The sequence below is a fragment of the Chenopodium quinoa genome, unplaced genomic scaffold (assembly GCF_001683475.1).
Source record: "Chenopodium quinoa cultivar QQ74 unplaced genomic scaffold, ASM168347v1, whole genome shotgun sequence".
Lineage (NCBI taxonomy): Eukaryota > Viridiplantae > Streptophyta > Magnoliopsida > Caryophyllales > Amaranthaceae > Chenopodium > Chenopodium quinoa.
Genome location: NW_018743669.1, coordinates 2196329 through 2265803, shown reverse-complemented (window position 1 = coordinate 2265803; position 69475 = coordinate 2196329). Strand labels below are relative to the sequence as shown.

The 69475-nt window shown below is 34.1% G+C and overlaps 5 protein-coding genes and 1 pseudogene across 6 annotated transcripts; 5 read left to right on the top strand and 1 right to left on the bottom strand.

Moving 5' to 3' along the window:
* The first annotated feature begins 10135 nt into the window (after positions 1-10135).
* LOC110683569 (L10-interacting MYB domain-containing protein-like) lies at positions 10136-13196 on the top strand. The gene is made up of 4 exons (XM_021859973.1): positions 10136-10522; positions 10599-10676; positions 12116-12439; positions 12523-13196. Exons 1-4 carry the CDS (start codon positions 10448-10450, stop codon positions 13144-13146), a joined length of 1101 nt encoding a protein of 366 aa, XP_021715665.1. The 5' UTR covers positions 10136-10447; the 3' UTR covers positions 13147-13196.
* A 2237-nt stretch (positions 13197-15433) lies between these two features.
* Positions 15434-16498, top strand: LOC110683324 (putative nuclease HARBI1). Its single transcript, XM_021859669.1, has 2 exons — positions 15434-15932; positions 16020-16498. The coding sequence occupies exons 1-2, from the start codon at positions 15434-15436 to the stop codon at positions 16496-16498; spliced, it is 978 nt and encodes a 325-aa protein (XP_021715361.1).
* A 5212-nt stretch (positions 16499-21710) lies between these two features.
* On the top strand, positions 21711-26116 carry LOC110683568 (BEL1-like homeodomain protein 1). Of its 2 annotated transcripts, XM_021859972.1 has the most exons (5): positions 21711-21971; positions 22086-23034; positions 23607-24001; positions 24141-24201; positions 24883-26116. In XM_021859972.1, the coding sequence occupies exons 2-5, from the start codon at positions 22117-22119 to the stop codon at positions 25702-25704; spliced, it is 2196 nt and encodes a 731-aa protein (XP_021715664.1). In that variant the 5' UTR covers positions 21711-21971; positions 22086-22116; the 3' UTR covers positions 25705-26116. The 2 variants fall into 2 exon arrangements, with proteins under 2 accessions (XP_021715664.1, XP_021715663.1); XM_021859971.1 differs by having other exon boundaries at positions 21711-23034.
* Positions 26117-33792: 7676 nt separating this feature from the next.
* Positions 33793-41579, top strand: LOC110683567. Its single transcript, XM_021859970.1, has 8 exons — positions 33793-34114; positions 35025-35373; positions 35459-35535; positions 35638-35703; positions 39108-39356; positions 39830-39991; positions 40784-40873; positions 41144-41579. Exons 2-8 carry the CDS (start codon positions 35102-35104, stop codon positions 41338-41340), a joined length of 1113 nt encoding a protein of 370 aa, XP_021715662.1. The 5' UTR covers positions 33793-34114; positions 35025-35101; the 3' UTR covers positions 41341-41579.
* A 10483-nt stretch (positions 41580-52062) lies between these two features.
* LOC110683566 lies at positions 52063-53974 on the top strand (annotated as a pseudogene).
* A 3891-nt stretch (positions 53975-57865) lies between these two features.
* On the bottom strand, positions 57866-60325 carry LOC110683565 (E3 ubiquitin-protein ligase PUB23-like). Its single transcript, XM_021859969.1, has one exon. The coding sequence runs from the start codon at positions 59580-59582 to the stop codon at positions 58317-58319; it is 1266 nt and encodes a 421-aa protein (XP_021715661.1). The 5' UTR covers positions 59583-60325; the 3' UTR covers positions 57866-58316.
* Between the last annotated feature and the right edge of the window lie 9150 nt (positions 60326-69475).

Genomic DNA, 69475 nt, shown 5'->3' with positions numbered 1-69475 from the left:
GCACAAAGTAAACTAAAAATTTTAAAGAATAGAGACGTATGAAATAAAATGTTATTATCCTATCTTTTTCAAGATCTAAAATGATTATAATTCTTATTATTATTGTAATGAAAGAACTAGTTTGTTCTATACAAGACATGATTTGCCTATGCTTTCTGAAGCACACAATGTTTCCTACACTAAGTACCAAAACTACTTGGACATGCATTATTTATCTTTATTAATTTACTTATTAATTAAATTAAACAAATGCATTATAATAATATGCATGTGTGTGTGTGAGAGAGATCAAGAATATATAATTAATGAATAGTAATTAAATTGATGAGATGTATGATAAATTGGATAGCTAGATAATTATATTGTACAATATCATTTTTTTTTTTTATACTTTATATAAATGTGACAAATCTTTCTTTATTTTAGGAAGATATACTACGTAGAAAGTCACATCTATTTCTTTCAAATGTATATTTAGAATGATAGTGGCAATGGATAGCTTTTGCAATCTTCCCTTTTTCTATATAATAATAACTAACAACAATATTTTTCCTTCGTCTTATTTTATGATGTGATCCAACATGTAGTGCATTAGTGGCTTTAGTGCACAGCTAGATAATATAGTAGGACCCTAGTCAATGCAAAGTATAGCCATTTATAATATTTTGTTGTCGGCATATACATGTTCTCTTAAAATTACAACAATTAGACTTTATATTACTCATTTTTTTTTAATACTTCATAGCTTTTTTGATAGCTAGAAGAATTATACTAATGTAAATACATTTAAATATTATTAGGTGAAATATTGTTGGAATAATCCATGCATATCTATAAATTAATGAGTCTGATAAACGGGTCTGGGTCACACCCGTCACAACTGTCCACTTTATACGACTAAGGAGGTTCCACCTGGCAATGAGGGGAGCCTTATAAAGTGGACACGACTTTCTCTTTTTCTTCAATGTGGGATACACATCCCAATATTTCTCTTCACTTTTATATTCTTTTAATGGGACAACACTTTCACTCACATGTGGGTTTTCTCATGGGCTCAACAGCGGCTTTTTAAAAGTTATGATTATCACTTAGGTCAAAGCTGTGTGTGTTGAGTGTTGACAACATAATAGTCAAACTTTTGTTTTTGGTGTTTAGAGAGCCACAAGGGCAGGGGTGAGAATCGACCCAGGACCTCATAGAATCGGGAGGGAAGCTCTAATCACTTGAGGTATCCCTCACTCTCATAGTCAAACCTTTGTAATTGTAGGAAAATTGAATAAATACTATTTAGAATTTAATTGTCTAAATTAAATGAAGAAAAATAAACAACTTTTTTTTTTCCATTATTACCAAAGTTATATTACAAGTCAAGGAAAGCATACCTTTAGCTTCCAGAATTCCCCCCCTTCACTCTCAAAGAAGTTCGAGCATATCTACGAGTACCTTTTAGGAATTCTCCCTCTACGTAGATCATAAATACCAAATTTACAAGTCAAGAAAGGCATATTAAATTACAACTCATGTTATTTTTTAGGCTTTTGATCTTGATTAATTAGTTAGTGCTTAACCATAATAACTAATAATATGGAGAAATCCATATAATCTACAACTGATTTTTATCTAGCAAATAGTTTTGTACATTGTCAACCAAGCTTAGTGAAATTCTACTTTTCATTACAATTTCCCGTTAATTAATTAACCAAACAATTAACACCTTAGTCATGTTAAACACATATTTTATATAACTAATCTTCATTTTTATTGGTGGATGTATTTAGTTTATACTTCAATAATATAATAATTTTTCTCAACTTTTTTTTAGAATACGTAAACTAATATGGGACAAAAAGGAAATACTACGTAGAATATAAACCATCCCCAAGATTGTTTCAATATTAATTTCGGAGAATATTTCATTTTTTTTTTGAGTCAAGATATTTATTTACTCCGTAGTTAAATACACTACGCCTTTTTTTGTTGTTCTAATTAAATGCTTTACAAGATTAAAAGCCTATTTTGTAGCTATGTGGGCACCTGAGAAAAATATAGGCCGGCTGTTAACCTCATCGGCAATACTTTTATGTCGTTGGAAGGCAGTCTACTTTTGTGCTCAGATTTATGTTGTGCTTTTAATTATTGGTTTCTTGTTTAGTTGTTTTGATGATCACATACATAATTGAAATTGCAACATTTGTTTTTGGTAAAATGCTTAGACCTTAGATGCTACTCCATTATTGCTTCTATGTTAGTTTGATGGGAATACAAAATACGTCTTGTTAACACACATTTTTAACTGTTGTCACTCATAATATCTGTATCCTCTAATATTAAACCACGTCAACTAATTTCTATCCTTTTTACTATGTTTGTTCATAAAAATATTTTTATGACTAAAAATTTACGTAATATTCACAGGTGGGAATGACATAAACCCTACTAGCCATCCCTAGAAAAACAAAGTTTTTGAAAAGATATTGGATAATTGTGAATGTCCGAGGAGCTTTTCTCCATAGATGAACCCCTCTATCTAGCAACCTTGAATTTGGTACAAAACTACAAACAAGTCTAGACGTGCTTATTGCATTACAGCTACATTTCAACGATTACATTACAACCAATTAAACAGTAATTACAGTTAATTAGCATCATCATATATGATTTGATACGTAATCTGTCATTATTAGCAGCAAATGGAGAGCTAAATTAAAAATTAATGTGGACAAAATATGGTTAGTGGATCATATCAATCTTGGCCCCTATGTAGACATGAATTTTATGACTACAACTACAAAGATAACTAGCGCACCTAACAATGTAACAACCCTTGTCCCCCTCCTAATTTTTTAAGTTTACATATTTATGGTGCAATCGCTCATTTTTAATATTATAATTAATATGCAACCAATAAAGAAGGAAAGAAGTATTTTACAATAAGTTATACTTTTATTAGTGTGAGCATAATAGCCCTACCAAGACATAAATCAACATGCTACATATTACATGATCTTATGCATGTGAGAATACAAAATGACCTCAGAATTAGGGTTTAACACGTTTGCATGAATAAAAACACTATATTTTAGTAGAGAAACTTAAAAGATATTGCATGTTCATCATCCCAACAAGCTCAACAATTAGACTTGATCAGCTAATTACAAGTATGGTACGACGACCTTCTAATTAAGAGTGTCCTCTAAATAAAATCCATGGAGCTTAATGACAATGACATGAAACTATCACATGCGGCTATCGTAAACATGTTTTAATTTGTCTTTTGAAATATGTAAACTTCGTTTGTTTTATAAAACACTAGTTTCTTATTATCCTATACAAAATGTCCTACATTGATGAAGAGAAAATAATCGACTAAACAAACTTTATAAGGTTAATCAAGGAGGTACTCCTTTGTTATTTATTGATTTTCAGAAGAAATTTTGCATGGATATAACTATATTTATATATATATATATTCCGTACAACATGAGTTATAATATACGAATATATAGTAGCACAATACAAATACGAACACTAGTTTTTAAGGATTTGCATGTTTACTTCTTAATTAAATGAAAGCTAAGTATATATTTTCTTGGTTAACAAATCAAAGAAAAGAAATTTGGACTGCTGTATTTCAAATTTTCAACGGAATTGAATGTAATTAATAATTGCGCAGCAATATGAAGTATGGATATATATTGATCCCAAATATGCGGACATGGTCGGACAGTATACTCTGATCAGCCCACTCTCCTCTGATGGAATGAAAATAATGTATGAAATGACCATATTATAATATCATCTTGTACTGGTTTTAATACTTACTAGAATTCATCAAATTAAAGTTCTCCACCACCGTACAATCGGTGCACTACATATTATCATTTGATGATTATGGTTATGATTTTATGAATAAAGTTCCGTCATGCACTAACATTATAAAAACATATGGTAGTCGTTTTTCAAAAGATTATTATAAAATTTTCAAATTATATGATTGCATTATAGATCAAATATGGGATGATTAGATCTATAGAAGAGTATGGGATTGGAGATGCAAACAAATTGTTAGTTTTAGTGTAGATGCATCATCATAAATGCATGCCGCATATATATGGGTCATGGGAGGGTGTATGTAGGACTTTGGAGCTCCATTTATGTGTGCATGTTTAATTTCTAGCTAATTAATAAGCTAGTCAAGGAAGACTAAGCAATATTGGTAAACCTTTTCATGGAAGTTAAGGGTGTACGAATGAACTATAAGACAAACAAAGTAACAAGCATAATCAAACAAAGTTTTCTCTTATTAATGAATGTCTCAACCAAAACATGAATAATAAGAGTCCGATAATAGTACAAAACTCAACTTAACATCTTGATTATATAACATGTTAACATATGAAAGAAAAAATAAATGGTAAATGATTTTTTTTTTTTTTTTTTTTATTGAACTTTATAATCACGTTTTCATATGTATATGTATCAAGTTGTACAACATCAATATCTTATCAAAAAAATATTCATAGAAGAACAATAATAATGGGAGAATTTTTTTATTTTTTTTGAAAAAAAAGGTTGAGTGAAAGGGCTAAAAAAATCATATTCTGAAAATGATAAACAATCTAACTCAAAGGGATGATGGGTGAGTTTTCAAGCATACGAGGTAAGCTACAAGTCGAAGAGGTTACTTAAGGGCCTTTCAAAAGAGGTTCAAATCCATGCCACGTGTCCCAATCAGAGTACGACAAGCCCGAATAGAGAACATATCCAAATTTCTTGATTTTTGGTAAAAATTTCAAAGCTCCCTAATTTGTGATTGGTCAGGACATTGACATATGGGTGATGAACAAAAGTAGGGCCCGTCTGGACCATGGATTCACACGCACATAAAAGCCAAAAAGGCCCATTTGATTGGGCTCATGGGCCCACCTTAGCGGCACGACTATAACGAATCTCCTTTGTGGGCCCTTTTTTTTATTTATTGCGGGGAACGTAAAGCCTAGAAGTCGACGCGTGTACTGGTCTGCGTCTTCTTATGGGCCCACTTTGATGCTGACCCAAGTCCAACCATTCTCTCTCTTCCAGCCTAAAAGCTTTGGCACATGCGAACTAAGAGATGGTGCCTTTTCTTTTTTTTTTTTTAAAAAAAAATTGGGAGAATTAAATTAAAATAATTATTTAAGTGCTGATTGTGATTTTTGAACCTCATTTCCTTGCCTAACCGGGAATTTAGTGGCTTCATTTACGTGGCTCTATATTAACCTAGTAACCTCCTACCCTCATAATACAACCGTATCTTTAGTTGGAAAGTACATTTATACATCATCTCATACTCCTTAAAGACCTTATTTATACCTTACTACTACTAATAAATATGAACGCTATACGATACATCCTCTATTTAGTACTGAGTAATTCTTAAAAAAAAAAATCTTGCATTAGTTTAAATTGCCCAATAACTCTTAAAAATAAGCTTAAATAAGCGACTGGAATTTAGGTGAGGAGAACTTATTTGAGCTTATTTAAACTTATATTCGGAACAATTTGCATTGAGATCTATATGAACTCAGGGTATGTTCTGATTTATCGAAAACATCTTAACTGAATTGAATTGAGCAGAACCAAATAGAAGAGACCCTTACTCCTAAAGTATATAAAAGTGTATGTGATTGTGGCAACTTGAATAATTAATTAGAATATATACGTGTACTAAAGTGTAAAAAGGTGAAATTTATATAAGATGGAGTTGAACTTTTAATCTTGTCATCGATCGATACTCCTAAAATACACTCTCCTATGTACTCTAAATACCTTTGCTCCGCCTTTTAAACGTTGGCCAAAACCTTGCTTAGACACTCTCCACTATAGAGTAAAATGACTATCCGCTTTCCAAATTCCAATAGGGATGATGTATATTTGTCGAGCATTTCTGATCATCTTTATAGGACATTCCTCCCTCTAATTTCATAAAGTCGTACATGCACTACATTTTTAATACAGATATTTCGCCATTAGATATATACACACTATTTATACTATCTAAGCTAGGGTTGCAAATTGCAATGTATGATGCGCGCATGCACCTACTGTAAGTCTACTCTAGTCGGTAGCAAAAATTTTAATTTCATATTATTGAAATCTTGACTTGGATGCAATAGTATACTCCCTCCGTGTTATAATAATGTTACATTTTGACTGGCATATAGTTTTAGATAATTTATTTGACTTAAATAAAATAAGAGATAAGTGGGGTAATTGGAATACTAAATAAATTATAAAAGACGAAAGATAGCAGGGTTAATAGTTTATTAAAAGTAATAAAAGTCTTAAAAAAAAAGGAGAAATATTTACTTAGTAATATTAAAGTGTAGCTTATTGTTAAAAAAAAAAGTGTAACGTTTATTAAAATACGGCCGCATGATCATGAGTGTAACACTTATTAAAACAGGGAGTATATTTTTACATTCCTCTAATTTTTTCTTTTAAAAAATTAGGATCACATAATAGAAGTATACATAATTAAAAATTTACGCACATACACTCAACTTAGTTATTTAGTTTCTAGCAAAATAATTAGTAGGGGAAAAACCAGTAGTGATGACACAAAGAGATGAGACATGAATGATAGTGGATAAAAAGTTATTCTGACTTATCAAGAAGCCTAAGCTACTCTTGATCTCCGTACAGTATAGTAAACCTATGTATACACTTCATCTAGAAAATGACTTTAATCAAAATAAAGGAATAATTATATGATTAATTATTGCATGATAGATTGATTAGCATTAGCAATGATAGTATATATACTATATAGTATATATGCATGCATTGCTAATAAAGTACGTGGTATCTTTCTACAAATAGTTTGCTGTACGCTACCTGGCACCTGATACTGTTAGAGTACAACCACTATTCATAGCTCTTTATTTCTATAATAAAGCCTTTGCATTGTCCCTCAAGCAATTAACTCTTCTCGATCTCTCTTATGCAATACACTTGATTAATTATGTCTTTCAATACTATTACAGTACAGTTGTTGCCAACACATGTACGTCTAAAATAGTGTTATACTTTCTCTATTTATTTTTAGAAGTTTTTAAGAAGCAACACATTAACAATTGTATTATTTGCTAACTATACTTTGGCTATACCGTCTATACATACTAACGATACTACGCAGTACTTTTATTAATTTGTACTCTAAAGTAAAATCATAATTGTTTAATTTGTACTCTTAAGAAAAATCATAATTGTTATACGAAGTATTTTTCTTTTTACTTGTTTTCAAATATTAACTTTTATAATAATTGCTTGTTGATGCGAATCACAAATATAATCGATTAGATGATGGTTTATCCAGTTTTAAAAAAAAAGATGTGTTAGTTGCATCTACAGATAAACAAAGAAAGTATATTACAGAGTATTATTGTAAGTGTTTAAAAACAAAGAGAGTACTAGCTACTATAAGAAAACAAGGTATTAGTATGGCCAAAGGTCAAGTTAAACTAGCTGAAATTAATGGCTTTGAAATTTCTCATAAGGTGGGCCAGGGTAATTGTATGTAGCCTACATATATTGGCAATAATACTGCGTAGCCAAGGGGAAATAAAAATACTTGTACCAAATTAAAGCCTAATTGATTGCGTGCTCCAATAGATGTTTTGATGCTAGAAAAACGACAGCATCCATTCATTGTTGTGTATATCTAACTAAACCATTAGGGAAAAGAGATAAACTTGTCTTCTTTTTTATTTTTTTGTGTGGTCCATTTGTAGACTTTGTAGTCTACCTCTTTGCACCCCTCTGTAGGAACTTGTGGTATGGTATCAAAGTTAGCATCAATCTTTCTTTGGTTTTTACTTTTCATTTTATCCCCTTTTCTTTTTGCTAGTATTATAAATCATTACTCTAGTGGATCGTTATTTGTACTATCTGGCGTATATTGTCCCCGATTTTTAATGTGTTAATTTATATGTGACGCAATTTTACGTCAATTTTATAGCATTGAATTATTACCTTTGGTTTTTATTATTTGTAATTTTAAAATATTTTATATCTCATAAATAATATGCCAAAATTGCAAATAATAAAAATTAAAGAGAGTATTTATTTATTATTATTATTTGTGCTTTAAAACTTCATTCTTTTTTATCTCCAATACTAATATCTTAAAAATTAGAGAGGTTGATGATTTACGACTTATAAGTACACTTATGCAGCTACAAGTTTATTACAAGGCATGGCAAGCTATCAAATCAAAGGCCTTGTCACATTGTTGGAGAAATTCCTTAGGAGAAGTAAAATCAGATATTTCACATGAAATTAAAGCCTTGAAGGACACTGAATAAATATATATAAAACAAGTAGTTGTCATTCAAAAAGATACGAACATATAATAAACATTAAAATTGTCGAAGTTGTATTGACTATGAGTCTATATATATATCAAATATGAATCTGACTTGAAGTTACATGATACACGGTCCTAGATATAGCAGTTGTACACAATCTACACACATATATCTCCTTCCGTCTTTAAATACAGTTCTCATTTGACTTTTCACGGTCTTCAAGACATATATGCCTTAGAACATCTATATTTCTATTTTTATACGCGTTAAAATTATAAAAACTTGATATTAATAAAATATGCAATGTGATGAATTTAACATCTCTTATAAATCAATGTGAATTCATGGTTAAAATTTTCAAAATTTTATCTAAATAAGTCAAATAAGAACTATATTTAAGTAGGGAGGGAGCTAGTATGACAATATATATGGCGCCGTCAAGTCTTATGCCATTAATCAAATCAGCCTTTATAGTAGACATTAATCGTATTATTAATATTGAATCATGACTAAATGTCATGACAACCATTTATGAATGTGTGGTTTAATTTAAAAAACTTTAGGTCATGCATTACTCCCATTATTGACAGTAATCATTAGTGATGTATGGAGTATTTCGTACATCAAACATTTTGTTTGTTACAGTAGTTATTTTTAATAAAATGTATGATATTGAATTTAATCATGGGCATCAATCGCCTTCAGCTTAACTTTGATTGAATTCGTTGATCTTTTAACATAGTATTAAAAGCAAGCATGATCAACAAAAATATCACAAGTTAAAATTTCATCCACCGCTCTATGGCTTCAAGCATCAATTCTCCTTTTCTCCTCCAGGCAACCTGAATCATGAAAACGTTGGTTGTTGACCTTAACACAGAAATAAGACGTTAATTTCGAGATTTTTAACGTAGCGGCCTTGGAAGTCTTAGGGTTAATAATAGTGTTTTTTTTTTTCAAGTGAATAAGAAATAATTGTACTCCTTATATATGTCAAATTGTCAATGACAAAACTAGGTAGTAAGTGAGGTTTGGGATATAAGTGTGATGCGTCTCAATCACGAGTCAAGACCATTGCATCCAATTAGGATTAGAGTTAAAGTGTGCGATGGGATTGATACCGCAATTCAGCAAAACATATGGACCTTCAAAATGTCATGCATAATTGATCTTATAATAATAATACTTACTTTTGTGGACCATTTTTCACATCATTACTTTGACTGAATAAAAAAAATCCCCCTTCTATTTCATCACATTTCCATGTATAATATGTATCAGTATTCAGTATATGTATGTACTTCAGTCACTAACTCCTTATTAAAGAATACCTCTACAACTCCTTGCTCTCTCTAATCCTCCATCTTGAATATTATTAAATATAACTCATTTTTTTTTTTCAATTTTAAAACATACCGTATTAAGATTTTGGTTAACTTAAGTTGAAATTCCATATATTAGCGTTTATGTAATGACATAAGTCATAATATAATGTCGTATTGGTAGCATACACGTTGTACAATTCAATATAATTTTTTAAACAAAGAGAAAATCCGATAAATGGTGTACCTAAATGACTTATTGGCAATAATATAAAATATAATTAGGTTAAATAAGTGAATCAGGACATACATACCAGTATAGGGCTTTGTAGAAACTAGAAATATGCTTCTACATGAACCTAATAATAATTAGAGTTGTCATGCATAGTGCATACAACATTAAGTAACTGTTTGGCCTAGTTTCTACAAGTGTTTCTTTATCTAAGAAATAGAAACTGGGCCAAACAAGGGTTTTTTAAGAAACAAAAACACTTTTTCAAGAAGCCCAAAATAACTTCTAGAGTGGGAAAAATAAGAAGCACCAATTTTGAGCTTCTCTATATCAGTTTCTCGGGGAGCTGATTTCCCATTTAATGAAACTTTTTTTTGGACAAAAATATCCTTAACATTTTACAAAAAGACCTCTAATATCCCATTAAAAAAAGAAACCCCCCTTCTCTCTCTCTTCACCTCTCATAAACACTGAGCAACTCTTTCTCTCTCCAAAAACACGAAACGCTCAACCCTCAAGGCCAAACGAAGACGGCGTCCGACGACATGCAATCCGGTCCTCCTAGACCACCGGCGCCACCATTTCGTCCACCCAAGAGGACACAACCAAGCAATAATAAGGTAATGTTTTTTTACTTATTAAAATTTTCTCTTTTGTGGGTAGAACCCTAATTTCTTTGCATTAATTTTGAAATAGGAGAAAGCTATAGATCTCAGTGGTTCTCCTCATCCAAATCATCCCAATACTTCACGAACAAGAAGTTCTGCCAATGAGGTTAGTGAATTGGTCCAGAATATAGATCTTGAAAATTTCATTTTTGATTCAATTTAGCAAAATACTAACCGTTTACACAAATTCAATTTCTGGGTATTCTTAGAATTTAAAGATTGGGTAAATGATACCTGTGTTAGGACAATGCCATGAAATTAATGTTAAATATAGTATGGTTATAAGTTTAATGTGGTTTAGGCGGAATAGCAGTCGAAACTAAAAACAATGTCATCTGTAAGGGCTGAGCTTGTTAATCTCATACACAGTAATGAAAAATTAGAACTCGGAAGCTTTTCTTTCATATATGTTACATTGAAGTTATTTGTAATCGTAGTGGGTTCGATATAGTTGTTGTCTAGTACAGCATTAGAGCCCAGAAATATGCAAAGTCATTAAGCTAGAGATAGGAAGTTGTTTGCTAGACTGCTTGTTCTGGGGCATAAGGGGGTGTCAGATTGACAGTTGGGGACAATATTAGAACTATGGTCTTTATTAATTGGTAAAGTTAGGAAATGTATCTACTTTTTTAGAACATCCTAAATTCCTAATATTGTATTATAATTGACTATTGTTTTTTGACAAAGGGATTGCTGAGTACCTCGATATTGTGTGCCTTGTTGCTATATCAGAGTAAATAAATAAATAAGGCCTCCTTGAGAGTCTTGACTTTGATATTATAAGTTGTTAAGATGAATTATCGATTTCTTTCTCTTTTAACCATTACAAGCTATGCAGTACCTGTTATACCTCTACATATATGGATGTGGTTTATTATATGCCACTGATAGCTGTGCAGTGAAAATTTTGGGCAGTTGGCCACTTGGCCATATAATTGGACGTTTATCTCGTTCTAATTGAAAGTTATATTTAAGGGTTATAGTCATGGGTATTTCTGATCTATGTTGACAATGGTGTAGTATATGTACGTAGTTGGATGTTTATTTAGTATATTCATTTCTTGTGTTGGTATCAAATTTACTTGCTTATATCCGGACAAGGTGATAGTGGAATGGTTGAAATATATTTTTGAGGTATTGAGGTTATGATGTCATAGTATCATATTCTTTGTAAGAACTTATAGACAGGGAACCATTACCTAACCTCTCTTAAAGGTGAGTAATAAAGTTTGGCTATACATTATGCATCAACAAATTAATGAACATGTTATGAATGGGCTTTATATATATATATATATATATATATATATATATATATATATATATATATATATATATATATATATATATATATATATATTAGGGAATGAAATGCATGTTGGATTTAAAGAGTACTCGGCTTGTATGTTGTAAGGTTTGTCAATATAATGCTGGTAGAATTTATAAAGCGTGACCTTGGGAGGCAGATTACATTATTATGTTGTGTGTATGGTTGGTGAAGCTTATGCGTAATGCACAACGTTTCATGGCTTTGTTTGTCTTTAGATTAACGAACAAGTAAAGAGGTCAAAAGCAACTTGGTCTGATGAAACAACTAAGATTTTTTGTGAGGTTTGTGCTGAAGAGGTCCATGCAGGGAATAGACCACACACTCATTTTAGCAAAATTGGTTGGAATAATGTGGTTATAAAGTTCCAACAAAGGTCTGGTAAAAAGTATGACCAGAAGCAATTAAAAAACAAGTGGGAGAAGTTAAAAATGGAGTACGCTACATGGAAGAATCTCGTAGAAAAGGAGACAGGGTTAGGATGGGATCATGAGAAAAATACAATTGTTGCATCCGATCAGTGGTGGGCACTCCAAGAACAGGTGAGCATAACAATAATCTGATTTGTACATTGCCTTTTTTCAAGTAGTTAGTTTTAACTAATTACATTTATTTATTTGTATAGGCCAATCCGAGTGTTGCTAAATTTCGTGAAGCTGGAATCCAAAATTTAACAGAGTTAGAGATCATGTTTGCTATAATAATTGTTTCTGCTACAACTTCATGGAACCCTTATTCACAAGATGATATTGAAATAGAAGACTTGACTACCATAGGAAACGAAGAGATAGAAGATGAGGAACAAGTTGACATTACTATGGATGGTAGTATCAATGAAACAATATCTCAACAGCTTGAAAGTGAAAGCATTGACAAGATCAAAGTCAATACAACATCGGAAGAAAAAGGAAAAAAAACACAAAAAGGAAATAAATCTAAAGTTAGCACAGCTAAGCTCATGCAAAATGAGCTAAAACGTATTGTTGGTGCGATGGAGAATTTCTCTCAATCTAGTGCTACTGTAACTTCAAAAAGAACTGATCTTCCTGGTTGTAGCATTGGAGAGTGTCTAACATTGCTAGCTACAACACCAGGGGTTGAAATAGGAAGTGAACTTTATATGTTAGGAACTCGTTTATTTGTCAAACGAGAATATAGAGAGATGTTTGTTGGTATTCCTGATGAAAATATACGGAGTTGTTGGCTTGAGCAAGAATTGGAAAGGGAGAAAAAAGCTTCTCAACGTTAATTATTTTTTTATTTGTTATGAAACATTGTATTTATGCTTTGATTGCTACTTTTTTTTAATTACCTTGTTGTAACAGACCAACTTTCTTATTTATGTCAGTTATTTTGATTTTCTTAGTATTTGTTATATATTATTATCATTATACTTTCTCATATAATATTAGCTTTTTATAGTTGCTTCGTTATATAAGGTTTACTTTAAAGTATACAATTTTAATTGGTTCCTTATTTTTTTTAATCAGGTTAGTTCAAATGGAAGTGCTTATGATGATGTAATTGATGAATCCTCCTCCGAAGAAGAAGACGATGAAGATTTATTACTTCAAGAACAACTAACAAATGATGCTATATGCCGCCACAGGGGTAACGATACTTACCAAATACTATCTTAAATATTTAATTAAACAGCCTACTAGGATTTCGTTATGTTCTGGATGGCAATGGTTGCAAGAGGTTTTATCTACATCGGGTGAAAGTTATAGGATATTAAGAATGGAACCCCATGTTTTTTTGATAACTTGCTATTTGATACGATTTTAGGGTGTTTTGAACCTTGTTTACTTGATAAAAATTGCGTTTTGGTTCATTTTTACTCTATTATTATGCAATTTTTGTGTATCCTATGCTTCACGGGTTGTTGGTGTTTTTGTTGAGATTTTAGGTTCAAAAGAACAACCAAATGGAGCCCATGGATACAAAGCCCGAGGTTAGAAGCAAGAAGATGGATGAAAGAAGCCAAGGAAAGGAGCATTATAGAAGAAAAGATGAAAAAAGGGGCTTAGAAGACCCTGCACGGCCGTGCCAGACCTTGCACGTCTGTGCAGGAGGTTCCAGAAAGCTTCAGCATGCTGCCAAGGCCTGCACGGCCGTGCTTAATCTGGCACGTCCGTGCAGAAGAGGGTGCACGGCCGTGCCAGACTTTGCACGTCCGTGCAGGGTGCTCAAGAAACTCAGAACATTCTGCCAAGGCCTGCACGGACGTGCCAAATTAAGCACGTCCGTGCAGATGTAGCTGCACGTCCGTGCCAATATCTGCACGTCCGTGCGGAACTGCTCAATTCTTAGCAGTACGTTCTGCCTCAATTCTGCCCCCTCTGCACGTCCGTGCCAAACTTGGCATGACCGTGCTTAGCCTTGCACGTCCGTGCCAAATCTGGCACGTCCGTGCAGACCTGCAGTCGAACTTCCTCCTTGTTTTCTCCGTCCTTTTTATTTTGGGGTCATATAAATACCCCTTGAGAGCTCATTTGAAGTAGGGGAGGCAGTTTTTCAGAGCTTTTCTCTTAGTTTGTAGTTTTAGAACATTAAATTCTCAAATCATTAGTTAGTTCTCAATTATTAGCTTGGAATTATTCAAATTCAACCATTGTAGAAGACAAATTCCACCATTGTTGCTCACCTTGAAGCTTCATAGTAACCATTTCTTACTCATCTTTTCTACTTCTCTTTACTTTGTTGTTGATTATTTGCTAGTTCTTGCATGTTTTGGATTGTTAATTAGCTTAATCCTTAGTTTGAATTTGTTCATGAATTGCTTGAAAACTTTAATTGCTTTAACCCCCATGGATTGTGAGTAGTCTAAATTCTAGGGTTTGGGAAAAACCCTCAATGTAGTCACTAATTACTTGTTGCATGTGCTAATTTGGTTGTTGTGGGATGTTAATTAGTTGAGCTTAAGTGGTTTAATTGCTTAGTTCTTGTATATGGCCATTGCTAGAACTATTTATCCAAGCTTTCTCAACGAAGGATCGAGAGATGAACTTGAGTTAGCTCCCTTATGCTTGATTGACCCGAAATGCCATGAGAATAGGGATTACCGGTCAAGGGAATGTTTATGTCATCGTGATTATGCTTTAACACTTGTTTTATGCTATGTAACCACGAGAGTAGGTTGTATTCATGATTCAAGTAATCCCTCTAGCTTGAGAGAGTAGTTGGGTGCTTTAGATGACTTCCCCTAATTTATCCCATTAATTTACCTTGATTGTTGCATGCTAATTGTGATTTGTGATGAAGTTGAGTGGTATAACCCAAGCCCTAGATTCCTCTAAATATTGTTAACCTCCTCTTAGCTTAGTTGAATTGTGTTAGAAGAAGTTACTCAAAACCAACCCAATTTAGAATTCGTTTAGCTTATTTAAACGGTAGTACTCGGTGGTTGATTCAACGCCTCTCTTGGGTTCGACCCTTTCTTACCCTTACTATTGTTAGTGAGACTAAGATAGGAATTATTATCTTTGGTAGGCTCGACGACGGCCTATCAGTTTTATAGTCTTGCTAAATTATTAATGGATAAATATGGATTAAAGTCAACTAGGACCATGCCTGCTGAAGAAGCACTCGGAATATTCGTATATTTATGTGCACAATTTCAATCTAATCGTAATATGCAAAATCGCTTTAAACATTCTGGTGAAACAATAAGTAGAAAATTCAATGAAGTTCTTGAAGCAATGACAAGATTTTCTAAAGATATTGTAAGACCTTCTGATCCAAACTTCAAGGAGGTTCCAACTAAGATACGAAATAATTATAAATATTGGCCACATTTCAAGGATTGTATTGGTGCCATTGACGGAACTCATATTCCATGTGTTGTTTCGGAGGAGGATAAAATCCCTTACATTGGGCGCAAAGGTAACCCTACTCAAAATGTTTTAGCAATTTGTGACTTCGACATGTTATTTACATATTTTGTTGCTGGGTGGCCGGGATCTGTTCATGATAATCGAATCTTAAAAGACGCAATGGAAGACCGCAAGAAATATTTCCCTCATCCACCCGAAGGTATATATTTATGAAACTATATATTATACTATCTTCTTTACCATTATTATACTATGTTGTCATTATCTAATATTGTACAATGTACAGGAAAATATTATGTTGTTGACGCGGGTTATCCGAATATGAAAGGATTTATGGCTCCTTTTAAAGGCGAACGATACCATGTTCCTGATTTTCGTCGTTCAACACAACCTCTAAATGGTTTCTACGAGGTCTTTAATTATTCACATTCGTCATTGAGAAACGTTATAGAGAGAACATTTGGTGTCTGGAAAAAAAGATGGAGGATATTATCAATTATGCCCAGCTTTTCGTTGGAAACTCAAAAGAAACTTGTTGCAGCTACTATGGCTAAGCATAACTATATAAGAAGACACGCGCTTGAAGATTTGGAATTTGATAAATGTGATGCAGATCCTTATTACATACCTAAAGTTGAAGGGGATGAGGATATTGGAGGCAACCCGGTAACTACTCTTGAAGAACATGATGGATCAATGGATGATTTTAGTATGGAGTCTATTCGCTACAATATTGCAACTTCTCTAATGAGTCGTGGATTGTAACATTATTGGATCTTTTATTAGGAATAATAATAGCAGACATTTTGGATATGAATTTTTTATATTTTGACAAAAAAATCTAAGTATTTTGACTTATGAATTGTTCAATATTTTAAATTAAATTTAATCTTACAAGCTATTATAAACAATTTGCTATTAAAAAACAAAAAAAAAAACTATTATTAACAAAAAAAAAACTATTATTAACAACAATGTACAAGAAATTAATACTAATTTATTCTCCCAAATAATTTTTTTTTAAAAAAAACTAATATGGGCCAAACAGGGTAAAATAGTTTCTCAATCTAAGAATCACTTCTGATTTTTGATGGGCCAAACAAATCTATTTCTTACAACTGTTTCTCTAGAAATAGTTTCTGGAAAACTACTTCTGGGAAACAGAAGTTGTTTTTCAAAAGCTTGGCCAAACAAACCCTAACTTAACTAGCCCATGGTTTTATTTATTTATTTATTTATTAATGCGACTCTATGCCTAATGCTTTTAAGAATTTGGTAAGGTTGGATTTGGGTCAAATATATATCACAGCAATATTTCCGTGCAGTAGTTATTCAAAGCCTATATTTGAGACATTCTTCTCAATCATATACTTAATTAAGCTCTGCTTATTGTCCTTAGACTTCGGACTGATACCTATTTTTGCCCTCTAATTTGAAATTCGATACTAGAGGTCCAAATGTACTTGTATATCTATATGGCTACAGGTTATTAGTAACCTATTTACCTATTATATGGTGTTTTGACTATTAAATAATCCCTTTGTTTCTATAAATTTGACTTAATTAAAAGTACAAGGTATCCCCTTAAAAAAAATCTCTAATATGCATATTTAGGGTCTGTTCTCATTGACTGAATGAACTCAGCTGAACTAAACTGAACTGAATTGAGCTGAGCTGAACTGAACTGAACTGAAATGAATATTTTATAAGAGAAGGAAATTAGGAGCTGAACTGAACCGAACTGAACTGAATTGAGTTGAACTGAACTGAGCTGAACTGAACTGAACTGAAATGAATATTTTATAAGAGAAGGAAATTAGGAGCTGAACTGAACTGAACTGAACTGAACTGAGCTGAACTGAACTGAATTTCAACGTCAGAGAACAGGCCCTTAATCGGGATTATTTTATCTTCAATTCAAACCATCAAAATTATTTTGGGGTAAAATATATGCATGTGCATGGTAAACCAATTTTTTTTTTTTTTTTTTTTTTTTTTTAATAATTTGGACTAAGGAGCTCCAAATAAATAAATAAACAAACATTGGGGAAAAAAATGAACTAGGTTAATTAATTCCCATTTCATAAACTTAAGATGGATAATAAATTTCCATTTCCATTCATTTTTTTTTCAATTCTGATTCAACACTATCTAAAAGGTCAATATTTTACACGCACACACACACACAAAAAAAAAAAAATAAAAAAAAATCAATAGACTAGAATGTCTAGATATCACATACTTTACAAAGTACAGTGTTTCTTAGGCATGAATACTGAGTATGATATAATTAATCTAAGCAGACAACTCATATATAGACACATAGTTAATTAGACAATGTTAATCTATGTCATCATGCTCATGTATGCAGTCAGATAACACTCAAAAGTTATTACTTGTATTAGTTGTATATATAAACCCAAGAAATTTAGGCATAAAAGCAACAAACATATTAGGGATTGGACCTGTTGGTCCAATCTTGAAGCGACTTTGATATATTGGGTTTATGTTTTTCTGGTGCAAAAAAATTAGGTATACTACTGTAGTGGTATTTTGAGTAACCAATTTTTTTTAAGGTAATAAAAAAAGTGATAGTATTGAACTTTTAAGTTTACTCTAATCCATCCTTCATACAAGTATAACTATAGTTTCAAAAAAATCCTGTCAAAAAAAAACCTATAGTTATAAAAAACAAATTGAGTTTTTTGCTCTAAAACAAACACGAATTATAAAATTAAAAAAAAAAAAAAAAAAACGATAAAAATTACTCCGTACATCATATTTTGTAATGTAAGTTTACTCCACACAGGGCGAGTTTAGGAGAAAAAAAAAACCGGATAAGAAAAGGATCTTCGGGAAAAAAAATTAAGCAGCAGGGAATTGCTTTAGAGTCAATTCAATCTACCAGAAAGGAAAAGGAAGTAAATAGGGTAGGGGGATGGTTATCAAAATCAAACAGTTGAGAAAGAAAAAAGAAAAGAGTTAAAATAGGGAAAATGTCATATGTTTAGTGAAATCAATAGTGAATTTTTAAAGCATCTTCAATTATAAACTCTCCCTTTATGGAAAGAGAGGTAGGACATCAGTTACTCAATTCCTATTGTTGTTGCACAACTTTCCTTTTTGTCACAGATTAGACTTACACTTACTGTTAAAATGTATTTTTGAATATTTATAAAGTTTTACTTCTTTCATTTTTACCAAGCCTCTGATAATTGACTTTAGTAAGTAATAAGTGGAAGTTGAATGATAGCATTTCTTGTTAAAGGCAATAGAACTCATAAATCAGTCGCCCCCACGAATGATGGATCCATTTTAAAGATAGCTATAACAAAATATATCAATCTCAAATAATGTAATTTTTTTTATACTCGTGTGGCTCATAGGAAAATTTTAGGGTTGGCCGAAAATGTATGTACTTGAACTAAAACACTTTTAAATTGGACGATTTTTCTTATATTTGGTTGATATAATAAATTGTGTTTATCACTGTAGGTACTCACTCCTCCAAAAAGACGAATTAGTTTAATAATTAATGATTTTTAGACAAGTGCAATATATTATATGATGTAACTCATTACAAAAAAGGTGTCCATGCCATTCTTTATATTAGTAAACATATATAGAATAAAATATGAGTTGAAGATTTATGTTTTTCAAATGATTGGTGTATGGGAGAACCAGATGACCTGTGTGTCATCCATCTATGAACATATGCGATACTAATTGGACCTTGCTGTATACTAATAGATCAACATATATATATATATATATATAAAGGGACAAGCATATATATAGTTATGATATTAGTTCGTTATCAATTAGATAACTAACTAGATTTATATTTAACAAGCTACTATATTTTATGTTAGTAAAAAATTATACTCCGTCCACAATAGATAAAAATGACTCGCCTACTTAATTATATACAATTAGAGAAATGTGTATGTATGATAACTGATAAGGCAATCACAATATTCTTAGAAAAACATTGTAATAAGAGAAAAAATAAACTCAATTGGAATAACATACATTACGCGAGTACTAATTTAATTGTTTAGGTAGTTGTAGAGTAGCACCATGTATGACATAATAGTGTGATCAAACGATAATTAGATTAGGAGGAGTAATTTAAATTTGTCTGAAGGTGGTTGGTGGTTTCTCCATTGTACTATTACAACCCCCATCCTCTTCCCCACCTCCACCCCTCCCTCTCTTCCTTTCTCTCTCAGCCTTTCAATCATTCACTTTATCTCATTACTACCCTCCTATCAACACCACATAAAAATAGGTACAATCTATTAGGGATAATTATTTTAAGAAAAAAGACAACAAGATATTTAGAATTCAATACACTTGGGACCCTCCTTTGCCCAACTTTTCTTAGCTTTCTATCTTCCTCCTTTTTAAAATAATAATAATAATTATTATTAATTAAATCATTATGAGTCAGCAATACGTCTATTATACATTCAAATATAACTACGAATAATTGCAATCATATTCAAGTTTTAAATGTCTCGTGTATCTAACTATCTAACATATAGAATATAATTATGAACTCCCCTTATTAGCTTCGATCTATAAATATACTCATGTAAATGTACGTAAAATTTATGTGAAGTTCTTATTGAATATATTTGGCTCGATGAATATATAGCAATAAATATACTCATGTAAATGTACGTAAAATTTATGTAAGAAAATAAGTATTATGTATGTAAAAAGTTAATATTAATAATACAATTTATATCTATCCTTCTTTAAAATACTTGTGGAAATACTATTGTTATATATAGAGAACTTAATATTAATCAGATGAATGCATTTCAAAAACAACAGTTAATTGAACTTATTGTAGTAAAGACAATTTAATTTTGTTGATTCAATAAGTACTACCAGACCAAGAATCTTACCAACATTATACATAGTAAATGTTATCATGTAACATGTTATAAATCAACTTGTTTATTATAAATATTAAGATTTAATTGAAATTATTAATGGTAAACATATGACAATCAAATTACCGACTTTAACGAATCTAACACGAATGTGTAATTTACCAAAGGTACTGAGCTTAAATAATGAAGTTCTTTGTTACCCTTGCAACTTTATGACCAAAGAGGGGTTTTGTTGGAAGTAGACGCTTCCTCGTTCTTCAGCTGTTGGCTTCTTCCCTGCCCCACTTTCCAGTGTTTTCCAATCTTTCTCTTTCTCTTTATAGAATTATAATTTATAAATAATTAAAATGAATAAATAAAATTAAAAAATAGTGGGACTTTTGTTTTTGAATGCTTGTGCAAACGTGCCTCCATCAAATGATTTGAAAAGAAGAGGTAATTATTTTTTATAAAAAAAAAAATATATCCTTCTCAGGTATCTTAGACATAACTTTCATTATCTATCTCATGTAATAGAAGTATAGAAGCAAAATAATAAATAATTTAATATTAAAAAAAAAAAAAAAAAAGAAAGAAAGAAAGAAAGAAAGAATAAAAAGGGTGCTTTCTCAATCAATTGCTTATTTTTGTCAGTGATCTCAACAAAATAAGATCTCCTCATAGAAATAATAAGGGGAAGCCATCTCTCTATCTTTGTCAGAAACTCCATTTTATAGTCTCTTTCTCTTTCTCTCTCTAATCTACATAGGAATAGGACGAGAGTTGTTTAGTATATTTCCCCAAATCACTTGGAGAGAAGTTGCTGCACATCAATTTCTTTCTGACAGAATCATCTGATCCCCTTCAATTCCTTCTTCTTACCTTTTTAAGGCATGTCATCACTCTTCTATTCTCCTTCTTTCTTCCTCTACTCTCTTTCTCTTTACATATATATGTACATACTATTTTTATTTTCTTTATTCAATATAATTACAATTCTTTTTTACACTAGATAGATCCATATATCTTCATGTATATTTTCATATTCACATACTAATATTCTTATATCTTTTGATCTAGCCTTTCATTGCATATGTATACAAATATAATCATGTATTATTGTACTTGTATGTTTTTTAGATTATTGAATTATTATAAATATTATGAGCTAATATGTTATATGGAATGGAATTTGGAATCATAATGCATACAATTTGCTCTTTTTTGTTCTGATTTTTTCATCCAAACTTTTTATTTTTACAGGATATATAGCTCACAATTCACAAAGAAAAGGGGGGCCAGTAATTTGTTTCAGCATCAAATTATTCCAAATCAAATAAACGACATGGGAATAAGTTATCCAGCTTTTTCATGTTACTATACACTTTGATATTATAACTTATAAATAAACAGATAGATATAGCTAGAATTGATATTTTCTAACAAGATTTGATTTTTTTTTTTTAAAGAATAAAATTATATTGTATACTCAAGAGTTCAATGATGGCAACATACTTTCATGGAGGTCCAGAAATCCAAGCAGCAGCAGCAGGAGATCATAACCTTCAAACACTTTACCTAATGAACCCTAACTTTATAACCACTGCTTATTCTGAAGGCCAAACTCCTCCTAACATGCTCTTTCTCAACCCTGCCAACTCGCTCTCTCAGGGTAACCTCCCTCACGCGCCCCCACCGCAGCAGCAGCAGTTTATCGGGATCCCGCTTAGTTGTTCCAGTGGCCCTCACCCTTCTCAGGATCATGGCCGTCCATCACCAACCTCCTCAGGCTCCCAACATCAGATCCCTGCTGCTTTGCATGGGTTATCAGTATCTAGAGTCCATCCCAACCTCTGGAGCCCGGCAGCTAACCCGGGTTCTAATCAGCCTGGCCCAGACATGGCGGACCAGATGGGGTTCCGCAGGCCCATGGCTGCTCAACATCAGGGTCTATCCTTGAGCCTCTCTCCAGGTCAGCAGCAGCAGAATCAAGGTCAGCAGGTGACAGTAGCTGGAGTAGGAGGGTCATCGGCGGCCTCGAATGGTGTGATAATTGGATCCAAGTACTTGAAACCGGCCCAGGAGTTGCTTGAGGAAGTGGTGAATGTTGGAAGTAATAATAGTACGAACTTCAATGATAAGGCCAATAGTGGGGGTGATAATACTACTACTAATAATAATAATAATAATAATAATGGTGACAACCGCATTGGGGACTCAAGTGGGGCCCACAAGGATAAGGCGAAAGCGGCTGCCAGAGATCATTCAAGTGTCGGCGAGGGTACGAGTCGTGGTGGTAGTGGTGGTGGGGAGAGTAGTAGTGGGGGTACTAAGAAGGCGGCAGCAGCAGAGATATCTACTGCTCAGAGACAAGAACTACAGATGAAGAAGGCCAAGTTGCTCAACATGTTGGATGAGGTACATACAAATTAACTATTGCTATTATTATTATTATTACTCCATTTACTACTCCCACTTTAATTACTTCTACTCCTTAAATTTAGAGAATTTTGGTTTCGATTTAATTAATTACATCATATCAAATTCATTATTATTCATACAAAGTACATACTTGTCAATAATTTAGTAACTGTAATATTAATTAATTTAAGCTAACCTAACGTAGCCACTATAGGATTACAAGGGGATGTTTTCTTTCTTTTTACCTTACTCGTTTGACTTGTTTTCCACCATGCAAAGGATAACTATTACACATACACTCTGCTTTTTTGAATTAATTGGAACTACTGTTTAACTAGTAACGGTTCCTTGTGACTAGTGTTCCACCAATTATTATATTCACATAATACAATTCCTATTTCATCCATTTTGAATATTAAATCCACACAATTATTAAAATTTCATACTATTTATATATTGAAGAAAAATTAACAAATTATTTTCATCTAATTATAGTACTTAATTTTTTTGGCTTGTCAATATATATATATTTTTTAAAAAATAAATGTTTTCTAAATTTGTGGATATAGGTGGAGCAAAGATACAGGCAATATAACAGCCAGATACAAGTAGTGGTATCATCCTTTGAGCAGGCAGCAGGAATTGGATCAGCAAAACTGTACACATCTCTAGCCTTGAAGACCATTTCAAAACAATTCAGATGTCTTAAAGACGCGATTATGTCTCAAATCAAGGCCACAAGTAAGAGCTTAGGTGAAGAGGAAAGAAATAGTAATGCTCTAGGGGTGAAGCTCGAGGGAGGAGCCGGTTCGAGGCTGAGATTTGTTGATCACCAGCTAAGGCAGCAGCGTGCCTTACAGCAGCTAGGTATGATGCAACACAACGCTTGGCGTCCTCAGCGAGGCTTGCCTGAGCGTGCTGTCTCCGTTCTTCGTGCTTGGCTCTTCGAACACTTCCTTCACCCGTATGTTCATTTCTTGTACTAAATAAAGATACTTACTTATGTTGTCTCCTCTTGCCTAAATACGTTTAAATGTATTTTAGTACATACTTAATTAAAGTGTGTTTGTTTAATTTATACAATTTCGTATTTGCATGGATAGGTACCCGAAGGATTCAGATAAACACATGTTGGCTAAACAGACAGGGCTTACAAGAAGTCAGGTACTTATAACAATTCATCATCATTCTTCATTAACAACTTTACACATTATATTCTCATCATTGATTATCATGCATGCATATATGTAGTACACTGTCTAGAAATGCTTAATTAGATGTGTTTATTAATCAAGCATGCATGCTACATTGATTAAACAATTGGGAATCTCTTAGCTAGCTTGAATCTCATCTTAAATTTAAGTATGTAACAAAATAGTGTTAGCTTATGTGTTGCTAATGTACAAATTTTAGGTTATTACCTTAAGTCATTGTTTATAGTCCATTTAAAAAAAAAAATAATAATTAAAAATCCCTAATATGCATGTCTTAGGTGTTTATTACTTTAATTATGCTAGATTATTGATACATTGTTATATGCAAAAATCAAGAGCAAGCTATTGATCTATTAAATTAATATAATTGGTTCATTACAACAACTAATGATGGCAAAGACATTTGAGTTTATCTTAGCTTGTTACATTAGGAGGCTAATTAATGGGTAGGTTTACATATATTACTCCATAAAGTGCTTATCATTCTTATATTATCACTCTTGAATTACAAAACTAGCTACTAATACTTATACTTTTCGTCATATGTTAGACTATAGTGATGGATAAATTTATTTAGTGTGCGTATATTTATTATTTTTGATAAGGGGTTTTGTATGACAAACTATTATAGGTGTCAAATTGGTTTATTAATGCTCGTGTCCGCCTATGGAAGCCAATGGTGGAGGAAATGTACTTGGAGGAGGTGAAGACACAAGAGCAAAACAGTGGTAATTCGGAGGACAACACTACAAACGCGAACAAAAATGGCAAGTCATCAAAGAATGATGATCACACCACAAGTAAAGAAACAGGAGCGGGACAACAACATGAACAACAAGATCACGGAGGTGCAGTGATCCAACCCCACCAACAACAGGCTGACCACACCACCAACGACATGATATCCAACTTATCAGCAATGTCGGCGACCTCATCCCAAGGCTTTACTCTAATTGGGTCATCCTCAGACATGGAGTCTCTTATGGCGCGAAGCCCAAAGAAACAAAGAAGCAACTCTGACATACAAAACTCCCCAAGTAGCATCCTTTCCATGGACATGGAAATGAAACCGGTTGATCATCATCAGAGACACTCATTCCTGATGGCTAATCATGGGGATGCCGCCGCACCCACTGGATTCAACCCTTACCTAGTGAATGACATGACTGGGAGGTTTAACCCGGACCAAATGACCGCGCACCCATACCATGGGAACGCGGTCTCCCTTACCCTAGGCCTTCCTCATTGTGAGAGCCTATCACTTGGGAATCATCAGCAGAATTTCCTTCCAAACCAATTGGGAAGGCGGCTCGATATCGGAACTGGAGAGGCTGATTTTTGTGGGATTAGCATGGCTCAACCTTCTCACCCTAACAATGGGTATGAAAGCATTGACATTCAAAATCGTAAGAGGTTTGCTGCTCATCAACTCTTACATGATTTCGTTGCTTGACGATATATATACTTTGGATTTCCTATGTAACACCCAAAAAAAAAAAAAAAAAAAAAAAAAAAAAAAAAAAAAAAAAATCCAAGCATAATTAAAGCCGGCCCTCATGATACATGCATCTATCTTTACTTTTTTTTTTTATTCTTGATGAAGAAAAAGTAATTCAAAAAAAAGGATAAGCAGATTTAAACAAAGGAGATTTGGTATAGGTTTATACTTAGGATTTAAGTATATTATTATTCTTGGTACGTAAGTATGTAGCTTATAGGAGAAGTAGGGATTGTTAATGCATATGCAATTGGAATAGGTGGATATCGAATTATCGATGATGATTATATATGTTGTAAGGGTTCGTAGACACAATAAACTTGAATTTGTATATATGATGGGTTGTATAATATATAATTTTGGTGAATTTAAATCTTTGGAATTTATGTATGTTTTTGTATACTTTCTCTTTTTGTTATTTACTGATATGTTTTTAGTTAGACACAATTCATATAAACTACTTTGGCTTCCTTTGAAGAGTGTAATTAATAATAGGAAATTTGTCATGATTATATTAATCCCAATTTTGCTCCATCCGCCAATTTTAATCCCTACTTTCGTTTATTTTTTATTAATCCCAACTTTGTACTCAATCCGCTCCTATTGCACCCAAATGACTTGCAACCGGTTAAACAATTCAACATTTGTGTTTTTTTTTTATTTTTTATTTATTTTTTATTTTTTATTTTTTTGCACACGTGTCAATATTTTTAACTGGTTGAAAAAAAAGAGAAAAAAATGTAAAAAAATATATTAAAATCCCTAAAACTAACCCAGCCACCACACCACCAGGCCACCACCGGCAGCGCAGCACAGCTCAGCCCCTGCCCCACCTCCGACACACTAGCCCACGACTATCGAAAAACCTACCCCAACCCAAAGCGGTTGTTTCCCGACCAAAAAACAACCCTTTATCCCCAAAAGTGACCACCAAAATTGGCCACAAATGGCAAAATTTGGCCGGTTTTGGGGTTGAATGGTTGATTTCAATCCTTCAACGGCCGATTTCGTGGCCGTTGAAGGGAAAGGGGTTTCATTTTGATCGGTTTAGGAGGTATTGGAGGTGGGTGGGTTTTGATGTTCGGGGCTAGGGAGAGAGGATGAGTTGCGTTGTTCGAGGTCAAGGTCAAGGAGAGCCGTAGAGGGGATGTGTAACTAACCATTAGAGTGGTGGCCGCAGCCGTGACATGAAAAGTAGCCAGCAGTGGCCGCATAAATCACCCACCAGAGGAAGGAGAAGGAGCGAAGAATGGTGGTCGAAAATGGACAAAGGAGGGGGAAGAGAAGGGGGCCGGAGGAGGCATGGGCAGGGGCTTCCGCCTGCTAGAGGTGGCAAGGGCTGCCACCTGCTGGGGAGGGGTTAGGGTTTTAATATTTTTTAATTTAATTATTTTATTTTTGTAAGAAAAATATTTCGGACCTATCACGCAATGACACGTGTCTGGTAACCCCTTACATCAGGTTGGATGACCGGTTAGGGGTGATAAAAATTACGGCTATTTCACCAAATGCCACTGAGCACTTTAAAAATTCACCAAATGCCATCGGAATTTTCATAATTCACCAAATGCCACTGAGTTTTTAAAAAATTCACCGAGTGCCATTAATGACTAACGACAGTTAACTCCGTTAGTCATTAAGGCTAATTATGCCACGTGGTGGCTTATGATTGATTGCTTATTAAATTAGTAAATTAATTACTTAATCAAAAAACTTTTTTTAAAAAAAAACACCCACCATGACCCAGCCCCACCACCGTCTGTCAATGCCACCACCATATCTCCGCCTCCAGCCAGTCCCCACCGCGGTGCAACCCAGCCCTGAACAACCGCACCGGCGATGACGCAACCCAGCCCTGAACAACCGCACCGGCGATGACGCAACCCAGCCTAGCTAACCTGCGCCAACGACGCAATCCAGCCTAGCCAACCCACGCTGACGACGCAACCCAGCCGCGATTCACAAACTCTCTTTCTCCCTCGACAATCCCTCCCCTCCCCACCGCCGATGAGCAAACTCCCCCCCCCCACGTCGGAGAACCCAAATCAGTTCATCCCCTCCGAGCTCCACCCTTTCAACCATCACGCCGGATCCCTTAATTAAAAACCCCAAAAATCGAAATCTAGGGTTTCGACACCTTAAACCCCCAATATCGATTTCCCTTAATTCGAAGCCCTTTTCCCGCTCCGGCGAACACAAACCAGCCCTTCCCCTCCCATCTCCACCCCCTGAACCACCTCACTTAAACCCCAAAATCGAAAACCTTAAAATCGAAATTTAGGGTTTCGATTTTGGAGATTTCAATTTTGGGGTTTTAGGGTGTCGAGGATGGTGGTTTAAGGGGGGAAGTGGATGGAGATGGTAGGGGTAGGGGGAAGGGTGGCCGCCGACACCAAAGAGGATGTTGGTCGTCGGTGGGGGTGGGGGCAAGGGGTTGGGCTGGCGTAGGGGCGGTGGTGCCGTGGTGCGGTGGGAAGAGTGGCTGGGGTTTAGTTTTTTTTTTTTGTTTCTGATTTTAATTTTTTTTTTTTTTTTAAAACTTCTGATTTTTATTTTTTTTTATAAATAAAATAATAATAATAAAGTGAACCAATTAGAATACACCACGTGGCATAATTAGCCTTAATGACTAACGGAGTTAACTGCCGTTAGTCATTAATGGCACTCGGTGAATTTTTTAAAAAAACTCATTGGCATTTGGTGAATTCTGAAAAGTCCGATGGCATTTGGTGAATTTTTAAGTACTTAGTGGCATTTGGTGAAATAGCCGTAAAAATTAATAGGGTGCAAATTTGGGAGTGATGGGGAATAAAATGAATAAATTGAGATTTTTTGGATGGAGCAAAGTTGGGATTAATTGTGACAATTTTTCCTTTATAATTTTTTGAAAAACATATTTATCACGGTCACATTGAATTCTTTTCAATGTATATTTTTCAAATACCAATTTTATATAACCTTTGCATATTTATATATAAACGAATAAATTAGTGTTTGAAATCATGTGTTGACAAATGTGTCTAAAGAAATGTACGTACCAATAAATTGAAAGAGAAAATACATATATGAACAAACTACTAATGGAATTGAGATGTGAAATCGAGTACAAAAATTCTCCAAAAAAGAAGGTATACATTAATTTATTATAAGACGAATCAAAGTTATCTTAAAAGTTATAAAGTTACCCCTTATACTACAAAATTTATTATTTTTCTAATAATAAATTGTATCTTACAAAAAACTTATTGTGTATTATAGATTAATTAGATTAGCTTTTATAGTATGTATTCACAAATTTATAATAATATACACCTTAAAACATAAAATAATTATTTTAAAATTGTAAATAAATTAAACGAGAACCAAAATCATAGGATTAGACAATTAAATTTATGGGAATACAGTAAAAAAAAAAATTATTCAGGGGTATATGATGAAAAATATATATTAAAACTTATGTAATTTATTTTTGTTATTGTTGAAATAAAATAATAAATAAGATATGAAAAGTTAAATAAAATACATAATATTTAAATTATTTATACATCAATAAATTAAGTGAAATGATCTATAAATTAACAGATTATATGAAGTCACTTAAAGACTTATTTAGCATCAATTTTGGTTTTCAATTTCCTATTTTTTTTTAAACCAAAAAGCAAAAACAGGAAACAAAAAAAAAAAAAAAAAGAAGACATTTTCACTTTTCTATTGTCATTTTTCAAAACTATTTCGAAAGTTTTTTTTTACAAGTGTTATCATCATCATCACCATCTTTTTTTTCATCATTCCCAATCACCTTCTTTTAGCTCGTAGAAAGTCCAAGGTGAGGATTGTATAAATAATTTAATATTAAATTTGATAATAATAAATAAATTAATGAGATAATTAAAAACTATCTTCATATTTGATGCTGCAGTAAATTTTTTATCTTCGTCTTTAAAAGATAATCGAGCAGATAATACTCCGTCAAATAATACTCTAATTATGTTTCTAACGTATCTTCACCACTAATAATAACCTATTTTTATCTTCAAAAACTAGAGGCGTGCCGGAAACGCTAAATTGGATGTCGAGATAAACTAAGGGCAATTACTAGGTTTGCAATCAGCGATCTTAAGAAACATTATGGTTCGACAAACATTATGCCTTTTGTTGAACAATAATGTTTTCTAAGATCGCCGATTGCTAACCTTGTAAAATTTATTGCCCTTAGTTTATCTCGGCATCAAATTTGGTGCTTTTGGTATGCCTCAAGTTTTTGAAGGTAATAATATGAAGACTGGTTATATCGATTATACTTGTATGTACTAACAGGTCTATCTGATTTTTCATAGGGGAGGAGAATGGGGGTACAATTGTATCTCTATATATCCTTGATCCACCACTTATAATATAAAATTAGTGTGTGGCCCGAGCGATGCCCCGGGTTGCTAGTTTGTACTTGTTTAATTTGCTAATCAAATTTGACTGTTTAGATAGTAAGACTTGTTGGTCACTACTAGAAAACATGCAAATAACGACGGAATTTTTTCGTCGGAAACACCCTAAATTCCGTCGGAAATGGGGTTTTCGACGGAATTTCCGTCGTAACGGGTCTTCGGAATACATATTGTAGGAAAACCATCTTTTCCGACAGAATTTCTGTCGGAAACACTATTCCGACGGAAATTCCGACGGAATTTCATCTGTCGGCAGGGATTTTCAGGCCAGAGAAAATCCGTTGGAAAATTCCGACGGAATATAATCCGCCGGAATTTTTCGACGGAAATTCCGTCGTAAAAATGTTTCAAAAAAACAAAAAAAATAGCCACCCACCACCCCAGACCACCACCGCACACCACCAGTCCCCCCCATCCAGACCCAACCACAACCACACACCACCACCCCACACCACCAGTCTTCCCCCCATCCGGACCCACACACCACCACACACCACCGCCGACCCTATCCCACCACCATACACCACCACCGACACCACCACAACAAAAAATTAGCCCCAAAAACCATAAAATACTCCCCAAAACCGTAAATTAACCTAAAAAAAAAATTACACGACTAAAGCAAGAAATAACACACAAAACCAGTAGATCTACATATTTAATCAAAATTTCATAAAATAAAACGATGTTTAATCAACAAAAATTTAATCAAATATATAAATATACAATTATCTATTTAAATTTACAATTTATCATTACAATAACATATAAAATTAACTAGATCTACGAATCTATCCTAAATTAAAACAAGATCTACCAAAAAAGACGGTGGTTGTTGGGTTTGTTATTGATGCAGCCCGGTTGTTGGTGTTGTATCGTTGTTGTTGTCGTTGTTTGATGTAGGTGAAGAGAAAAGAAACGAAGGAGAGAGAAAGGGCGGTGAAGAAAAGAGAAAGGAAAGAGAAAGAGAAGAGAAGAGGGGAGAACGAAGGAGAAGAGGGAAGGAGAAGAAGGAGAACAGAGGACTGAGAAAGGGGGAACGAAGGAGGGGAGAGAGAGAAGGAGAGAGCATAAACTTTAGAGAGAGAAAGAGAGGCGGAAATAACAAAGGGGGAAAGGGCTGCTTTAGGGTTTGGGAATTTAAGTATAATTTTTTTTAATTATTTTCTGACGGAAAATTCCGTCGGAAATTGTAAATTCCGACGGAAAATTCCGTCGTAATTTTCCGACGGACTATAATTCCGTCGGAAATTTTAAATTCCGACGAGTTCCGACGGACTATAATTCCGTTGAAAATTGTAAATTCCGACGAAAAATTCCATCGGAATTTACAATTTCCGACGGATTTACGACGAAAATATTGAATTCGTCGGAAATTTTCGACGGAATTTATATTCGTCTGAAATCCGTCGGAAATTTCACTTTTTGCGACGGAAATTCGGGTCCGTCGGAACAAGTCCGTCGTAATTTGCTTGTTTTCTAGTAGTGGGTTTTGAGTTTAAATCTTGCTATAAACATTTTTTAGTTGTCAAACTCAATCATTACATAATGGAAACAAATAACATAATAAGACTCTAAGTTACCTGTAATTTTGTTAGATAAAAATACACAATTAATAAATGACTAGGATGGTAAGACTCTTAACTTAAGACTTGTTGGTCTTGATATAGATATTAGTATTTTATTAAAAATAGAATTCTAAACCAAAAGTTTTATCTTAAAAATCTATTCAATTTTATTGAAAATAAAATTGTAAAATGAATTTTTTTATCTAGATATTACAAGTAGCATTTTATTGAAAATAGAATTCTAATTAAATCAAAAGTTTTATCTTAAAAATCTATTCAATTTTATTTCATCCAACTTGTAAAATGTTTTTTTCCCTTTTTATATATCCTATTCTACAAAAAAAAAATACATTTATATTAATCCTACACGTCATACTAATCATTAAATTAATTGCGCCTACAAGGCGCGACACTTGGAAAAAAGTTAAAACGCCAAGTGTCATTGTCTCATGGTTTGGTTCAAAATTTAGTTTTATATATTAGTTATTAGTTTTGTACCCGGGCGATGCCCAGATTGCTAATAAAAGTTTAGGATAAACTTTTTAGATTGAATATTAAATATTGTCATATAATCCCACTTAAGTTATACTTCCTCCGTTTTTTTAGTTGACACCGTTTGACTTTTACACTATTCATACAACACGCTTTGTAGTTTTAGATACAATGAAACATATTCATGTTGGATCTTGTTTGAATCATTTCAATGTATATTTTATTAATATTCTTTTTTTATAATTTTAATTACAATGTTGATAATTAGAGATATTAATCATTATAAACATGCATTGGAAAGTGTGATAATAGAATTGTGTCAATTAAAAAAAACAGAGAAAGTATTTTATTAAACTGAAATTATATTTATTGAATTGAAAGTATTTTTACCAAAACTAAAATTATTTTTCCAAATTAAAACTTATTTTCACTTATTCTCTATTATTTTTGTAAATAAATTAAATATATATAAATGAATCTTATTTTAAAAAAACTTTTTGAAATAAATGTTATGATGGAAATAGATTTGAGTTATAGGATATTTATTAAAATTTATGATTAATTTAGTATATACTTCCTCCGTTATTTTTTACTTGACCCGCTTTGACTTTTACACTATTCACCACTCCTCCTTTGACCGTGTTGTGTGAATAATGTTTAAAGAAAAACATATTCATGTAAGATATTTTTAAATTCGTCTCAATAAGTACTATTATAATATATAAATTTTATAATTTTTACTTATCGAGATGGTTATTGATCGTTAAAGTTTTGTATTGGCAAACGTGATAAAAGATACAGGTCAAGTAAAAAAAGAATAGAGGAAGTATGATGTATTAGAATTCTATCCAAAAATCGCTTACTTAGCAACATGTGTCATAATAATAAATGTGAATGACCAACGTGGCGTGACATTTGGGCAAAAATTAGAACGATAAGTGTCGTTGTTCCGTGCCTTGGCTAAAAGTTTAACTATAATCCATAGTTGAGATTATTTTAAACGAATGGACAAAAAATGATATTATTTTTGTCAATTTTTTCTAAGTAAAATATTCCACCTAACTTACTAGTTATCCTTCTAACATGTAGATATTAGCTTAATATTGAAGCATTCCTATAAGTATATATATTAAAAACTGACCCGACTTAATTCAAAACTAACTTCAAAATGACTCATTACATATTTCAACATGCATGGACACCGTGATAATTTACCTTACAGAAACTTGAACTAGACCCTGCCCAATTAGATCTAAGGGGGAGTTTGGTTCACATAACTAAGGTATAAGGTATGAGTTTAGAATGGTTTAAACCCATACCTTATGTTTGTTTTATGATTTTAAGAGTTTCAAACCCATACCTCAAACCCCCAAGGTATGGGGTTTAGAAACCTTGGGGAGGAGGTGTGTTTGGCTCATTCCCAAACTTTTAGCCTTTAGGTATCAAATAAAGAAAAAAAATGCATTCCATAAGCATACCAAACATATGGTATTAAAAATCAAGTTCCAAACCATACCACTATGGTTTCATTCTTGATTCCAACCTCGAATCAGTTTGCCCCCTAAGTCATCTAACCAAATTGACCCAGTCACCTCAATTGCCTTTTTTCTTTTACCTTTTTTTTTTTTTGAGCGGAGTCACCTCAATAGCCTTAGGCCTAAATATTTGGCACATTGGTCCAGTTTAAGAAAATCAAATAAAAGCCCACCCAGATATAATGTCTGAAGCCCCCAATCCTTTTTAACCGACTTTCTAATTTCTCTCTCCGACGACAAATTCTCCGACCTCCGGCAACTAGTCATCGGGAATAGTTAAACGTCGCCGTTTACACACGAATTACGTTTCATTCTGATTTTCTTAGTGGTTAGTTTATTTCTTCCCTTTTTTAGACTGCGAATTACTGTATAAAGTTTCTTTTCTAATGTTGTATGTTCTTTGATTCTGCTTTAACTTTGATCGTCGTTTTGCACCTAATTGTATGATAGTATTATCTGAATTATGTTTGTTTTTCTTGAATTTATTGTTGATTTTCATGTAATTGCCTTCAATTAGTTCCAGTGTTGAAAATTGTTAATTTCACAAGGCTCATTGCTAAATTTCAAGAAAAATTACTGAAATTGATTTAGAATTTCCACTTAACAATTGATATATACAGTGATTTTAGCTCTTTTATACCTAAATATTTGAGTAATAATACTTCGCTTCAATCTTGGATTGGTTTTATTAGTTGCTTAGTATGGCAAATTCTTGTTTTAACCTAGATTAGATTACTATTGTTCGTTACTTTTCAATTCAATTTGCAATTTATTGTGGTGAAAATCAATAATTCTCACATTGATGTACTAGATTCTGTAAGCTTCAATTGATTTTTGCTCATCTAAATTATTTATTGATTCACTGGTGTTTTTGGTTTATTATGCTGTTTTTGGAAAAATGAAAGTGGATTTCTTATCAGAACTAACTTTTACTTGTCAAAATTAACTACTGCTGAAACTAATTTTTATTAGCTGAATTGAATAAGGCCTATTTAATTACAAATGTCAAATTTTAGTGAATGAGTGATGAAAGGGACTTCTACAACAGTTGCATTTAAAAAAAAGTGGTCATTAGAGAATAGATTTAATCATAATATTGGAAGAATATTTTGATACAATAATATAGGAAGAATATTATGATAAAATCATGTTGAATAAATTAATTTAGTAACACTTGATTGTTACGATAAAGTATCAGGGCCTCTTATGTCAATTGTGATTATTGTCTAATGTTTCAGATAGGAATAGATTACATTTATTTTACTGTCAAGAAGGGTTTCCGTCACTTGCCAAAATTTTAAGAACAGAAGAGGACATGGAGAGTGAAGCAGAGAAGAATTGGAGTGAGCAAGTGGAAGATTTAGTAGATTCCGGAGACATAGAGGCTGCAATATCCCTCCTTGAATCCCTAATTTCAAAGCTCGAGACCCTAAATTCATCAGATTCACAGCCCCAATTAGCCTCTGCACTCCTTGAAGTGGCCAAGCTTTACTCCTGCAAAGGCCTCTCTCTCAAATCTGATGACGCTAGATCTCGTGCTTCAGCCATCAACCTCCGCTCCCTCTCACCTTCTTCTACTTCCTTTATGTCAGTATATCCTTCCATTTTACTTTTAAATTGAAATTTTACAGATTATAATTGGATTGGTATTGAGTTTTAATCTTTATTTCAGTGAAACTTCCACAACAGAAGAAAAATCTAGGGTTTCCAATAGTAATAATTTGCCTGGGAGTAATTTAACCAGAGAAGGTAAAGTATTTACTTTGTTATTTGAAATGTTAAATTTCCATGCGGCTTGTGCCTCCTTTTAAGTTACATATTTGATTGATTATATGTTTGCTTTGATGGCAGGGGATTATGACCCATGTCCAAAATCTTCAACTGACAATGTAGCTCCTCAGGAGTCTTCAGATGACGGTATAATTTGCTCCCTGCTATCAACCTAATTCTGTCGTTTTAGGTGCTATCTTAGTCTGCAGAAATGTGCTCTGTTATAAATGCAATTTGTTGTGGTGACCATAGTAAAATGACTTAAACTCTTAGCCCAGACTCCAGAGGGAGTATGAAGACTTTGAACGTAGTTAGCAAGGACACTGAAAGTTATTTAACTTCTTTATAATGCTAAACTCAAACAACTTAATTATACAAAATTGAAGTGATTCCACGCAAACAGAATTATTCTCTTTGTTACCTCCATGCTGGATTTTATCCACACTAAGTTGCTTATGCTTATTGATAAAGTAAAATCAGATTAAAAGGGGATTTTATCACAGATTTCTTGAGGGAGAACTAAAAATGTCTAAAGAATGCTGTGGTACACTTCAATTTCTGATTTTGAATTCTAGAACCCAAATGAAGCTTAATTAGGCTAAGCTTTCTTGAAAATAAACATTCACTGCTGATAACATTAATCTTGAGTTTTGATCCTAGATTTGGCTTATCCAGGATTTTTCATTGAACTGTGTTATGAAAGAGACTCTCCTGTATTGTGCTGCTTAGCTTAGCAATTGAAGAAAATATACTCAGTGTGCTTAATAGAGATCTAAGAAGTGTTAATGTTGGTATTTGGTTATCCTTTTCTTCTATGACACTGCAAAATATTAAATTGCATTATTCCTCTATGTAAAAGGTATTCAGTTTTTTGCTGAAGAGGAACTTTATAAATACTGCATTTTTTTTTCATATTTTTTGTGAGTGCTCCTTAAACTGCTGGAGTGTACTAGACTACTAGTATGGTAACTAAATCCATTGTCTTAATACTTGCATTTTCTTTTGTTTAATCATGTATCTTAGTTTCAACTTTTCAAGAAATCTTATTTCAATTATTGTGGATTTATACCATTTTTTTGGTTGCTTTTGGTGACTCAAATAATTTGCTTCGCTTTAGTAACATCTTAATCCGGCCTTGCTGCCAATATATTATACTTCATATACATTGATGTTATGACAAGTAATGAATTTGGGTATGATCCACAATACCTAGGAAGGTGAAAGATTCCCAATGCCTTTAAGGACCCCGGGATGCCAAGTTGGTGATATAAACAGCTATTTATTGCGGCTCTTCACCACCAATGCCACATAATTCCAAAATAGCCACAAAGCTTAATCAAAGTACCAAACTCATTCTCTAGATTTTATATGACTATTGATATGCCTCTTATGGCTCCATATAAACTTATATGACCCTAGGTGATAGAGATGTTAAAAAATATCTGATACGAAAATCCAATGATCCAATCCGAAATTTCGGATATCTGAAAATTATTTCGGGTTATTGGATCAGATACGGATCGAATTTTGTCCGAAAATTTTAACTAATCGATCCGAAAATCTTATGGTCCAGTCCGAAATTTCGATTATCCAATCCAAAAATTTGGCAAAATTTAAATATCCGAAAATTTCGAATCGGATTCGGATCGCAATTTCTCTGATCCGAACATGTCAGATATCCGAATTTTTGGACCGGATACCCAAAAGTGAACATCCCTACTAAGTGACACCTCACTCATTCACTTCAATTTTGGAAAAATAATTCCAAAATTGGCTCAAAAGCAGGCATTATATAGTCTTTAGGGACCAATTTTTAATTCTCGGCTAGAAAAGACAAGAGGCCAGGGTGCTTCTCTTGGACCCCTCGATCTTAGAGTCCATTTGGGTGGTTGGAACTATCGGGTTTGCATTTAATCTATCAATTTAGCTGTTTTCAACTTAGGTTTCTATGAGACTTTATATGACGCCGTATATGCTTCTAAACAATATTATTTTACCTTGGTATGCATTCCCTATATTACGAGATTTTTTGACACCGAGTCTCCAAACCTCCTAAATTGGTCCAATTTCGTGAAATATAGCCTTTAGTTTTGAACATTTTTTTGACTTTTTTTTTTTCTTTGGTAAGAAAAGAAGAGGTTGGAGTAATTCCTATGTTTCCAAAACTATCCATTATTTTGCCTTCAACCCGTCAATTAAGCAGTAGTGTACAACTCTACTGCATACACCTGACTCTTAACTACGTCAAGGTTACTATGGGCTTATATATGACTATTTAGTGGGCATATATTGTTTCAAATAACATATTTGACCCTGGGATGTATCCTCTACTTTCCCCGTAAGTGTTAAACATTGGTCCTGAAATTGGTCTGAAAGTGTGCATTATAACCTTTAGTTTTGGACAATTTTCAACTTTTTTCGGATCCGGAAAGTAAAGAGGTCGAGGTGATTCCCATGGAACCCGGGACAACCTAGGAGGCTATCCTGGTGGTTAGAACCGTCTACTTTGCCTTTAAACTATCGACTTACTAGCTTACAACTTATCCCTCCTTTGTTTGACTTTAGGCCATCATGTGGTTTTATGTGATTGACTACTAGTCGTTTCTATTCGTTTATGGTTCCAAACAACATTGTATGACCCAAGCTGCGTCCTTTATGATCTTGTGACTTTTGAACACTACGTTTTGAAATCTTCAAAATTAATTTGTTTTCATGTATTATAGCCTTCAAATTTGGCTTCTGGAGAACAATCTTTGACCCAACAGGATTATACATTGAGGTTATTCTCGGATTTTTTAAAGGACCCCGGAATGCCTACTTGGTGTCGAGAATCATCTCATTCATGTCTTGACCCACCTTACGTTATTATGTTTTGTGATGCCTTGGCTTGGCCTTGCATTGTCTTTTTAAGGTTGAGGTTTTTTTATGCCTTGTCTTTTTGCATGTCTCTTGTCCATGCCCCATGCCCTATGCCTACAACATGGTCATGCCTTGGAGCACCAACATCACCGCCCTTGGCCCTATCCCGTACTTTGTATTTTTTAGCACCAAAGGAACATCACACCCTCATTTAGCAAAATTTTAGGGAATAAGGAGGGGGGGATACTTTAATAATATATCACTAAAATTACTCTTAAAGTTGATATTTTGATAATATACATTAAGACTATTCCAATGACATTTTACATAAAAACATTGTTGTACATGTTGGTAAAATAAAGAGGCAACAATTTGTGTATTAATAGTGCAAAAGTCAAATTGTTGCTATCAATTTGGGACCAAGGGAATTGTTGATAAATTTTTCATCTTTTGTTAATTGGACTTTAGTTTCCTATTGTAGAAGGAACAGTTTGCACTTAGCAAAGAAGATACTTCTATTTTTTTATCAACTTGGGTTTAATTGGTGATATATTATGGTAAACTTTGCCTTGCGAAAGACTTGAATTTTGTAAGGGACTGATGATCTTGTATTCTATTGTTGTTGATACAATTTTCTGTTTGATATTATATAGTGAATAGTTATTGATAATGTTGTTGTCCTTGATGATAAGACTGGGAAGCTATAGCAGATCGTGCACCAGATGAGTTGCTCCCTCCACAATGCTTGCCAGAGGTGTCAAAGCTTACATTGTATGACACGCAGGTGGAGAAGAAGGTCCCAAACAGACGTGGGAGGGGAACCTTCACATATAAGAAACAAGGAATGTATAGTGATGAGCAAATCAACGACTCTATTTCCTGTGACACATCAGATGAGAATGTTCATGAAAAGTCTGAGAAGATTTTGGAAGGAAAAAAATGTGAGTGAGACTTCTTTGTTGATTGTAGATAAATATTCATTTATGGTCAGCTATTTTACTCTGATCTAGCAACTTGGAAGAGAAAGGAAGGGGAAGGAAAAAGGAGGAAAGGGAGGGAGGAGATTGAGCTCCATTTTTAGAGATATATTTTTAGTTGAGGGAAAATGGATCCCTCCTCTTCCCCTTCCTTCCTTCATACAATTCTTTATCCAAACCAAGGGATTTGCTCCCTCCTTTTCCCTCCCCACCCTTTCTCTTCATTTCCTTCTATCCAAACAATATGTTAATCTATGTTATAAAGTCTTATGGAAAAAGACAGAAGTTTCAATTATGCATGCCTACAAGCTTTTTTTTTTTTAGTAGATGCTATTCTGTTTGCTTGATATATCACTGCAATTTATAATTTATTGGTATATTTGTGCTGCATGTTAATATTGAAAGTAGCTGCTTATGTTTTTGTTACTTTGTGTTAGCTGTATATGGAACACATCATGTCCTTGTCTTGGATGGATTCCACCCGAGTACGACAACAATAGATTTGGAGAGACTTTTCGAAGGCTTTAGAGATCGTGGATTTGCAATTCGTTGGATTAAAGATACACTTGCTCTTGGTGTATTTCGAACTCCATCAACTGGTATGCGTGGCATGTCTGGCATGATATTGTTTATTGACATTTTAAAAGCTATTGACGCCCTGGCAAACATACTCTGTTTCCTGTTATTGAACCTTACTGGAACAGTATAAATCATCAATGGTCATTATTTTGATAATGAATACTGTAATTTTTCTATTTTATGATGAGGCGATACATGTTAATTATGTGAATTTTTTGCATATATTCCTTTGCATCGGATTCTTTAAGAATTAGAATAAGAATTATGGTGCTATTTCGAGTGCCCAGTGATTCATTGATGTAAGAAGATGCCTGTAATACTAAGATAGATTTGCCCCTTTCTGCTCAACTTCATTTGCCTAGGTCTACTAGCTGTTGTATCCCTCGAATAAATATACTAGGAAAGCTCTACTAGCTTATCTGTTGCAGTAATTTGTAAATGTACTTTGGTCTATTTTCCTATTCTCTGTTTTATGGCAGAGATAAACTGTTGGAAAACCGACTGTGTCCTATATGAGGAGTTACATGTCAGCTTGCTATCAGAATACATTTTGCTGGGTTCCCACTACCCCACCCCCTCTTTGGGCCCTTGCATGTGTTCTTCGTGGAGATAATCTGATTCAAGGTTTATGATTCAATCACACATTCACACATGTACAAAAAAAATTTGTTTGGAAATCAATAATTTCCCAGCTGTGCATCTTTGTACATTTATGTATTATTATAGTATGATAAAGTATTAATATTATGCATCTTTAGTTTATATCTTTAGATCCACGGTTAATATACTTTTCTTATGATCTGAAAATGCAGCTCTTGAGGCCTTAAATAGTGTTCGTTGTTCTTTCAAAGTTCGGGTACTTGAGGAAGATGACCCCATGATTGGCTCCATTTCAATTAAAGGTATAATTTTTTAATCTGCAATTTTTCTCTAGATGAGTAACTCGATACTTCAATGCACTCTCACAATTTTGCATGTACCATGCTCATCATCAAGCAGTTTTCACTCAATGTTCAGTGTAGTTTCATGCGTCTGGTTTGGTTCTCTTCTATCTTGCTGTTTTTTCTGTATATGCTGTTATACTCAATTGTATGCTGTTAGTACTCTGTTTGATCAGGGTGAGTGAAGGGCAAAAGTGTTCTGCTAACTAAACATGTTCATTATAATGTTAGACCTTGACCCACCTCGGCAAAGACCAAAGACATCTGCTAGAACTGCTCAGAGGTTGATTGCTCAAGAATTGGGGGTAAAGTTGCCATCAACCTTTGGGTCTACAGAGCTGAGGAAGCAAGAAGATGCTAGAAGGAACCGTATTGTTACAAGGCAAAATTTGAGGGATGAAGCTTGGGGTCCTGATGATACGAATTAAGGTAAGTGCATGTAAATTAGTTCTCATGTGTTTCTGTAGGTGACTTAATGTTGTATGATTTATGAGTTTGGCTTGTGTGATGTTACATTGTTACTTGTTCTACATAGCGTTTGATGAATTAGGGCAGTTTTGTTGTTAAGAAAGTGGAGAATGTATATGTTTCATACACAAATATTCTTTGTACGATGGTAAATTAAAGAGTGTCAACAAGAATTACAACTACAAAATTTGCTTTCATACGTTGCATACTTGCAGCTGAGAAAGGATTTCCCTCTTTGAGAACAGAAATTTTTGTCTGCTTTTAGATGCTATACTTTCCAATGTGCTTCTTATTTAGTCAGGCAATATAACACCATATTATACGGCTATGCTAAAAATACACCAGAGTCCAGAGGTTAGACAAACTGTCCATAGTTTCATACTAGCTTATCTATCACGCCTTGACCCTCCTTGTAAGTCGTAGCAAATTACGGGTTTCCAACTATAGTGCCCTTATGAGCAGACCCAATAGCAAGTTCTTCCAGGTATCAAAAAGTTTGCTTAACATTACAGGGATAAGTTGACTTTGGAATTTCTCTGTTTGGTGGGCACCATTTTCCATTATCGTCAAACAATACAAGTACTACATAGTTACATGACAGCAACTGTGTCAAACACTCAACTCTTGTCCAAAAAAAGAAGAATAGAAAAAGAGCAAAACTAAATGATGTTTCCATTTTCACGCAAGTAATATGCAAAATTGAATTTGGCTGCAATTGAGTCCATGTAACATGCAATGGTTGACTAAGGAATTTTAAGTGGGTGGGGGAAGTGTAAGCCGTGAAGTATATTGCCTTCTAGACTTTGTCAAAGATCGAGCATAAACCAAATTTAGCGTTTACCTTTGGTTAACTTATATATTTGGAGCCATTTGCAAATGCATTTAATTATAGTACTTGTTTTTCGACTATTTGACACTTGGACTTTGGAATATAATACTCGTAGTGTCAAAAGCTGATCGAGGTATATTCTAGGTCGTATTATTTTTTTATCTAGGTTTAGATTAAAGAGTACAGTATATATTATTCATAAGTACATAGGTATCCACTTATGTAATTTTATTTCATTATTGTGAATAAAATATCAAAAAAAAAATTATACAAAAAATACAAAGTATTATAAGATAAAATGATAATGATGAGGATTACAAATGAAATACAATAAGTAGAAATTTTTTTACCTTGAAGAATCGATACCTTAGCATTCTACATGAACACATAACATGGAGTATTGACTAGAGCCGACAAAAGTTGACCCGACCCAAAATACGGACTCAAACCCGATTATTAACCGACCCATCTGAACCCGAAAAAATGGTGACCCAAACCCGACCTGATCGGACTTGAAATCAACCCTAGACCCGAGTATGTGAAACTCGAACCCGAACATGAACTGACCTGGAGATGACCCGACCAGAATGTAACCCGTAAATTATTGACCTGAACCGAACCCGACTTGAATCGAAATTGACCCAAACCTGTTTTAACCCGTCAAAACCCGAATTTAACCCGACTTGTTACTAACCAGACCTGAATTCAACCCGACCCGTTCCTAACTCGAACCGAATTTAACCCAACTTGTTACAAACCCGACCCGAAATCAACCCGACTTGTTATTGACCTGACCCATATTCAACCCGACTTGTTATTGACCCGACCCGAATTTACCGGTTTACAACTTGCAATTTCATTAATTCAAGCAAACCACGAACATTTATGACAACAAATAATGATCATATATGGTTCCAAATGACATTATATGACCACGATATGTATTCCCTAAAATTTCAAGAATTTTCGACACCGTGCCCTGAAAACTCAAAAAGTTCTCAAAAAGCATGGATAACCTTCAATTTTTGAATTTTTTAACTTTTTCGCCCAAAAATAAAAACTATCGAAATAATTACCATGCTCTCTAATACCCTCTGGGAGTCCAATTGGGTGGATGGAACCATCCAACTTGCCATTAAACGGTCGATTTATCAGTTTACAACTTGCGCCGATTTCATTAACTCAAGCCTACCACAAACATTTATGACCACATATAATGATCATATGCGGCTCCAAGCGACATTATAGACCCCGAGATGTACCCCCTAAAATCTCAAGACTTTTCGACACCGGTCCCCGAAACCTCTAAAATTTCTCAAAAAGCGAGGATATTAACCTTCAATTTGGAATTTTTTTTTACTTTTTTCGCATGGAAATAAAAATTGCTGAAAAGTTTACCATTGTCCCTAATACCCACCGGTAATCCAACTGGGTGGGTGGAACCATCCAATTTGCCTCTAAACTGCTAATTTACGGGTTTAAAACTTGTATCGATTTCATTAATTCAAGCCTACCACGAACATTCATAACAACATATAATGATCATATATGGTTCTAAAAGAAATTATATGACCCCGAGATGTATCCCCAAAAATCTCTAGCCTTTTCGACACGGAGCACCGAAACCTCCAAAATTTCTCAAAAAGCGTGGATATTAGCCTTCAATTTTGGAATTTTTTTACTTTTTTTCGCCCGAAATAAAAATAACCGAAATAATTACCATGGTCTCTAATAACCTCTGGTAGTCCAATTGGGTGGGTAGAACCATCCTATTTGTCTTTAAACGGCCAAATTACCGGTTTACAACTTGTATCGATTTCATTAATTCAAGCCTACCACGAACATATATGACAATGTAAATGATCATTTATGGTTCCAAACGACATTATATGACCCCAAGAAATATCCCCTAAAATCTCATTTCTTTTCGACACCGGGCCCTGAAACCTTCGAAATTTGTCAAAAAGTATGGTTATTAGCCTTCAATTTGTGAATTGTATTTACTTTTTCTATTGGAAATAAAAATTGTTGAAATGTTAACCATGGTCCCTAATACCCTCCAGGAGTCCAATTGGGTGGGTGGAACCATCCAACTTGCCTTTAAACGCCCAATTTACCGGTTTACAACTTGCATCTATTTCATTAATTCAAGCCTACTACGAACATTTATGACAACAAATAATGATTATTTATGATTCCAAACGGCATTATATGACCCCGAGAAATATCCCCTAAATTAAAATCTCATTTCTTTTCGACATCGTGCCCCGAAACCTTGAAATTTATCAAAACGTATGGATATTAGCCTTCAATTTTGGAATTGTTTTTACTTTTTTTCTACATGAAATAAAAATTGTTGAAATATTAACCATGGTCCCTAATACCCTCCAGGAGTCCAATTGGGTGGGTAGAACCATCAAATTTGCCTTTAAGCGGCCAATTTACCGGTTTACAACTTGCATCGATTTCATTAATTCAAGCCTACCACAAACATTTATGACAACATATAATTATCATATATGGTTACAAACAACATCGTAAGAAGCAGAGAAGGTTCCCCTAAAATCTCAAGCCTGTTCGACACCGGGCCCCGAAACCTCCAAAATTTCTGAAAAAACGTGGATATTAGCCTTCAATGTTGGAATTTTTTTGACTGTTTTTCGCCCTGAAATAAAAAATTTCGAAATGTTTACCATGGTCCCTAATACCTTTGGGAGTCCAATTGGGTGGGTAAAACCATCCAATTTGCCTTTAAACGACCAAATTACCGGTTTACAACTTACACCGATTTCATTAACTCAAGCCTACCACCCCTATTTATGACAACATATAATGATTATTTATGGTCCAAACGGCATTATATGACTCCTAGATGTATCCCCTTAAATCTCAAGCCTTTTTGACACCGGACCTCGAAACCTCTAAAATTTCTCAAAAAGCGTGGATTTTAGCCTTCATTTTTGGATTTTTTTTATTTTTTTTCGTCCGGAGATTAAAATTGCAGAAATGTTTATCATGATCCCTAATACCCTCCGGAAGTCCAATTGATTGGGTGGAACCATCTAACTTGCCTTTAAACGATCAATTTACCGGTTTATAACTTGCACCGATTTAGTTAACTCAAGCCTACCCAAGAACATTTATGACAACATATAATGATCATATATGGTTCTAAACGGAATTATATTGTATCCCCTAAAATCTCAAGGATTTTCGACAACGGGCCTCAAAACCTCCATAAATTCTCAAAAAGCGTGGATATTATTAGCCTTAATTTTTTTAATTTTTTTGACTTTTTTTCGCATGTAAATAAAACTTGTCGAAATATTTACTATGGTCCCTAATACCCTCCGGGAATCTAATTAGGTGGGTAGAACCCTCCAATTTGTGTTTAAATGGCGAAATTACCGTTTTACAACTTTTACCGTTTTAATTAACTCATGCCTATCACGAACATTTATGACAACATAAAATGATCATTTATGAATTAAAACATTATTATATGACCCTAAGATGTATCCCCTAAAATATCAAAGCTTTTATACACCAAGCCCCGAAACCTCAAAAATTTCTCAAAAACGTGGATATTAGCTTTCATTTTTGGAATTTTTTGACTATTTTTCGCCCGAAAATAAAAATTGCCGAAATTTTTATTATGCTCCCTTATACCCTCCGGTAGTCAAATTGGGTGGATGGAACCATCCAATTTTCCTTTAAACGACCAATTTACCGGTTTACAACTTGCACTGATTTCATTAACTCAAACAACCACGAACATTTATGACAAAAAATAATGATCATAAATGGTTGCAAACGACATTATATGACCCTGAGATATATTCCCGAAAATCTTAAGTCATTTCGACACCGGGTCCCGAAACCTCCAATATTTCTCAAAAAACGTGGATATTAGCCTTCAATTTTGGAATTTTTTGACTTTTTTTCGCCCGTGAATAAAAATTGCCGAAATGTTTACCATGATCCCTAATACCCTCCGAAGTCGTATTGGTTGGGTGGAACCATCCAATTTGCCTTTAAACAACCAATTTACCGGTTTACAACTTGCACCGATTTCATTAACTCAAGTCTACCACGAACATTTATGACAACATAAAATGATCATATATGGCTTTAAGCGGCATTATATGACCCCTAGATGTATCCCCTAAAATCTCAAATATTTTCGACACTAGGCCCCAAACCTCTAAAATTTCTTAAAAAACGTGGATATTAGCTTTAACTTTTGGAATTTTTTGTCTTTTTTACGCTTGTAAATAAAAATTGCCGAAATGTTTACCATGGTCCCTAATATCCTCCGGGATTCCAGTTAGGTGGGTGGAACCATCCAATTTGCCTTTAAATGGTGAATTTACCGGTTTACAACTTGTACCGATTTCATTAACTCAAACCTACCACGCACATTTATGACAGCATATAATGATCATTTATGGTTTAAAACAGTATTATGTGACCCTTAGATGTATCCTTTAAAACCTTAAATCTTTTCGACATCTGGCCCCGAAACCTCAAAAATTTCCCAAAAAGCGTGGATATTAGCCTTCAATTTTGGATTTTTTTGAATTTTTTTCGCTCGAAACTAAAATTTGCCGAAATTTTTACCATGGTCCCTAATACCTTCCGGGAGTTCAATTGGGTGGGTGTAACCATCCAATTTGCATTTAAACGGCCTACTTGCACCGATTTCATTAGAACAAACCAACCACAAACATTTATGACAGCATATAATCATCATATATGGTTTCAAACGGCATTATATGACCCCGAGATGTATCTCCAAAAATTTCAAGGCTTTTCGACACCAGGTCTCCAAACCTCCAAAATTCTTAAAAAAGTGGATCTTAGCCTTCAATTTTGGAATTTTTTGACTTTTTTTCGCTCGAAATTAAAAATTGCCGAAATGTTTACCATGGTTCCTAATAGGCTAATACCCTCCAGGAGTCCAATTGGGTGGGTGTAACCATCCAATTTGCCTTTAAACGGCCAATTTACCGGTTTAATACTTGCACCAATTTCATTAACACTTTGTTTGGATAGGAAGAAATGAAGGAAAAGAAGAGAAGAGAAATGGAGGGGGACAAAATCTCTTATTTGGGTAAAAGATTGGGGGAAGGAAGGGGAAGGAGAGGAAGGGATCTATTTTCCCTCTCTCTATAATAACCATAATCTCTTCAAAATTGGAGAGATTTGGAGGGAAAATGGAGCTCACCTCCCCCTCCCTTTCTTTTCCCTTCCCTTCCTCCATTCTCCCTCCCCTTCTTTTCTTTCCTTCTTTGCTATCCAAACAAACCGTAAGTCAAGCCTACCACGAATATTTATGACAACATATAATGATCATATATGGTTCCAAACGGAATTATATGACCCTGAGATGTATCCCCTAAAATCTTACGTCTTTCTGACACCGGGCCCAGAAACCTACTAAATTTCTCAAAAAGCATGGATAACGTGACCTGATTGTAACCTGCAAATTATTGACTTGAACATAACCCGACTTGAATCCGAGAATGACCCAACTTGGAAATGACCCAACCTGATTATAACCCGCAAATTATTGACTTGAACCGAACCCGACTTGAACTCGAGAATGACCCGACTTGAAAATGACCGGACCTGATTATTCCGCAAATTATTGACTTGAACCGAACCCGACTCAAACCCGAGAATGATCCGACCTGATCCTAACCCGCAAATTATTGAATTGAACCGAACACGACCCGACTCAAGCATGATCCAACCCAAACCGGACCCGCATAGGTAGAGGTATCAAGACCGAACCGACCCAAAAAAAATTATCCATTTCGAACATTAATCGATCCGATTTGATCCGAGGAAATCAGAACCCAAACCCGATTTGTAACCAAACTGAACTCGAACTGAATCCGAACTTGATCCGATCTGAACTTGACCCGTCACCAATTTGATCCAAATTGAACACAACCTGAACCCGATTTGACCCGATCTGAACACAAATCGAACCAATTTGACCCGACCCGAGCTCAACCCAATCCGAAATTAACCCCAAAAACAACCGATCTAATCCGATCTGTTTTGACCCGAACTGATATCAACCCGACTCGATTTTAACTCGATTAGATTTTTACACAATCCGAATATAACCCGGCCGTAATTAATTATCGATCTTTTTATTCCAATTCTTATACTAATATATTTACTAATTATTAATAAGTTAACTTATTTTACTACAATGAAATAATCCGAAGTAACAAGTTTGATTCATGTACATACCAATTATATAAAATTACTTTCTAAGCTTTATATTCGTCTCGTCTAAGAGATGACATTGAAGATTGTACAATTGAAGATTTGTAATAACCTTAAAAGGATGACATTCTAGCTTATTTGTATATATCACCATATGTAACTATCATTTGTCAATATATCAATAGCTCATTATTTATCGTTTCACTTATATACTATGTAGGTATGATAAGTCATCGATACTTATTCAATCTCAATTTGCCTTAAAAATACAAATTACACATAACTTGATCAAATGAGAAAACTAAGATTTCGTACTTTGTAATTAATAAACAAACGATAAAAATATATTATACGACTTGGTATTAACCCAATAATAAGGGAAAATCTCAATAATAACTCTACTTTAAAAATAACCTTATTTGGATATGAATTTGGTGAACTTGACCAAAATCCAGCCAAACACAAAAAGGAATTGAATCAAAATTGATCAATTAATGAATCAACGGATCAACCTTATCTTAATCAAACTAAAACTTGACCGAATTGAAATCATCCCAACCGAAATCAACCCAACCCACATTCATCCGACTCGAAATTAACCCGGTTAAGACCGTTTTGAACCCGATTCGAATTTATCCGAATCGAAAGTGAACCGATCTGGAGTTGACCCGACCCATATCCGACCCAAAATCGATAGATCATGACCCAAATTTGATCCGACCCGACCCGATCCGAGTAAAAACAATAATTTTGACCAGAACATATCCGATCCAAACAGACCCGACCCAAACTCCATCCGGTTATCCGAATTGGCACCTCTACGCATAGGTTATAGAATTAATCAGAATTGACCAGACCCGACCCGAGTTGACCCAACCTACTCTTACCCAACCCAAACCCGACCCGTTTACCCGAATTGACAGCTCTAGTATTGACTATACCAATCAAATCGAAGTGATCTAGATACTAGACTTAATTCTTTGACAATTAGTTAGAAAATGAGGTGGTCCATAGGGAGAAGAAAAGTTTTGCAGCAAGTAATGTTAGAAAATTATGGATAATATTCTAGACATATACTAACTACATTCATAATAACGTTTATCATTTTGATTGGTTATACTATAATCCATAGTCAATATTTCAGTGCTTCCAGAAATCATTTTTACAACACAGGGAGAATAAGATGCAGTACGTACATGATATTTCTGTTTCAAATGAATAATATGTACTACTTCATACGGAGTATTTAATTTTCAATATGTTATAATGTTATAATTACAGAGTACTCCGTGTTAGTTTAATTTGCCTCTAAATTTGCTAGGACTGTCTTTGGCAGACTGCCTTATAAATAACCATGTGATCATTAGCTTATAACGTCGATTTTGTTGAGCTCATTTCACAAACATATTATTTCCCGAGGTTCTCATTAATCTGATACTACTATACTAGTTCTTAACTTCTTAAGTTGGTTTAACTTTAATTGGTTGGAATGTTGGATTGACATTTAAGCTACTCTTATTGCAAGAATTTTAAAACTAGGAAGACCAAATAAAGTAGTGTCCTTTTTTTTTTTTCCTCTTTTTTCTCTTTTTTGAATTGGCTGGAGTGTCTTAAATTTTTTGCTGTACTTTGAACCAGATAGCAATTTAAGCATCAGATGGAAAAAAGTCTAGATAAAATGTGTTTTAAATTTTTTTATGTAATATTATTTAATAGTTTATTCTGTATCATACTATACAAGTATGAATGTTTGAATATGAGTTGAGTAACAAGTAGTTAAATTAAATGAAATGTGAAGTAGTAGTTAAATTAAAAATTTAATAGTACCACAAGGTTGAGATCTAGCTAGCTGTTTGTCTCGATAAATCTAATGAGTGGGCCAATGCCCATTTGCTTGGACTGAAAAACTTCAGTCAGTCTTGAATCTTTGGTGAGTTTTTTTTTTTAAATTTATGTTTTAAGCAATTTGGGAAGAAGAAAAAAGGGCCAGAAATTAAAGAATTCAGGTTGTTTTACTTGGACAATGTATGTGATTGCCTGTACTTGAATAGTTTAATGATTATTCAAAACCAATTAAACTGTGCTAGATTGAGATTAATAGTTCACCGAATCACCCTAAAGTCCCTTAATTACATTAGTTTAATTAGGAGTTCAATGATTGAAATAATTGTTTATATGGCGGTGTTGTTTCTAAAATCTGAATCAAGCTTTTCAACATTCTCTTTCTCATTATTCTATTATGTTGATATAATTTATCAGAGGAAATCTATCAATAAATGTCTATTAATAACATTTTTTTTTGACATATATTAATGAAAATCTATTTTTAATACTAATTATTAGTATGTATGCATTAAAAAGTACGTAGTGTAGTATAGTACAAATTCTAATTCTAATTTAATTGAGTCATTCTAGTCTAACCTAATCGCAACGCGCATACAAACAAGAAAAATACTAGAATGCCGCAAATATGGAATGTTTGAACTTTTTAGTTATGACTAAAAAAGAATAGTAGCAAACCCAACTTAAATATTATGCTATATTGATCTGTACTAGAATAAAATTTTAACCTGGTTTATAAGCAATAATATGGACCCTTGGCATAAGTAGTAGGCCATGAAAAGCCAAAATCTTTTCCCCTTTAATCATTTTAAAATACGAGGGACCAAATGCAATATCAATATATGAATGAAGTGAGATTGAAGGATAGCTCAAGTGGTTAGAGCTCCCTTCCCGGTTCCAGGAGATTTGTGATCGATTCTCACCCCTGCCCTTGTGCCTCTCTAAACACCAAAAAAAAAATATATGAATGAAGTTCTCTATTACAACTAAGGTTATTTTGATTATTGAATCACAATGTCATTGTATAATTTCAATCATTAATATTTATAACTTATTAAGCAGTAGTACGTACTTTAACATTTAATAACCCGGAAGATTGACATGACCACCAAGCAAAAAATTAGTAGTATATTCTTAATTGTTATTGAAGTCCTTAGTTAAAACATGTTTCCAAATAAAATTTTAATTAAAGAGAATGGGTGCTTTTCTTCACTTCAGAAAAAGTAAAAGGGAGAATTACTCGAACTCCCAAAACCCGTCCCCATGTCTTAGCCAAAGTCTCCCAAAGCCAGCCCCCCTCTTATTCTTTTTTATTTCTTTTCGAAGATACCCTCCTATTTCTTTTAAATTTAATTATGGGATTTTGCATGAAATGAAACGAATCCTTCGAATAAATTGGATCCCAACCCAATCAACTCTTTCTACGTGGGCCCAACACAATTTATTCTCCAATCACATAATTCCACGTGGCAATCATCTTTCTCTCCATCCCAAAAAGTCTCACAAAATATGATACAAATTTCGCATGGTCTTCTCTAAGAAATTTGACCAAACATGAAAAATGAGAAAATATGACCAGTAAACACAACTATGTAAATTTAATCAAAAGACAGCGATATCCCAACTCAGTCCATATCCCCTATTTAATCATACTTATTACTAATCAATCAATTAATTAATTAATTAATCATTCAGTCAATAATCTCCATTTATTTATATAATAAATCATACGTTACGTTCAAACCTCATCATTGATGAGATACTCCATATCACATCAATTTTCTCCCTTTTTATTATAATCTTCTTCACCAGCCGCTAATCTTTACCATATATATTCTATCCTACACTATTTATTTATAACTTGTACTCTTTTATTTTAATTTTTGTTTATTATTCAACCTCCTCCCATTTTACTTTATTTTAATTTTTTCTAAAACCTAGAACATGGATGACCATGATGAAGTTGAGGTTCCACATTATTTTGTGTGTCCAATTTCCCTACAAATTATGAAAGACCCCGTCACGACCCCCACCGGCATCACCTACGACCGCTCTAGCATCGAGCGGTGGTTGAAGGAGGCGGTCGTGAATGAGCCCGTATGTCCCGTCACTAAACAACCACTTCCTAGCCAACATTTAACCCCTAACCACACCTTACGACGTCTCATCCAAGGTTGGTGCGTAGCCAATGCTAACCTTGGTGTTGAACGTATCCCTACTCCTAAACCCGTCCTTTGTCGTGCCCACGTATTGAAGATCCTACGCGGTCTTAGCGTGCCTCGCTTGCAGTCTACCTCTCTCGATCAACTCCTTTCGTTGATTTCGACTTCTTCAGGAGATGAACATGCCAAGGATGATGATAGGAAGCTCATGGCGGAGTGTGGGGTCGTTAAAGCAATGGTTTCGTTGATTATCACTTGTTATAAGGATAACAAGACTACGTTTCTTACCGAAGCCTTGAGAATTCTTACAGTGGTTTGGGTACCGGCTAATGTGTCCTCTGAGGTGAGGTCTATTGTGGCGGACAACATCGACCTAGTCGATGCCATCACGTGGGTCCTCTTCGACAAAAGTGTCGAAAGAAGGACCCTCACGGTCAATTTGATTAATGAGGTGGTCAAGGTTGCGGGCTCCAGCCTTATCGAGAGGCTGAAGCCCGAGTTTTTCAAATGAGTTGTGGGAATATTATTGGATCGTCAAAACAATGATGATAACAATAATAAGAATGTTAATGTAGGCCCAATGAAAGCGGCCCTCCGGGTGTTACTCGAAGTGTGCCAACATGGGAGGAATAGGCACATAATCATTGAGGCCGACACCATTTTCCACCTTATTGAGATTGAGTTAGAATTGGGCCTGGCCCAATCAGTGAAGAATAAGAAAATGAGCGAGCTTATATTTTGTCTCTTAGCCCAACTGTGCTCTTGCGCTGATGGGCGAGCCCAATTCCTAGCCCACTCCGGAGGGATGGCTGTGGTGTCCAAGAGGATCTTGCGGGTGTCAGCCGTGGTGGATGACCGGGCGGTGCATATATTCGGGTTAATAGCAAAGTTCTCAGCCACCAAGGAAGTGTTGCATGAGATGTTAAAGGTTGGTGCAGTCTCAAAGCTATGCATGGTGTTGCAAGCAGATTGTGCAAAATATTTGAAGGATAAAGTGAGGGAAATGTTAAGGATGCATGCTTCTGCTTGGAACAACTCACCTTGTATTCAAGTTTACCTTTTAACAAGGTATCCTATGTTACAATTTTGATAGTATAAATGATACATATTGATGATATGTAGTCCGACCCACATTTTTTTAGTATACAACTCTATCAATTTAGCAATGGTAGAAGTCAATTTTTAGGTTTTAGCAAAGAATTGGGTGGAAATTAAATGTGGTACTTTCTTTTACAAATTGTAAATTATCATATAAAATAATACTATATGACTCGAGCTACATCTATTATACATTTATACAGGACTTACACATTTGTAAAGATTTTTATGTCATTGCTATTGTTTATTACATTTATCAATTTCATGTGTTGTACACTATTTCTAGTTTCTCATACCTAGTCGGTATTCGATTTCTTACCGTATAAAAAAAAAAAAATGAAAATCCGAAACAATTATGATAAATGGGATAATGTGTAGAATCGGACTCAAATCCAACAAACATAAACTAAACTTATAACTCCGGCCTCATTGTCATTCCTATTGGGAAAATTATTTTTCAATATTGTGTCCAAAATAATGATCCTAAAATAGTTTTACGTGTAATAATTTTGAATAATCTTACAAAATGTGGCTCAGAAAACCAGATATTGACTTCAATTACGCATTCTAAGTTTGACAAAGTGCTTACTCCCATGCCTTTGATCCATCACGAAATATGGATATAAGGGATAATTAATGTTAATGTTTGACAAATTCAGGGTAATGCTTGGTAGATATGTATGGCTGAGAAAGATGGATAGATTTGATCAAATGTAAACATGTCATACGCACGTTTTCAGTAATTGCATGTAGGATGTTTTATTGATTGGTTGTTATAGACTAATTGTTGAAGGATATCATCATCAGAGAATATATGATTGTGCTGACTAGTTTGGCTATGCTTTAATTTGAAGACCAAATTTTTATATGGCCGATAATGAAGGAGATTGTCTAGAATCAAAATTGTCTTAAATTATACTCTTACCAAATTAATACTTTGATACATAATCATGATATGACATCAAATCTTGTTTGCAATATTATTCTATACAAACTATTTGAATATCAATAGAGGATTAAATATATGTGGTAATGAGTGGTATCTCCTAATATTGGAAAAGAATTTGATGATTGTTACAGAGTATAATACTCGTATTATTCTCTCTTATTCTGGTATATGTTATCCGTCCATATCAAATCATACTTCCTGGCCTTGTTCTGAAAAATAAAGAATAAACTTGTATGTGTGTATAATTGTATAATGTAATATCCACATATTCCATCAAATTAGATGATAATCCACAATAATGAAAGTAGGTATTGATCTATCCCTATTACACATGTATAATCTATAGTAATAGTACCAATTTAATAGTTTCTCCATCTTTTCATTTGGGACAATTTTGCAATGCCTACAATAAAATTGTAGCTATTATAAAAATAAAATCTACACTGTTGATTATCATAATGTAAATAAGGGCCATTGATTTATGATAGAATATAAAATAATTCTGGGCTCAACCATCAGTTTAAGCTTTTGGTTGAGTTGATCCTCTAACATGGTATTAGAGCCAACGTGACAAAAAGGTCAGAGGTTCAAATCTCATCCACCTGGTCCACTAACAATTTAAGTTGATACAAAAAATAATACCCAAAAAAAAATTTGTACTCTGTAATTGTTTTAAGATTGAAAGTAATTACAAGACTACCTTTTTTATGTAGTCATTGAAAAGTCTTCCAGTTGAGTTGATATATTTATACTCTCTTGTAATTGGATGTATGTGAAAGACAAACCAAAGAATTGATTTTCTAAGAAAAAGAGGCAAGCACTAACCTAGGATATTGAACATCACATCATACATGTAATTATAATACTCATATTATACTCCAAGTAAATCCCCCTTGGGCAGCTCACAAAAACCATGGATTGAGAATAAAGAGTAGAGTGAAACTTTTTGACTTTGCTTCGTGTTCATGAGTCAGTTATTCAGATCAACTGCCCTTTTAGTTCGGTTATTATTCAACATTAATTAAGACTAGCTACTTTATGTAAATATTTATAGATTTAATTGGAAATATATTGATCACATGTTCTATGTATAATTGCCTAAACCACATGTTTTATTATCGTCAAACCCAGTGACCAGAGAATAGCATACGTAGCAGTCCATTATTTCTTGTGGTGGTAACACATGCAAATATGCAATTCCATACTCAGATTTTTTTGATTTAATATGTCAAAAACTAATCCGATCAAAGATCTAATCTAGCTTAGGTAGCTGAAACTCAATCGTAATCAAGAAACAAATATAATTTAAAAACATTCTTCAAACTCGCAAGTTAAGCTAATTCATCAACATAATCACACACAACTCGACTTACTTAACATAATGTAAATATATACTTAACACAATCACGTTTTGTGCCAAACTCGAAAAAAAAAAAAAAAATTTTCTCAGGCATTTAGGACACATTGTCTGGTGGATAGAATGGCTAAATGGGACACTAATACATAACATTTTTTTTTTGGTTGGTAAGGAGAATGACCCTACCAGACTGAAACCTCTCACAAGTTCTCTCACTCGGGTTAGCAGACTAGGTATTTTGGGAGTGGGGGAAAGGAAAGAGAATCCCCCCACTAAAGTGTCTCTAATGGGGTTTGATCCCATAAATGCTAGATACATAAGTACATAACATTGAATAGGTAAAGAGTGCAAGTGTTGACAAAAGTAGAGAGAGGTGGTTCAAGTCTTCTGCTTGCTTAACTGCAAGTGGTTAGTTAGCCACTTACCTGGGAAGAAACGGTCCAGTATAAATTTTATGCGGCCGCCATAAGTCAAATTTATAAGCCGGGCCCAGGCCCACTTATATTGGCCCCGGCCCCCAAGTCTATTCTTAATTATTTCCATAGCCGAAATAATTAAGTCCAGTTTACGTAAACATGTCTTTTCACCCTCCACAAAAACGTTTTCTATTCAATTTACTACTCCCTTATTAATATGGTGGGATTTAAACTAATTAATTCTACTTTTAGTATTGGAACTTTTATTTTCATAGTTACGGATTAGTTATTTGCTTTTTATGTAACCAAAGGAACATTTTTAATTAAAAGTTGTGTGCATGTGTTTGATGTGTATATATAAATCAACAAAATTGTATGTAGGTCATTATAGTACTCCGTAGTAAGTGGTGTAGAATTCGAGTACTCTTTGTACGTACAAGTAGCCGAAGTAGGCAAATCTTACAATTGCTACATCGTGCTCGAGTACTGTGTATGATGCAACGATATGTGAAGAGGTAACAATGTGACATGTTCTAGTAGGTAAAAAAAAAAAAAAAGGATCGTCTTTGAATAACAATGACCAACAATGTCTCGCAAGAAATCAGAGAACAGATTCGTTAGAACAAGCTAGCTTAGCTAGGAATTACTATATTGTTATATTATGTACATACGGAGCCATGCTAAATAAGCTACAAAATATCTCTGTTATAAGTACTAACTAAAATGTTTCAAAAGAAAAAGTAGTTACTGAAATAAGGGATTAGTCCGTATTATTTTTGTCTTAATCTAAGATGGTGTAAAGTGTAATAAGCACATGATCCGATGATATATAGCTGGAAAATGACATGGCAAAAGCTGTATTTACATTTCTTATACTTTGTGTTTTATATTTGTCAACTATTCAGGAAGGTGCTAGATTGTAATGTTAAAGTTTGACTTCTTTAATAATTTGGACAATCCTTGCCGAATTGGACAACATGATGAATGATGATAATGGATTTGAAAAGAATCACTCACATTAGGTAGATATTCATGATGGAGAAATTACATGGAATAATGTGTTCTAATAAATCTTGAAAGTTAATATTTTATGTTTATATAATTATATATATATATATATATATTTGATCTAAATCTAAACTATCAATATAGCTAAAGAACCCAATAAATATTAAGGCCTCCATTTTTTCACAACAAAAAATTACAGTAAAAAAAACACTAGTAATAGATAGGGCATCTATAATTCTATATGTATAAAGAAAAGTTGTGATACACACCATAGCGATCATACGTACATACAAAGTATATATACTTGGTATAATAATGTCCACTTGATGGGAATAATACGGAAGGAAATAGCCTGGAAAATAGGTAAATTAGGTATGGCTACTCCTTTCCCTCCTTCAAGAAATTAGCTAGCAAGTAGCAACAAGATCACGATATACTATTCCTTCAACATATACATACTGTATTAAATATGTTCAATATAATATAGTTGACGTCCATAGTATTTTTAAAGTATCACCTCTCATTTTTCCCAACAATATTATACCAAGTATTGTTCAAGATAAGAACAAAATTAACAGAAGTAAACAAGACTTAGATCAGAGTATAATATATCAGATCATTTTTTATACATTAAATTGTGGAAGTACTACAAAAATTAGCACTACATCTTTGTACAACTTGCGTGCATTTCTTGATCTTTCTTCCTTAATAATAATAATAATAATAATAATAATAATAATAATAATAATGTACATAGATGTATACAACTTTTCGTCCATCTGCATTTTAATGTCGTATTAGCTAGTTGTACAAATTAGACTCACTATAATAATATACATAGTGAGTAATGTTCACAAACATCAAAAACTATATATATAATATATTTTTATGTGTATTCTCACCAATGATAATGTTAATGACTAAAGATGATTTTAATTTGTATTGTGCAGTGAAATTAAATTAATTAATCGATGATTTCACAAAATTTTTGAATCTCACATTGAAACCAGTCGTTGACTAAGATCGATCTAATCAATTAGTAGGATATGAAGAAATCAAATGAGGAGGGATGCAAGGAGAATTCTTCCAAACCCTAGAATGCAACCTTAACATTTCTTTAGCCCTCTCTTTAGTCTTTGAACTACAATCCACTTGTATGACCAAGCACAACTTCGCCACCACCCCTACCTCCATCATCTCCCCAACCACCTTCGCCGTTCCCACGTACCTCGATATCGACGACAATATCCTTATTGCCCGGTCACTCGCCACGTGGGACACCCGTAATATCTTCTTAGACACTACCGCTAACCCTGCACCATGCCCTACCAGATCCGCCCTTCCCTCCGCACATCCACATAACTGATCCAACACCACCAACGCCAACTCCGAGATTCGTCGATCCAATCTCTCATCCAAAAGCAGCTCCACCAATACATGGACCGCCCCAGACCCGACCGCCTTGACCCGATTTCTCCCCCAAGGGTTTAACTCAACAACCAACTTCAACGCATTTTTTGTAGCCTCTTTCGAAACCTTGTCTCTTAAAACCCTAACAATATGCGCAAACATCTCATGCTCAACACTACCCAACCGAGTAGGATCCGCTACACTATAAACCATCTTCATCACCTTAATAGCATTTTCTCTCTCTCGATTAGACGACGATTCACTACTTAACAACCCAACTAAAGAATCAATAAACAAATCAGCATAATCATCATTTCTCAAAACCACACTCTTAAACTCTTGATCGTAGCCGTCCATTTGTGCTAGAATAAACACCGCCTCTTCCTTTTCTCTCCTCGTTGCATCCTTCTCTATTAACACATTTGCAACGTACTGGATACCTCCACAAGTAACTATAATATTCTTGCATCTCGACGAGTAATAACGAGTCGTGGCTGGAGCAATAGAGGACCGAATTCTCTGCAAGCAGGTGTACCTCAACTGTTGTGGTGACTTGCTCGCATCGGAGATTAACTTGCTGATGTTAGAATGTGTTATGGTAGGGGGTTGTGTTGGAGTAGGGATACGCTCTACGCCGTAAGATGCGTGAAGAGTACACCATGATTGAATCAGACGGCGGAGAGTGTGGTTAGGGGTAATGACGAAGCTAAGATCATCATCAAGGGGTTGTTTGGTAACAGGACAAATGGTTTTATTACAAGAGAATAGCCATTTTTCAATAAAATCTCTATCAAAAGTAATACCAGTTGATATTGTAACTGGATCTCTCATTAATTGGAGCGAAATTGGGCATAGGAAATGTGATGGGATCTCAATATTCACCTCCATTTTTATTTATTTTTTGCAGTGATATAAAATAAAAGTATATATATACTATACTGTATATGTATAGAAATAGTAGTAATATGTAACGGAAGAAGCAGATCGAACTTAATTGGGTGTAGAAGGATGAAGTTATATATATGTGAAGAAATGGTAGGAGAGAGAATTTAATATGAATGAATGAAATCAGGCCATGTTTACAACTTGTAATTACAGAAATCAGATGCAAAGTCAAACACGTTATTTTTCAATCCGGGAGAATTGAAAGGAATTTTTTTTTTTTTTTTAAATTTGTTTTTATTTGTTTTTTTTTTTTTTTGGTGTAAGTAGACGACTTTTTATTAGTTGGGCCTTGGGAGGAGAAAAGCTAAAATTTGACCTATTGGCAGCTCAATAAATAATAAATAAAAAAGAAATGAAAAAATATTTGAGTAAAAAAAATATAAAATGTAATTAAGAAAAGATTAATGGAAAAAAGTGGAAGTTAATATAGGGAGGAAAGAGTGGCCACATCTCTTGAAAATGGGAAAAATGGCTCAACGGTCGGTGTAATAATGTTAATTAGAAGAAAGAAGAAAGAGGCTCCTTTATTTTGACTTTTTTAAAAAGTCCAAGGACTAGCTCCCATAAGTCACGTTCATTGGTTAGTTCTACAAGGTTTTATTATACTACATCTACTCTTAATTATTATATGGTCTGATTTTCCTTAAAAACTTTTGCATGAACTAACTCCCATCAACTTCTTCTTCTTTTTTTTTTTTCTTTTTCTATTGTAGCTAGAAATTAAAGAAATAATAATTATCTCAAAATAAAATAGGAAATAATAATTCATAAAATAAATAATTTTAGCCGTTTTTTTAAAACAAAATTTATTAAAAAAAAGTTATAACTCAATAAAAGTGTTAAAGTTTCTTGTGGTAATAAGTGTAGAGTTTCTTAATTTAACGTAATCAATTTTATACATACATTAGCATGATAAATAGGAAGCCATGGTGGCCTGATATCTACCCATGAGACCATGATGATACTCATTTATTAATCATAATAGCTTTTGAACTATTAAGCCCTTCAACTTGAGTAAATTCGATTATTGATTCAATTCTTCAAGCATATGCATGAGATTTACTTTTAAAACTTGTTGTTAGAGATATCGGAATTTTCTTGTCTAAAATGGTTGAAAGTCTAACTGGCTAATACAAGAGGGGGGGTGAATTGTATTTGAGGTGAAATCTAAAAACTTTTGCGGAATTTAACTAAATGAAATAATGACGAGAGAAGATATAGGCTTTTCTAAATTTCCACTATGTAATCAAACTCTTTACAAGTGAAGATTCAAACCCGTTAACAAGTTCCACAAACTAGGAACTTGTTCCCAACTCTCACAGAAGCCTTCAGCAACGAAGCTTCCTTGACCTCACTTTACAAACTCACAATCCCAACCCCTAAGTACTTGAATACAATCTGTGATTACAAATACCTATTGCACTCAAGAATATATGAAGGAAAATAACTCTCTTTATGTTATTAGATGGCTACTGGAATTTTTATGCTCAAGAGTTATATTTTTCTGAGATAGTTTGCACGAGTATTTATAGAGAAGGCTTAGTCATTAACCTCCACTATAATCACGTCCACATGCCAACAACCCACTAACAACTTGTGGAGTTATCTTGACAGATGGTAATCATGAAGAGGTTTCCTAGCCTTATCTAATTAGTCCACTATCTTAAACAACTTGATAATCATTAGCCGTATAAAGATTTTCACACAGAAAAACCGCTTGCTATCCTTATCAAATATTTGTTTAAAAAGATTATCAAAAGTTTGTTTAAAAAGATTTTATTTGAAAAGATAAATTTATTATTTATTAAAACAACTAGATAATTATCTTCGATAATTATCTTTATTAAAACTTTTACAAATTATCTTTTCTTTAAGAAATTATCTTTTAAAACTAACTTTTATTCCAGTAGTCTTTTTAACATAAGTCATTGAGTTCCTTTCCGACTTTATAATATTGAGTGCTCACAATTAAAACTAGAACGTGAGATTTGCACGAGGCTTTTTAGAGAATGCTACTCCGCATCCAAGTTCCTACTCCGGAACGAACTTTGCTTGAATCCTTTATTCACCAAAGACTCAAAACATTCATTAGTCGAGTTTGTCAATTTGTCCATCAAAACCAAAAGGCTCAACAAATTCCCCCTTTTTGATGATGACAAACATTGACAAACTTAGGTAAATAAAATCATCCAGGCATGCAACAAAAATTTAAAGTAAGGCATGAAAACAAAAAAAACAATTAAAGAACTTAGAAAAATATTAAAAAGTTTTTTTTTTTTTTTTTTTTTTTTTTTTTAAAAAAAAACTGAGCAAAAGAAAAATTAACAAAGACTTTAAAAACTGAACTTAGCAAAAGTTTGTACCTTCGATGTGTGAGTTCCTTGGTAAACACTTTAGCCGCCATGAAGTTTGTCTTTTCCCCCTTTTGGCATTATCAAAAGATTGAAAAAAAACATTTTGCTATACTCCCACTAGACTACGTAGGGAATAGTGAGCTCAAATAATGCAAGGCAAAAATAAGTTAGGTACCAAATTATCAGCAAACACACACAATCATATGAAAAATACGAGCCAAGTTCCGATTTAGGAAATAGAAGAGGAACATAGAGAATGTAGCAAAGGATAAAGGCGTACAAACCAAAGTTCAGAGAGATTAAACAAAACCAAAATAAAATTGTTCAACATATGAAATTAGAATAAGTGCAATCAAGGATTTAAAAGGCTGCATTGGTAGGATCAAGGGTTGGATTTGTGGGATCAATAGAGTCTTCCTCGACTTCCTCAAAGGCTACTCTGTTGATAGTTTCCAAGATCTCCTTGTTGCCTTCACTAAACTTGCCTTCAGCCTGTGCAAGCTTTGCCTCTACGCCTGCAAATCCGGTTGCTTGAGAATCTGCCAGAGCCTGCACCTGGCCTTTAAGAGAAAGCAGTTCCGAGGCCATTTCCTCCAGTTTCTTGCTCACCAGAGTAGTCAACTTCTCCATATCTGCTTGAACCTGTTGAAAATCATAAACAGACACACGAGTTCCAGAGAAAGCAGCAAAGCCAGTAGGCTGAAATGGAGGAGGAGAAGGTGAATGAGAAGGCTGCCTAGTAGGTGAGACAGGAATAGAAGAGGGTTCAGTGGAAGAGGGAACTTGGGTGGGTTTGAAGGTGGAATCAGATTTGTCTGAGGAGCTGATGGTTTCTACAGTCACAGGGTGTGTAGTAGAAAGGGCAGGCTTGACCACATTCCTCTTACTCCTTCTAAGGCCCCCTGTAAACACAGGAATGACAGGTGGTCCAGCTGTGCTCTCAGAGTCTGTGGTATGTTCCCTCTCACTTTGATCAGTTCCCTGCCCCTCATGTAAGTCAGATTGTCGAGCTTCCCCCTCAGAAACTTCCATATGTTCCCCCTCAGAGTCTTCCTGTTTTTCTCCTTGCACATCTCCCTCAAGTATTTTTTTCTTTGTTTTTCTCTCCGTTAGAACTTTTTTCTTCTTCCTTATCTCCCTCAGAATCACTGGAGGTGGTAGCACCCTCACTAGCCTCCTCACTACCCTGGTCACTGCTTGCATCACATTCTTCCTTAGCTTCTTTCCCTTTCCCTTTCTTTTTCTCCCCTCCTTTCCGAGGCACAAAACATACTTTGCCATTTGTAAGCCTAAGACTCAGTCTAAGTAATGATTGTTCAGAGAGGATATTATCGGGTTTGAGATATGTTGGGGATTCACATTCAACATCAATACCAAAAGATTTGAACAACACAGTAAGGAAAGAGCCATATGGAATTGTGGTCTTTTGAGCATAAAAATTCAAGTGTTCAATCATTAGAGCAGGGAAATTAATCTGTATTTTGCATGCAAGACAGAATATGAGGGAGGCATCCAAGAGTGATACGGTACTCCGTTTTTGTAAACGGGGTACTATACCCTTCCAGGTGAAGGTAAACAGTAGCTTATGAAGGGGTGTTAGGGCATGATGGTGAGTAGTTTTCACTTTCGGATTTCCTCCAATAAATTGAAGGATTTTGCATTCATCATTATGGCCAATGTTTACAGATTGTTTGTGCTTTAAATAAGAACAATAGCCTTTAACAGGAACTTGAAATAGATTTCCAAGATAATTGGCATCAAACGAAATTGGAATATCATTAACTACGGCCGAGCACACACCATTATCACATTGAAAGGTATTTTTGAACTCATAAATAAATTTAGGATAAACAGGGTAATGAGAACAATTCTGGAACAAGTGAGTCCATTTTTGATAATCAATTAAAGAAGTAAATTCAGTGAACTTACTCGCCACACACCAATCATAGTTGATGTGATATCCGAGAGTGTAATTCCATGATGGGAATTTGGTGGTTGCGCGCCGTTTCCTGTCGCCGCCCTTCACAGCCTTAGCCTTCCTCTTTGGCTGAGCAGATGGATGCACCACCGCAATTGGCACCGGTTGTGGAGACCCCGTGTTTGAGGAGGGTTTGAATGGTGGTGATCGGGTTTTTGGGGTGGTGTTTCGGTTGGTTTTCATGGTGTTGAAGGTAAAATGAAGGGAAGGAGAAGATGAATAGTGTGAATAGGAAGGAGAGAGAGTGAGGCCGGTTATGGGAGTGTATGGGGAATTTAATTGATTTGATAGGTGAAGGTGGAGTGAAAAGAAGAAAAAGAGTTTAATGGGGAGGAGTGAGAAAGAAAAGTGACGGTTTAAACTGTGAGGTAGTGGGGTAGTTTTAGAGGTAGTAGGATTTAATTTGGTGAAATAATTGCACTCATCTAATTCAATGTTGATAAAATAAAATCGTAAGTTAAGAAGTTGATATACATGCTTCTTATCTTACGTAGCAAATAAGATCTTTTTGTATTTTTGAATTCTATGAGGAATAGAAAAATTCATCATGAAAAAATAAGGAAGGAAAAAGATAAGAATAAAAAATAAGATAGAAATAAAAGATAAGAAAGAAAATAACAAGAAGAAAAATAAAAAAAACGAAAAAGATAAATGAGAGCAGATTGATTGTAAATTATGATGATAATTTACGTGATCATGATACAGAGAGTAAAGAATGATGAAAAAGGAACTTGAAACAACATGGCTCAATACTTTTAACATATTAAAAGTATGTATAAGTGACTTTTCAATACTTCACAAATCTTTCCCCTGGGTAATTTCAGCTGTGTTATTCACACAAGATTGAGCGTAGCATTGTTAGTTACATCCGATTTTACCTTAGGGGTTCCAAACAAAAATCACTTGAGCCGTAGCATCCCCAATTCCACACGCATCTTTTCAAACTTGTCTCTGCTTAAAGGCTTAGTTAAAATGTCAGCAATTTGAAATTCAGTAGAAATAAAATCTAGCTTAATTAAGCCCTTTTCAACATTATCTTTCAAAAAGTGATGCCTTATATGTATATGCTTAACTTTAGAGTGTTGTACTGGATCTTTAGAAATGCAAATGGCACTTGTGTTATCACAATGAATAGGAACGCACTCTAAAATAATGCCATAGTCACGCAACTGTTGTTTTATCCATAGCAATTGAGAGCAACATGCAGCAGCAGCCACATATTCTGCTTCGGCAGTGGATAGAGCAACAGTGTTTTGTTTCTTGGAACTCCAAGAAACCATGCAAGAGCCTAAGAATTGGACTATACCTGATGTGCTTTTACGATTGACCAAATCTCCTGCATAGTCAGCATCAGCATATCCTTTTAGGTCAAACGAGTCACTTTTTGGATAAAACAGACACAAGTCTTCCGTCCCTTTCAAGTATCGTAGAATTCTTTTGACGGCTGTTAGATGCGATTCCTTTGGATCCGATTGAAATCTAGCACAAAGACCGTATTTTTTTTAATAACTCCTTCACATATTTCTGCTGATGGATCATTATTCCTTCGTTAGTTTGCTTAATTTGGAGCCCAAGGAAGAAGTTGAGTTCCCCCATCATGCTCATCTCAAACTCACTGCTCATTAAATCAGCAAAGTACTTGCACAAGGATTCATTAGTTGCACCAAAAATAATATCATCAACATAAATTTGTACAATTAATAAATGAGTTCCTTTTGATTTTAAGAACAAAGTTTTGTCAACTTTTCCTCTTTTAAAATCATTTTGTAAAAGGAATTTTGAAAGTCTTTCATACCATGCTCTTGGAGCTTGTTTTAATCCATACAGTGCTTTATCAAGTTTAAAAATATGGTTAGGAAAGTTTGGATCCTCAAATCCAGGTGGTTGTTCAACATAGACGTCTTCCTTTAAAAAACCATTTAAAAAAGCACATTTGACGTCCATTTGATAAAGTTTAAAACCCATAAATGCAGCAAATGCAATTAAAATACGAATTGCTTCTAATCTAGCTACAGGAGCAAAAGTCTCCTCAAAATCGATACCTTCCTGCTGATTGTAGCCTTTAACAACTAATCTTGCCTTGTTCCTTACAATTGTGCCATGTTCATCTAGCTTATTCCTGTATACCCATTTGAGACCAATAACCTTTTGATTTGTTGGTTTGGGTTCAAGGTGCCACACTTTGTTTCTTTCGAATTCATTTAATTCCTCTTGCATGGCAACAATCCAATCAGCATCTTCCAAGGCTTCGTTGTGATTTCGAGGTTCCAGTGTTGATAAGAAGGCGTTGAATGCACAGAAGTTTCTCAGTTGGGATCTCGTCTGAGTTCCCTTGCTTAGGTCACTTATAATTTTATCCAGGGGGTGTGACCTTTGATGTTTCCATGGCTTTGGTTGGAATGATTGAGCTGGTATAAAAGTGTTATTTTGAGTTGCTCTTTCTTCCATTTCTTCATGGTGTTCTGCTTCTGCATTTGCTTCGCCTTCTGTATTTTCTGTTTCTTCTGTATTTTGATCAGAGGCTTCAGTATTATTTGGAACTTCAGTAGGTTCCTTATTAGTATTTTCAGTAATTCGAACATGCTGCTTTCTGGGAATTAATTCTTCATCTTGGTCTGTTGAACGAGTGAGACCAATTTCAAAATCTCCATCTTCATATTCCTGTATACAACCATAATTATTAGTTTCATCAAAAATCACATGTATACTTTCTTCTACACACATAGTCCTCTTATTGTAAACTCTATAAGCTTTACTATTAGATGCATATCCTAAAAAGACTGCTTCATCACTCCTTTCATCAAATTTTCCAAGATTTCTTTTATCATTATTGTGAACAAAACATTTGCATCCAAAAGCTCTTAAATGAGCAATATTAGGTTTTCTCCCTTTTAACAGTTCATAAGGTGTCTTGTCCAACATTGGTCTGAGCATGGCTCGGTTGACGATATAGCATGCTGTGTTGACGGCTTCTGCCCAAAAATTTCTTGGAAGCCCACTTGCTATTAGCATTGTTCTTGCCATGTCTTCCAATGTTCGGTTCTTCCTCTCAACCACACCATTTTGTTGTGGTGTTCTTGGCGCTGAGAAATTGTGACTTATTCCCTGTTCTCTGCAAAATTCATCAAACTTGGAATTTTCGAATTCCGTACCATGGTCAGTTCTCATATGAATAAGTTGATTACCTATTGATTTTTGTGTCTTTTTCAAGAAAGTCATAAACATATCAAAAGTTTCATCTTTACTATGTAAGAATATGACCCATGTAAATCTAGAATAATCATCCACAAGAACTAAGACATATCTTTTTCCACTTCTACTTTGAATTCTAACGGGGCCACACAAATCCATATGAATGAGTTCCAATGGTTTTGTGGTGCTTACCATTTTCTTTGATTTAAATGATGATCGAACATGCTTTCCTTTGATGCAGGCTTCACAAATTTTGTCATTTAGGAATTTGATAGAAGGTAATCCGATTACCAAGTCCTTTGACCTTAATTTGTCAAGCAATGAAAGACTAGCATGTCCAAAACGTTTATGCCATAGAAGTGGATCATCCTCAATAACACTTAAACAAGATAGATTGTATTTTGGAACTTTGTTAAGGTCCACGGTATATGTGTTCCCTTTACGAGTTCCTTCCAAAACGATTTTACCAGTGTTATTGTTGATGATTTTGCATTTTTCAGAAGAAAAGCTTACAAAGTTTCCTTTATCACAAAACTGAGAAATACTGAGTAGATTATGCTTCAAACCCTCGACTAAAAATACATTGTCAATTGCATGGGAACTTGACCTTCCTACTTTGCCAACAGCAACAATGTTGCCTTTCTTATTGTCTCCAAAGGTCACTGTTCCCCCTGTATAGGACGTCAGTGAGAGAAATCTGGATTCATCTCCTGTCATGTGCTTAGAACAACCGCTATCGAGGTACCACTGGTTGTTCCCCCTCACTTCGACCTGCAAAAGAAATTAAGAGTTAGTAGTAGGAACCCTTTCATTCATGGGTTCCTGTGTTGACACATTTAAATCAGATTTCTTCTGCCAAACATAATTCACATTCTTATTGTACAGATTTGCTTTCTTAGTACATTCTTCACTGCGATGTTCCTTTTTACCACAGAAAGAACAAACGGTCTCACTAGGTAAGTTCACATATTTCTTTTTCTTTCCAGTGGACTTCTTCTTATGAACATAGCCTAGACCTTCTGTTCTTTTTGTCTGAGCTTCCTTTACCCACTTGGGAACACCCGTGCTTGCTGTATTTTTACTTTTTCTTGCAATTTCTAGGTCCTTTTCTAGTTTCTCATTTTTATCATTGGTTTCCTTTATCTCTTTCTTAACATGCTCTAGTTCATTATTAAACATGATTAAAGGAACTTCAGTAGACCTGCAAGAATCAATGTTAGTACACAACATTTTATATTGAGTCAATTCAATATTCAGCATGATATTCTCACTCTTGACTCTTTCAAGGGATTCTTTTAGCATAATATTTTTATCTAACAATTCAAAGAATCTGCCTTGAACATCATTTCTTAAGCTATTCAGATACTTAACATGATCTCTACAAATTCCAGTTGCCTTTTCGGCTTGCCTTAGTTTTGCACATAATTCTTTATATTCATCTAAGGTTTCTAACAATAAAGAGATTAATTTATCCTTTGAGAGAGATTTCAAATAATTAGGTTGAATGACTACCTCATCATCATGCTTTGCCATTAGACAGAGATTGGCTACTTCATCGTCTGTGTGTTCCTGTTCCTCTTCTTCGGAACTTGATTCTCCCCACGTGGAAATCATTGCTTTCCTGAAATTTGTTTTAGAAAAGTTAGGCTTGGAATTTCTGCTTTGATCAGCTTCTTTTCCCTTGCCTTTCTCAGATTCCCATAATGGACACTCTTTGATGAAGTGGTTGGTGCTTCCACATTTGTGACAAGAAGACTTGGCTTTGGGTTCCTGATTTCTTTTACTGTATCCTTTCTTCTTGTCTAAAAACTTGTTGTTACGGTAGAATTTTTTCAGCCTTCTCACCAACATTGCAGCTTCTTCTTCATCGATGTCAGACTTCTCTTCGGATTCTTCATTAGCTCTTAATGCTAGCCCTTGACTTTTGACAGTCTCCTGAGTCCGATTGTTCGACTGGATCTCGTGAGTAATGAGGGAACCCGCAAGATGTTCCAGATTGAACTTGGTGAAGTCTTTTGATTCCTGCACCGCTGCAACCTTTGCTCTCCATCTGTCATTGTCTGGAAGACTTCTTAAGACTTTTCTGACCTGCTCATCTATAGGAATTATCTTGCCAAGACACGTTAGTTCGTTAGTAATACCTTTAAATCGAGTAAACATGTCTTTAATGGATTCTTTGTTTCCCATTTCAAAGCGCTCATACTGAGACAAAAGAATGTCTATTTTGGAACGTTTAACATCTGACGTTCCTTCATGTGTAACTTCCAGAAGATCCCAAATTTCCTTTGCGGACTTGCACCCTTTGACACGAG

Excerpts from the sequence above, each read along its gene's own strand:
- LOC110683565 (XM_021859969.1), bottom strand. The coding sequence starts at position 59,582 with ATGGAGGTGAATATTGAGATCCCATCACATTTCCTATGCCCAATTTCG.
- LOC110683324 (XM_021859669.1), top strand. The coding sequence starts at position 15,434 with ATGGATAAATATGGATTAAAGTCAACTAGGACCATGCCTGCTGAAGAA. Across the intron at positions 15,933-16,019 it reads TTTCCCTCATCCACCCGAAG|GAAAATATTATGTTGTTGAC; the intron begins GTATATATTTAT and ends TACAATGTACAG.
- LOC110683567 (XM_021859970.1), top strand. The coding sequence starts at position 35,102 with ATGGAGAGTGAAGCAGAGAAGAATTGGAGTGAGCAAGTGGAAGATTTA. Across the intron at positions 35,536-35,637 it reads GAGTAATTTAACCAGAGAAG|GGGATTATGACCCATGTCCA; the intron begins GTAAAGTATTTA and ends CTTTGATGGCAG. Across the intron at positions 40,874-41,143 it reads TGGCTCCATTTCAATTAAAG|ACCTTGACCCACCTCGGCAA; the intron begins GTATAATTTTTT and ends TTATAATGTTAG.
- LOC110683569 (XM_021859973.1), top strand. The coding sequence starts at position 10,448 with ATGCAATCCGGTCCTCCTAGACCACCGGCGCCACCATTTCGTCCACCC. Across the intron at positions 10,523-10,598 it reads CACAACCAAGCAATAATAAG|GAGAAAGCTATAGATCTCAG; the intron begins GTAATGTTTTTT and ends ATTTTGAAATAG. Across the intron at positions 12,440-12,522 it reads GGTGGGCACTCCAAGAACAG|GCCAATCCGAGTGTTGCTAA; the intron begins GTGAGCATAACA and ends TTATTTGTATAG.
- LOC110683568 (XM_021859972.1), top strand. The coding sequence starts at position 22,117 with ATGATGGCAACATACTTTCATGGAGGTCCAGAAATCCAAGCAGCAGCA. Across the intron at positions 23,035-23,606 it reads TGCTCAACATGTTGGATGAG|GTGGAGCAAAGATACAGGCA; the intron begins GTACATACAAAT and ends TTGTGGATATAG. Across the intron at positions 24,202-24,882 it reads CAGGGCTTACAAGAAGTCAG|GTGTCAAATTGGTTTATTAA; the intron begins GTACTTATAACA and ends AAACTATTATAG.